The sequence below is a fragment of the Helobdella robusta genome, assembly GCF_000326865.2.
Source record: "Helobdella robusta unplaced genomic scaffold HELROscaffold_2, whole genome shotgun sequence".
Lineage (NCBI taxonomy): Eukaryota > Metazoa > Annelida > Clitellata > Rhynchobdellida > Glossiphoniidae > Helobdella > Helobdella robusta.
Window position 1 is genome coordinate 7,566,860 of NW_008704083.1, and position 63,031 is coordinate 7,629,890.

At 31.1% G+C, this 63,031-nt stretch overlaps 4 protein-coding genes across 4 annotated transcripts; 1 reads left to right on the plus strand and 3 right to left on the minus strand.

The window, feature by feature from the left end:
• Nucleotides 1-31,058: 31,058 nt before the first annotated feature.
• Nucleotides 31,059-32,426, minus strand: HELRODRAFT_160651 (hypothetical protein; the record flags this gene model as incomplete). Its single annotated transcript, XM_009017598.1, has 3 exons — nucleotides 31,059-31,193; nucleotides 31,502-31,533; nucleotides 32,276-32,426. 3 exons carry the CDS (start codon nucleotides 32,424-32,426, stop codon nucleotides 31,059-31,061), a joined length of 318 nt encoding a protein of 105 aa, XP_009015846.1.
• Nucleotides 32,427-36,744: 4,318 nt separating this feature from the next.
• On the minus strand, nucleotides 36,745-48,194 carry HELRODRAFT_94076 (hypothetical protein). The gene is made up of 21 exons (XM_009017599.1): nucleotides 48,181-48,194; nucleotides 47,036-47,094; nucleotides 45,219-45,279; nucleotides 44,990-45,043; nucleotides 44,697-44,755; nucleotides 44,119-44,347; nucleotides 43,846-43,941; nucleotides 42,798-42,872; nucleotides 42,421-42,554; nucleotides 41,738-41,896; nucleotides 41,470-41,595; nucleotides 41,196-41,294; nucleotides 40,938-41,063; nucleotides 40,505-40,699; nucleotides 40,151-40,275; nucleotides 39,065-39,264; nucleotides 38,698-38,807; nucleotides 37,973-38,033; nucleotides 37,778-37,827; nucleotides 37,620-37,681; nucleotides 36,745-37,323 (listed from the first exon to the last, which is right to left on the minus strand). The coding sequence occupies exons 3-21, from the start codon at nucleotides 45,249-45,251 to the stop codon at nucleotides 37,199-37,201; spliced, it is 2,118 nt and encodes a 705-aa protein (XP_009015847.1). The 5' UTR covers nucleotides 45,252-45,279; nucleotides 47,036-47,094; nucleotides 48,181-48,194; the 3' UTR covers nucleotides 36,745-37,198.
• Nucleotides 48,195-51,313: 3,119 nt separating this feature from the next.
• Nucleotides 51,314-52,682, plus strand: HELRODRAFT_160653 (hypothetical protein; the record flags this gene model as incomplete). Its single annotated transcript, XM_009017600.1, has 4 exons — nucleotides 51,314-51,497; nucleotides 51,765-51,845; nucleotides 52,248-52,392; nucleotides 52,565-52,682. 4 exons carry the CDS (start codon nucleotides 51,314-51,316, stop codon nucleotides 52,680-52,682), a joined length of 528 nt encoding a protein of 175 aa, XP_009015848.1.
• Nucleotides 52,683-53,604: 922 nt separating this feature from the next.
• HELRODRAFT_64384 (hypothetical protein) lies at nucleotides 53,605-54,585 on the minus strand (the record flags this gene model as incomplete). Its single annotated transcript, XM_009017601.1, has 3 exons — nucleotides 53,605-53,662; nucleotides 53,995-54,100; nucleotides 54,474-54,585. Coding segments are annotated over 3 exons (276 nt in total), but the record flags the coding sequence as incomplete, so codon positions are not given.
• Nucleotides 54,586-63,031: the final 8,446 nt, after the last annotated feature.

Sequence of the window (63,031 nt, forward strand, 5' to 3'; positions counted from 1 at the left end):
TGAACTAATTAATTCTTATAATAAGATGGGATATTGCTCTTGATGAAGTTTCTGACTGGGGTGGCCACTCAATTAAAACCATTCAACGACCTCCATAAAAACTCCTCTTTTATTTGCGATGGAGTACTTGCGGTGAACCTCATAACCTAACTCAATCTAACATTAAATGGCAGTAAAAATAAATATTTGTTTCATCGCTCCACGCAAATACGCGTAACGATACTTCCAATATCTCAATTAGACAATATCAATTGAGTAATGAAGAGTTAGTTAGTTGGTAGAGAAGTTCATCTAGCTAATTGCCAGCAGATGTGGAATTACTCGCAGGTGTAAATGGATCACGGGACGACGACCTTCTTTTTAATTTCCTGTGGAAAAGCTGGAGGAGATATTATCGAGGACTCTTAGGTGTGACAATGATGATGATGACAATGAAGATGGTGAGGATGGTTATGATGATTATGACGGTGGTGGCGATGGTGAAGACGACGTTGATGATGACGATGTCGATGATAGTAATGATGACGAAAGCGATGAGGATGATTATGATAACGATGCAAAAAACAAATCATCACAATGGTGATTGTGATAATAATGGTGGCGAGGATGGCGAGGATGATGATGACGATTTTGATGTTGATAATGATGATGCTGATGAATTAAATAATAATGAAAATAATTGTTGCAATTGATAAAACGAATGACTGTTATTTATTAAACTATAAAAATGGAAAATCAACTCGTCAATCTGTCAGACGTCAAATATTTTACAAAAACCTTGGAGAGAAAAAAAAATGACTATAACAGTGATGACGATTGCAATAATGAAAACAGCTTTTTTTATCAAAGATGTCGTTAAAATCTTATTTTTTTGCAAATCGTGTTTAAGTATTTTACCCCGCATGGAACTGTTCATAATATTTTCATTCATCTTTTCTAAGTACTGCAATTTTTTTAAGAAAACTGCGCCGTACTTTTATGCCAAGAAAAGTTTTTTCTAACTTCACAGTCAGACACATTTAAGCAGTCATATTTGCTGTACACACAAAATAGCAATGGAAATATTTGCTCGGGTTTTTCGATAACCATTAAAAGGAAAATATGATGCTGAATTTCATTTTTAGATATCTGATGTTTGTCTGCTTGTTTATTTGTCTGTTTGCTTGTTCGTTATTTCTTCGTTTGTTTGCTTGTTTGTTTGTTTGTTTGAGACTCATGTATGTAAACTTTCATTCGTGTATATGTGTGTATGTGATGTAATATATATGTGTATGTTATGTCATATGTGTGTATGTAGTGTGGGATTTTGATGCAAAATCATTATTTAAAATGTTAATGTTTAATCATTATTGTAATTGTTATAACTAATAATACTAGAACTGTTATAATTAATAAGACTACTACAAAAAAAAGAAAGTAATTATTAATATTTGAAAATAATTCTTGGTATAAGGAACGTGACGACATGTATCTTTCGGCAGGTTAAGATGGTGATGATGATGGTATGTTTATTAAGTTTGCTTTTCTTTCTGTCAACAATGAATGTGACAACTTATTAAATATTATATAAACAAACAGCAATATATTAATGATAATAATAATAATCATAATGTAATTATCAGTAATATGAATAGCACTAGCAATTTAACGATAATGTTAATAATGATAATATTAGCAAGGATGGTGCATCTTGATGATGTTTGTTTGGTGGTTGTTTCTTTTTAAGAATAATAATATAAGTAAATGATTACGATGTATTGGATAGTGATTGGGATGATAAAATTACGCTGGTAGAATGATGATGGTGAAAGTCAATGATGAAATAATAATGATAAAATATGTGATTCAGAAAAAATGATGATGTTAAAATGATGATGATGACGGTGCTAAAATAAAGGTGATGATAATTAAAAAATACTAATGACAATCAATAACGTAAAAAAATTAAATTCTTAACAGCGCACGTCAAGCTATGCGTGACGACAATTTCTAAAGATTCAGGCATTCGGATTTATTGAGATTATCAATGATGAGGATGAAGATGGTGATGGAAAACGTAATGCACTAATGGTGATTTTAATAATGGAGAATGTTGTTGAAGCTGATAACGATGACAATAGGATATTGATTGTGATGATGGAGGTGATATTATGATGCCAACTATGTTAATGTTCCACTTCTACTCTCTTCCTTATTTTTGTTAATCTATGTTTCTATCTCTCTTTTTTCCAATTAGTTTCTTTTTTTCTTTCTCTTTTTCTTTCTATTTTTTTTGTATATATTTACATTGTATTGGTCTGGTGAAAGGGTTATAAAAGGTGAAAAAGTTATCTATAATAAATAATGCAGTATAAACCATAAAATAAAGAATGCACACTCAAGTTTGAACATTAAAATTGTTGCTGTTTGCCTTGAATAGAGTAAAAATATCAACACGTCATCTTTGCTTGTGCCTGTAAATATTTGAGTACACATTTGCAGATGTCCACAGAATAGTATAAAGAGAGAAAGTTAAAGAAAGAAAGAGAGAGGGAGAGAGAAACATAGATAGAAGAAGAAAGAAAGAAACCAAAATCCAAGAAAAGTAAGCATAAGTTTTAAATTAAAGCAGCATGCTAGACTATCTGATCAAATTATTAAAAAGAACCAGCCAACAGCAATCACCATTGGATATCATACGACTGCCCGGCAGTTTATATTTCAACTGCACATTCGTAAACGTTTTTTGGATTAAAAATAATTGAATAGAAATTAATGCTCAGTTTTAATTAGATAAATAATTATTTTTATAACTACTAAATACTTTGTGGCTTAAAGTTATGTCAAGAAGCAAAATTGATTTTTCAAATTTGAGAAACTCAGTCAACAACTTTTCTTTTATTTGTCAATTCAAATACAGCCCAGCGGTCAATGTTTTGACATGTAGATTCTATTTTAAATTAAAAAAAACAAATTTAATTTAAATCAAAAATGGAAAAAAAAGAGATTCAATAAGAAAAGGAAAAGGATTGAAATGGACAATGGAAACAGTAAAAGTGAACCAAATCACCTACATAAGAACATCTCCATGAAGACAACAGTATAAAATCTGAAAATAAAATATCTATACGCAGATCTCTAGCTAGGAAAGAATAAAAACAGCCGTGGCTGCAGATTTATGTTGTTTGTTTTGCAGTGGTTGTAATGTTTGCACTGTTTGTAATGTTTGCACCGTTTGTACCATTTACGATGTTTGTAGATTTCATCGGGTGTAATATTAGAAACGTTTGTAATGTTTGTAATGTTCGTGATGTTTGTTTCGTTTCGGTTCGATTCTAACGATTGTCTTCACGATAAATAAATAAAAAATAATCTAAGCAGGATGTTTTATGCTCGGCAGATAATAAGTTCTGCTGAATAAAAACGAAACGATAAAAGAAAAGAGGATATAAATTATTAAAGTTGATTCGCAATTTTTGTTAGATGCCGATAAATGTTCACTCGTACATAAAACCTCATCGTTTATTATATAAGGACTTTATCTGCATTCAAAAGATTTTTCATTTTTGTTTAAAAGAACAAACCTGCCCCTGTTTACGAGAGCAAAGATCGTGATGGATGAACTCGGTTTATTCATTCTGTGTGAGAACTTGTAGTCATAATTCAAAGTTTTATCAAAAGCCTGTTAAACCAAATCCTTTAGCTGATAAATCAAATTTTGTTGAAAAACATTCCCGAACAATAAATCTAAAGAGAAAAAAATTAAAAATGCTAACGATTCCAAATCTTCAGAAATAATTTGTAATAAATTTTGCAAACGCAACCCTAACGTTTTACAATTTGTTTCTAAAGAGAGAATGATTTAGTGTTAATTTATTTAAAGTTGCTGCAATGCCAACAGTTGCGACTTGGTGCTTCTATCAATTTTTTCTACATTCATTGATGAACATTTTTATTCAAAATATTATTTTTTCAGAAAAAACTTTGTGAATATCATATATACGTGTTGTTAAAACAAATAAATACAAATTGATACTGGATACAGAATGAAAAGCCATCTGAAGTTATTTAAGCAGCACAAGAAATACCAGCCATGCACTGGAACTTTATATGGCAATTGTTGCGACAGCATTGTGGCCGGTAGCTGCTGTTGCCGCCGTTGCATTAAAATACATACACATCCACCATCACACATTTCTGCATGATTAATTTATATGTTATCATACGTGTGACGTATGCTCCAAAAATTTTGTTATGAATATTAAAGTATGACAAATTGATGCCGCATATGAAACTTCAGCATACGAACGACCAACGAATTGATCACCACCCGTCCGCAAAACAGAAGGTTGTCTCTATTGGAGAGCTATCAAATGATGACAGATAAACATTTATCTCGCTATAATGGTGTAAATGTATGATTTTTAAAAATATTAATTGAAGAATGAAATTATTTCAATAAGATAATAAATTTATTAAAAAAAATAAACATTCGTCTAAAAAACTTTTCGTTTTTTAGACGAAATTTTAAAACTACCGCTACCACAGCCACTACAAAAACCCCCACACATACCACAGCCACTACAAAAACCCCCACACATACCACAGCCACTACAAAAACCCCCACACATACCACAGCCACTACAAAAACCCCCACACATACCACAGCCACTACAAAAACCCCCACACATATCACACCCATCACATAATACACTACCATCATTTTATACAAATTTAATGAACAATTATTAAAAACAATTATTAAAATAACTAAACCACAATAAATCATCTTCATCCAGGTCGTCATCGTTATCTTCATCATCATTTTATTATTGCTGTTATCATCAAAGTTGTATTGCTATAAACAGCGTTGTATTGTTACATTCAGCGTTATCATTGAAACATTAGAACTCTCAACATCTCTGTATCAATCAACATGACCATGCCCATCAAATTGAAGTTTTGCAATATTTTCAGAATGACTTCATCTTCAACCACCATAAAATCATCACATAAATGACCTATCATTTTCTTATCTGTTGATGAATCGAGAGAGAAAAAGTTGTGATTATTGACCGAAAACAGATCCACAGTCGATATAGAAATGCTTCAGTTGAGAGTTTTCAGCGCTAACAACCTCTGATTTGTCGTCGAAATAATGAACTATTCGCGAGGGGAAGATGAAAATTTTGTGAAATTGCTCATTCAAATTTTACGGTTTTATTTTTCTTCCTTCCAAAATAAATTTTGATATCATTTATAAAAGGTTTTCATGTGTTATTATTAACAACGTTCTCATAAGATTTTAAGTTGAAAAAGAACAATATATTATTTATTAAATCATCTTATCGAAATATTTTTCAAAAAATAATTTTAATTTTTAAACTTTAAAATTATTCAATAGAAACTAAAACTAATTATAAAATTTCAAACATTCTTGGCAGGATTCAACAAAATAATTTTTTGAAAAAAAAATCGAAAAAAAATGTTGTGAACCAATATTGCAATAGCTTGCATTTCGTAATTATCCATTTTGCACATGAAACAGAACAGAAACAATTATGGAAATCACGCAACTGTTAAAAAAGCCAAAAACATCTTTTGTTTTGCTTCAGTCTTCCATTGATATTCCATCACGTGTTATAAAATGCATTATCGAACTTAACAAGGAATACATGCATGTATTTCAAAACTGTCAAAGTTTTAATCACTGAATATTAATTAGGCATTGTAAATTAATTTAATTCTCTTAATAAAGTGTTTCAATAAGTTTTTTTATAGTTGAAAGTAATGTTGTGAAAAATTTAGCCATTAGTAAACGAAAGCTATCCTAGTTTTCAGGCTGCCGATCTTGGTGAAAGAAGGTGCTTAACCTGTGACGTAAATGATTGCTAATAATTTAGAGATACGCATCCCTCCAGTGCAAAGCTCTTATGAGCACTTTTTAATCTTCCAGAGCAGTATGAAAAAACGTGTGACACATTTATTACACAGGAATGATGTAAGAAAAGGAAATATGGAGTGAAAAATTTCATTTCCTGTTTGTGCCCCACGATGGTTCTCTTTCCTTTTCACTTTCAAATTAGGTTTATTTCGGCAGTAACATTTTTAACAGCTAAATCAAAATTTTTGATTTTTGTTTATTAAAAAACTATGTTAATAAGATTTTTAAAATTTTAAAATATTTTTTCAGATAAAACTTTATTTGATTTCGGACATTTGAAAATTATGTTTTTTTGACCGTTGAAGCGCAATGAAAAAGACAAAATAAATCTATAAAATTTAGAAGTGGTCAATTTAAGAAATAGTTCGTTATGCTCCATTGTTTTGTAAACGGGAAGAAATTTCATCATTACTCTTTACTTTATATACATTTTTAAATTTAATCATTTTTTTCATTCACTATAATAAACATTTTTCATCTATATAATCAAGTCGAAATATAATAAAAGTCGATTTATACATGTTTATTCTGTATTAAAAATTATTCCAAGATACTTTCAAACATGAAAATCATAGCGTAACAGCCACAGTATTGAACCAAAAACAAAATTAAAGAAAAAACTTTGAAAGAATTTGTTTTGCAGATATGCTTGGTTGATCTTATATGTGCATTTGGGGGGGAATTCAAAAAAAGTTTTCCAAAATTACAATTTTGAGATTTCTTGATTTTTGTTTTTTTTTCAAAATTTTAAATAAAAAGTAACAATTAATCATTTAGAAAATTTAATGATTTGGAAAATATAAACACCGAATAAACTTCTATGGAATTTCTTTGACAAAAAACTTTTCTACATTCTATTAAAAAAATTTCAAATGCAGACTGTATGTAACAATTTCCAAAAATTATTTTTGGTTTTATTCAATAATAAGCAAATATTTTCCTAATATAGAGGAGTGAATTTCTAATAGCAAACCTACTTTCAACTAGTCTATATAAGCGTCTATATAATTAATTATTTATTGATAAAAACATGTAAATATACATATATAAAGATATATAAATTTATTGACATAAGTGTGTGAATGAACGTTTTTAGAACGTTTTATGTTTCCTTATGGATTTAACCAAAGATAATTTTTCTAAATTATAAACTTTACTTGATCTAATATTGATAATTTGTTTCTGATCACCATGGTATTTTCTATTTGCGTAAAATAAACAAAAATAATGTCAATTAAAATTTATTTTTTAGTTATCTTAAATATTTATCAGAATTAATTTTTGCTAAATTATATATATAAATATATTTATATCAATACGGTTAAGTAGAATAGTCATATGAACAACCAGAGCATCAAGGTATGTTTGTGCAAGAACTATAAATGAGATCATCCAAAAGTAACATATAAATTTAATAATAAATACCTTTTGTTGCAAAAACTGTGTATAAAATGAGCAGACTGGTTGTTTGTTGTAGTTTTCTTTTTCTAATTTTTCTTTTTTTTCATTTGTATTGCAAAGCTTCAGAGGAATAACTAATAAAGCTTTTAAAAATTCATCAGCAATTAGTCATGAAAGGAATGGCTGACCGCTTGCGTGAGCTTCAACCGACGTAACACTTCTTCTACAACTGATAACCAGACCTATAGTTGCAAGTTTTTTATTTGGTTTTTACCTTTATTTCGAACTGTTGAATGATTAATATTGATTATTTTTGGTTATATCTTGATTCAGGAACAAAATTATTTGTAATAAATTTCCTTCTTAAATAACATAACGCGCCAAGTGATATGGCAGAAAAAAATATTATCTATGTTGGGCTCCGGGCGTTTGAATAGGCTTGCTTGCTTTGCTTGCTCCTAGCAACTTAGTCAAATCACATGTTCAGTCGAGTTTGTGCGTCCAAAGAACAAAAAAAAGCGACAACCACAATAATAACAGCATCAACAATCATAGTATCAACAACCACAACAGCATTAATAACAACATAAATCACATCAGTATAAACATGTCCTTTGTATACACACGTTCAAACACTCGACATGTACACTACAAACCTATCTACGTACATTCCCTCTAAGTATTCTTACAAACGAACAAGATTTTTTCAATATAAGTTTTTGTAATTATGGTAAAAAATCGGTATAAGATCCTGAAACAAGCTCGTACATACAATATGACGCCCTGCCTTCATAATTAAGCATGCCACTCTCCCGCTTGCTCCCAACACACAAATTTTCTATTCAGTTCACGCTCAGTCAAATGGAATAATGTTAAACAACATTTGCATATATAAAAGTAAGAAACAGACTGCCGGATAATTAAGAAACGACATTTTCCACTACAACTGTCAGGAAAAAATTCTTAAAAAAAAATTTTTATGTGGAAAACATTAATTTATTCCGAAATTTTTTATACTTTCTGATTTGTATATTGTATTAGTATATATTTTTTCAGGTTTGTAAGACAATTTAAAATTACAAAAAAGAATTTATTATCCATCGTGAAAAATTTTCAAGATTTTTGTGACAAAAAATGATTCCCTGCCAAGTCGAGCACATTGATTTCCATTTGAACAGCAGAAAGTTCGGTTTGATTTTGTATAACTAAATTGATTTTTAAACATAAAAAACAGATGCCACTTCAGAACTGTGCCACTAATACATTCACGTATACAAATAAACACGTGAAAGAACAGCGTATTTTTAAAAAAAGTAACATCCTTACAATATTCTGACAAATTTAAATACTAAAATCATTACGAAAATTTAAAATCCGTGGTAAAATTGTGTGTGTGTGTGGTGTGTGTTTGGTTTGTGTGTTTGTGTGTGTGTGTGTGTGTGTGCGTGGTGTGTGCAACAAGTAAACACTCACTCAAATTGAAACAGAAGCAGGATAAAAAATAAATTTCTCTCGACACAGTTGTTGAAGTTATTCACTCTAAAGTTTAAATTTCGCCATGATTCGCATCTGTTATGGAAGCCACCAGCGGGCGAAACTTCGTCATTTTTAAGTGATTATATCGGATGGAACATTTTTCATCATTAGAGGAGATCAGCATGCTTCCGTCATACAAACACGACAGCAGGATTTGCTTTATTTTTAACAGCAAAATCAAAATCATGGCCTTCATAATTTCAATCGTTTTTACTCATTAACTTATTTCAAATCCATCATCCTTTCATCAATATATCAATACTCGGTGCTGCAAAACTTTTTGAAAATATTCCAAATTTTTCATTGTTTTATAAAAAAAAGTGAATTATTAATTAATTTAACAACAATTGATGATGTTCGTACATTGTTGCAGTGTTTTATTGTTAAACTCAAGCTAAGAAGTTTTAAAAAATAAAATTATTTCATGGTTAAAGTTCTTCAATAATATAAAATAATTAATGCCCCATTTGCACATCAAAAACATACAACGGCTGCAGCCATGAATATGAAAACAACAACAAACTATGAAAATAAAAGTTACAAACAATAAAACAAAACAAACATTTAATACAAAACAAACAATGCAAGATTGTCGTGAATAAATAATGATAACATCTTTCAGCAGCAGTAGCAACGTGGAAGAACAAAGTGCCCGTCTAACCAACCATAGCAGTCACAACATAATCGCAAAAAAAAACAAGCTCTCTGAACCAAAGTTTTAAAATTTAAGTAATTGCATTTTTATAAATAACAAAAAAATTTCATGAAAAAACAACAACATTTTCAAAAAAAACAATTATAATTGCATAAAAAATGCTCCATTTTAAATCAAGCAAAACAAAACGACATCAATAAATAAGTGCTCTCAAATTACAAAAACAACGACACTAACAATAGAAATCAGAAAAACCACTTCAACAAGATGGAATTAAAAATTTACAACAACGTAACGTCAACAAAATTTTATCAAGACAACATCAAAACAACACAACAAGACGACATAAGAACTAAGAAAAACAAATAATTTATTGAATTTTATTAAATTAAGTATAGCGGTTGGCTTCGGCGAAATGTAATATAACAGGAATCTCTTAATGACTTTTGTTATTAACATGGGATTTCTGTTTCATTGAAATAAATTTATTTTGTTGTTCATACGTTTACAGAAAGTGTTTTTCCACGTAAGCTTAAATTTATATGCAATCAAGATTTATTTTCATTCATTCACGTGTAATTATGCAACATTCGTGTTTTCTAACCTACACAGACAAACAGGTCAGCTGATTATTATGCACACATTTATACACACAAACACATACACACAAACAACACATACACACAAACAACACATACAAAAAACAAAACAAAGAACACAACTTGATGTGTTCAAACACACAAAATAAAAGGCAAACACACACACACGCACACACATGCACACACACACACATGCACACACACAGACACACACATGCACATTCGCACGTAGACACAATCCAATAAAAGGATTTGCACCACGAGGCGATAACTACTCATTATTTTGTCTCAGTTTTAATGCGTTTCGACAAAATATTTCACCAAATATTAATAATAATAATCCGGCGTCAAACAGTGTTTATGATTAAAACTGATATATTCCTTTTGTACACATCATGATAAAAATTTTAATCAAACTTGATATATTTCTTCGCTGAATGGTCATTTGTTTTGGGCGGCAAGTTTTAATTATTTACATTCATTCGCTCATTTGTTAACATTTCTTCACACTTTTTATTTATTTGTCTCTATCTCGATGACCATTCAATCAGAGCGTATTGGTCAATATGTTAGGAGAGTGTGCAAGCCCGAAACAAGTTCCCGCCGTGAACCCCCTTCAAAAGATCGCCTGTGGTCCAGGAAACATCGTTGTCCCATGCACACAAGTGATCAGTAAAGTATATTAAATTTTTAAATATTTTTAATTTATAATCATTCGTCTATCTGCCAACCTTCTTATAAATTAATTAATCACGTTGCATTTTAGTCACATGATAATAGGCGAACATTTCGTAAGAGTAAGTGTACTGAAGTTGGAATAGTGCATCAATTATCCCAAGAGTGAATAATTAATCAGCTATGAAGAGCAATTAAGAACACATCCATAACATTAACGAGGCTTGCGCAGTTATCATTCACTCGTCGCCTATCTACTATTTCCAGCCATAATGGATGACATTTTTTATGCATTTATTATCAGGACCATTAGTTTATCTATTCATTGCACATGCAAACTCCAACATTGCTCACTGGCCATGGGCCAACTCACTCAAACATTCACATACTCGTTTAATCATTAACTTATACACTCATTCATTAACTCAGTAATTCAATTAAAAAGTCATTCGCTCATGTATTTGATCAATTAATTATATACTCTCTTTCTATCTCACTCATTCATTCATTCATCTATTCACTCATTCATCCACTATCTCATTCAGGCTCTCAGTCTGATTTCTGTCACCACCGCCTTCGTTATCCGTGGCAATTTATAAAACTTTCAAAGAACGTTACGTTTGATCAGAGGACCGCTTCCACCAGCCCCTCCTCCATTCTTTTTCACTTTTGTTCTGATAGAATAATTTTGTTTATGCGTGTATTTCTATATAGTTTTTGCATGTAGTTGTACAAACACAAACACACACACACAGACAGACAAACACACACACAAACACACAGTACGCTCGTGTATATGTAATTATAAATATATATATATATATATATATATATGTATATGTTGGTAATAGACCATAATTTATATATATATATATATATATATATATATATATATATATATATATATATATATATATGTTGGTAATAGACCATAATTTTTACAATATTCTATAAATTCTACCGAATGTTTGGCGTTAATATGTTTGTAGTATATACAAACATATTTATATATAATCTAATATTTTCAATATCAAAGGAGATAGAGATGAGACAACTCCAGCTCTACGGCTCCATTTTCTAATGCAAATAAAAGAACCACGATGGGATTTACAAATCCAAAAGAAGCATCCAACCGTTAGCTGCTGTTACCTAAGCCAGACTCCCGCTGATAATAAATAGACCAAGTTGAATGATACAGATATAATCAGGCTGGCATGGCATTATGATGTTTGGAACAATCACGTTGTAGCGCTGAACAAGCCAGCGCGCTTGGCGGCAGCCATGTCAATATCCTCATGAACGTGTGTGGCCAACTGTCAAATAGAGAGGAGAGAGGCTGGTGAGTTTGATCATGTGACAGCCATTTTGAACGTTGGCATAGGTTGTCTCTCTGATAAAATATTAATAATTCATGTCTGAGCTCCTTGTTGGTTTCAATGAAAAACTTGAAATAACTAAGATCTTGAATTTGAAATATTTGTGACTTGAACTGGTTAAATTTGGGAGTGCGCCTAAAGAGGTTGTTTTGTGTAGAACAATACAAATATTCAAATAGTAATAGTAATGATAAGAAAAGCAATAATAAATAATGATAATATTAATAATATTACTCAAATAATAATATATTTTCCGATAAATGACTACAACCGTAGCCAAGGGCTGATTAGGCGCATGAGCTTCTTTCATCAAATACATGCTCCTTTGTGTGTGTGTGTGTGTATGTTGTTTGTGCATGTGTGTATGTTGTGCGCGTGTGTGTCTGTTGTATTTGCTTTGTGAACTTTTTTGTGTCTTTTGGCCTTTTTTAATAATGCAATTAGACGCGATTGAAAAAACTTATTAAATTGTTATTCAGAGTGACAATTGAATAATAATAAGAATCACATACAATTTGGTATAGTGAATATATTTTAAAAAAACTCACAAATTTGGTGAGCAGCACCCAATTTTTATTTAAATTGTCTTTTTGATTAAAAACAAAATCTTTAAAAGTTCTTTCTAACTTTTAACAAGAAGTTTTTAAGCATAGGAAGTATTTTTCAATTTCATGACAATCGCATTAACCCCTGAGGTTGCGAGCTTACAGTCTTCAATAAGAAATGAGATTTCACCTTACTTTACTCTCCGATAACCTTTGAACGCATTCACTTAAGAAAAAAAGCAAAAATGATTTTTATCTCTTTCCTTCGATTATTCATTTTTTTGTTGTCCTTAAAAAGCTATCAATCAAAATTTAAAAAAATCGTTTTTATTCAAAACGTGGATGCCTAAGAGATATTTAAGTTTTTTTATATGTAAGTTCTCGTCAAAACAAATAAAACATGTGGTGTTCATAACTTTATGTGTTTAAAATGTACTACTTTATCTCCACTTTAGCTAGATTGTGAAAAAATATTTAAATTAGCTTGAGCCAGTTTTGAAAATATGTCGCTACTTTTCGTATTTTCATAGTGTATTGTACTATGCATTTTTGTATTTTTTTATAGTTTTCTTCATTTGAAGAAAGATTTCTAGTTAGCATCTTATGGCATGAAGTTCAAGATAGATTTAAAAAATTGATTTGAGTGACACAAACACGTTCATAAATATAACCCTCCTGTGCAATGGTCCTTTACAGGTCTGTTGAAAATATTTTTGGTTGAAGTGAATTTTTTTAGACTTTTGAAATAGCATTGCTAAATAAAAAATTGACTTGACAAACTGTACGATTTGGTTTTGAAGGCAGTTCTTGTGAAAAAAGTTTAAAATATTTTCTTGAGAGTCTTCAAAATGTTTAAACCGAACAACGTTAAAAAAACTCGTCTACCTATACAACATTCGTTCAACATTTCAATGTCATTATAGTGAATTAGTTTTAAATTCAATTATGATGACATGTTGACCTTCAGCCCGCAGCAAAGTTAAAATAACTTAAGCTTACATTTAAAATGAACAAAATGTTTTACAACATAAGCAAGGTCTTTACAGATAAATTAAGTGGTTTTTAAAAAGTTTAACATGTTTTAACCACTAATACAAAATACAGTACAAAATAGTATAAAAAAGATAAAAAAAAATTTAAAAAAAAAACTAACAATTTCCATTGTTTTAAAAAGAGCCGGAAATGTTTAAAAACAAAAACGAGTAATTTTGTACAGGTTTTCTAAATTCAAAAAAATGAAAAAACGTGACTATGACAGAAATTTAGTTGAAAGAGCAGTTGAAATGCACCATCTCGTTTACTTTAAAATGCAGGAAACAGCTGAAAAGACCCATGTGAGTACAGGCATGCGTTGCACATGTATCTTTATTTATTTGTTTGTTCGTCTCTGCTAATAACTACGTTTTCAGTTAATTATTATTTCATTGTGTTTTTTCAAAGCTAATTTTTTTTCATTTTATAGTATCTCTAATTGAAATTTTTAACAACATTAGAGAAAATATCGTCATATGAAAAATGGAGCAAGGTTTTTTTCATTTTAATGAAGTTACGATACATTTTTTAGAAGACAAACGTGCTGCAGATCTTAGAAAATATTCAGTAATGAGAGATTTTTTTTCAAAAACTCTCAAACTCAAAAGTCAATTTGCAAAACTTGACTGGAGAGTGAAAGTTATTCAGAAGCATGCCACGATCGACAATGAATAATGACAATGCGATACCCTAAGTGAACGCTCTGATGAGCATTGAGCAGAATAGAATAATGTGAATTTTTTAATACAAAAATTTGGAATGAAAATAATTTATAAATAAAATAGTAGAATGAAAAAATTATAAATCTACCTGCACCTCAATCTCTGGAATCACTTTCAGTTTGTTTAACGCGCCTTACAGTTCAACAAAGTAAGTAAATAATTCATAATAATATAGTGAAAAACTAAAAATAGCAAAAATATTACAGAAACGACTTACCTCACCATAGAAAAATGTTTAATAACGCGAGAGCAAACAAAAAAATTTACTTTATTTCAATCAACTTTTGAAAACTGAGAGACTGACAAGTTTGAAGCAGTGCAAACAAACCTAACAGCAGAATGTTCATCCATTTTATAGTCATCGTCCTAATCAGCACACCATATGCCTACGTTTATGTATGCATGCAAATATATGCATATATATATATATATAAATATATATATATATATATATATATATATATATGTGTGTGTGTGTGTGTGTGTGTGTGTGGTGTGTGCACAATGACAATATGACAATATACAAACGGAGGTATGTTTATCCTGTTTATTTGTTTATACATAAGATAATATTGAAACAAAATTTATTATATCCATTTTAATAAAATGGTAAGCACTACTCAATCAATACATGATGAAATTCTTCGACACGATGTATTTGTGAACGTTGTAAGATTTAAGAAAACGTAGTTTTCATTATAAAAACCAGATCGTATAAGCTACAATAAACTCAAAAGAGTTCTAATTAAGCCATTTTGAATTTGTTTATTATCATTAAAGATAATAAAATCAAATTGGTCAAATGAGCGCAAGATATTGAATTCTATAAGAAGGCATTAGCAAACCAAATTGCAGTGCCTGAAGAATGAAGTCATTCATCAGATGAAACATAACAAACAGTTGAAACAACAATAGCAGAATGGCTTGCTAGAAATTAAATTGCTCTGCTTTAAATACTTTTCCATGTTTTATGAACATCTTTTGTTTGCCCAAGAAAATAATAGGGATTTCTATCCTAATCCTCTTAAAGAGTGGATAGGTCGGCATAATATTAATCTTTCGTGCCTTATTTGAAGCAATGCATTGTATGAACATCGTACAACAGGCCACATTCCGAAAGGCTACGAGCGAGTGAAGTGAGTGTGCGTACGTTACAAGGTGCACGTTTTGTGTGATGGATTTCTTCATCCTGTTGTGCACGCATCTCGAACGCGAATGCTTCTTTATGAAATTGAATAAACAGGCGTTTGATGTATGTCGATGAGGCTAAATGTTTAATGCACGCTTATTCATCATTGCCAGTGTTCCTTCACATCACGATATGTCGTTCATTATTTTGGCTGGCCAATATTTTTTGCGTCGTCGTTTTTGGAAATCAGTCTTTGTAAAACTCAAAGGTTAAATAAATCATTTTATTAAATAAAAAAAAACCAAATCGATTGGAATTATAAATAATTTATTTATTTACAAACTTTAAAATTGAATGTTAGTCACATTTGAAAACAACTAAAATATATGACATATTCAAAGCACTAGCAAAAAATATAAAAACCGTAGTTATACAAATGTCAGTAAAAATAAACACAAGAAAAAAAGAGAAAAACCATTGTTATAAAAACAGGAAAAGGTGGCTTGAAAAATGGAGCACATCATCTGAGAATGTCTTGCGGTATCTAACCGGCGTAACTTCAAAAACGGACCAATAAAATAGTTGCATCTGAACACAAGTCTGCAAGTTTCACAAACCAAGTTATGGTATCATTTTGTGACATTCAGATTATTTTTAACATGAGTGTATGTTCTGTTCAGTGTCTTCAATTAAAAGTACTTAGGCTAACAGAAGTAAATGTTATTCTTCAAATAAATTTAAAGAAAATGCTGAATTACACAAGATTACGTACATATAAAGCATCACTAAATAAATCCATAAATAATTTGTGGACCAAATTAAAAAATAAAATCTGTGCAACATGATAAATTACATACATTAAAATTTTAAATAACAATAAATAACCTGGTAAACAAATTTTATGCTATCTATTAAAGTTGCAACAAAATGATCGATTAGACACTCCGTTGATTAATTAGAATAGAAGAGACAAGATGTTAAGAAGAAAGAGGAGACTGAACATCGGAACCTGCATGCAAATGGAGAAGGAAGGAGCGCATCTGAGTCATCATGCAGTCGTCCCGCACGCTCCACGAAATTGGAAACCAATTATTTACACGTTTACGACAATCGTTACAATGCGTTATTCAATATTTAACTTGAATAAACGCGCATCTGAGCTTATAACAACAGATCCACATATGCACATATAACAATAGTGAATACAAACAAACGAATAGAAAGATCTATAAAACGTATAAACGCATTCTTCATACAAATTCCTACGTACGTCGAATAATCTAGAACTGTTGAACAACATTTGCATTGCGTAATAACACAAACACGCTCATACAAAAACCTTACATTTTGTTTCTACGCTCATATATTTGAGGAAAGTAAACAAGAGAAAACATAAAAAAGCAAAACAATGAGGAAACAAAAAAAGAGATGCGGTAGTAAGCTACTCGCTACTTCTCCATCTCTCTTCTTGACCTTTCATTCGGAAGTTGCCGATGTATCCAACTGGATCTGAAAATAAAAATTGAAGGTGATGATGGAAGATGATGAAGAAGAAGATGAAGAAAATGATGAAGAAGATGAATGAGAAGATGATGATGAAAGACGTAAATGAGATGATGATGAGTGAAAGATATTTAAATATTATCAAATCAAGTGCCAATTTTAGGAAATGAATTTTTTAAATTAAGTTTCAAAATTTCCAAAGAAAAGTTCATTGAAATAGCAAAAAAAAAATTATTATCCTTTAAAAAGTTTAAAAAGATATAATCGCGTTAAATAATAATTGGAAAAAATAATTTAAAAAAATGTTAAAAGAACCGCATTATATTTAATTTAAAGGAAAAAATTTAATAACGTCACGAAAGTGCATGAAATTATAATAATGGGCATATAACTGCAAAAAATTAATCTTATCTCAGCTCGCCTCATAACTCAGAGCGGTATCATTAAGGAGAAGTGGGAGGTCGTCATTAACATTGTGTGAAATTTTATTTTAATGTTGCTCATGAATAAAAACTACTACAACTTTGCAAATGCTAATAAGTTGTTTGTTCAGTTTTGTCGTTGAACTATTTTAATAAATATAACAATTAAAGGATATTCAACTATGATTTGCTTTCGAAATCGAGAAACTGAAGAATCAACGATTGAAAATTTTTCTATCGACATTCAAATGCTTCGTGGTAACAGCCATGGCATGAAACCTCTCGACATTCAATTTAATATCGTCTTTAATGGAGGCTAATCAACTATTTTTTAATTCCAAATAACAAAAAAATGGAGACACTTATTACAACAGCAGACGTTCCACATTACAAATGTTCACTGGCCAATGTAACATGTTACGCGAGCCTCTATAGCGGCTTAGATGAAGTCAACTAGAAAAACATAATGATGCATATGTTTAAGTTTTAAAATCAATTGTTATGCAGAATCTCAGGACGGAAGAAAGGCACAATAAATATGATTTTCATAAGGTGAATAATGTAAATCAACAAATATAAAAATTCTGCGTTAGTGTTAATTTTTATGATAAGAAAGTGAATGATGAAAAGCGCATAGGAAGAGAAGAAATAATGAGACATCTTGAAGCATTATTAATGTCATCCGCCAGCTATATGAAATATTGCCACAAGAGACTTGGCAGTTTCCATCGTGGAGACAACGCACTGAATAGACGATACATCACAAACGTTCTTACAAATGTTTCTTACCCTTCCATTTCATCTTTAACTATTAGGTTCAATTCGCTACTGAGTGACTGCTTACATTTGTTAGCGAAATATTTAAGAAAAGCAAATTTTAGATTTAATAAACATATTTTAATATTTCTATTGTGCTCACAATGGACAATGGACAAGTTTATTGGCCGAGCAAAAGGCAATACAAATCGGTTTTCCATCGACAAAAATTGGCTTAAGACAGTTTTGTCAACGTTTTTGAATCACTTGGCAATGCTTGCAGCACGTTCGAAAGAAATTTTTTTATTTATTGCACAATGAGCGAAATCAGGCAAAACTATACATCAAAACATTTTATTACTAACCACAATATTTATTATGCTCTAGGACAAGGGTGGCAAACTTTTTGCTGTGAGGGCCGCAGTGAGAACTATTTTTCCTTTGAAGGGCCGCATATGTACGACCCCGGAGAAGATTTTTTTAAGATTTGTGGCTCCTTTTTTGGTCATAATACTCAGCTGATGACCTTTTTTTGGCGAACAAAGCATGCGGCCCGCGGGCCGTAATTATCTTTCTCAAAAAAGAAAAACACAAAACCCCTTCAAACTTCAAAAGCAATAATTTGATTAGCGACTGAACGATTGACGTACAGTGAATATAACGTGCAACAATTAGCCACAGGATGAAGTTCTAACGGTACAGTTATGTAAAAAATACTAGAAGGTAAAACAATAACAATGACAGCAGGCAATGATTTTCTTTAACGTTCGTCTTTAATATTTTATACGATGGCGCCACAAAATTGATGACAGAATTTACACTGTTTGACGCAAAGAAAGAAAAAAACCAAAATCAACCATTGCGTTGGTCGGCATAAAAAGCTGAAATATTTTTGCTGGTTAACAACGTTACATACGTTGGTTTTTAGTAGCATAAATTTAAGCAATTGACTTTCAAAAACAAATAATTTATGCATCAACAAAATCTAACAAATAAAATGACTGCACCGTTATAAAGACATAACACACACATCACACATACACACACACACACATACCACACATACACACACACACAAACATGACTGCAAACACTATAAACGTACATAAAAACCCACGCGTATACTGAATACTATATTCATAGAAAAATTTGTGCTAATAACGTAAAAAATTAGTTACATCAACATGGGGTACTTCAAGATTCCTTAAATTTTTAATAGCGTTATCAAAAGTATTCAATTACTATAATAACAGCTCTAAGGTAAGTAACTATTATGATTCTAATCAGAAATCAAATTTTATTTCAAAAACCTTATGAAATTTAAAAAAAATCCATATAAGCAAACAAACAAAAAATTTCAAGAAAAAATTCTATAAAATCATATTGGAGAAATGGATCACTGAAAAGAAAGACTGTTACGAGACGTTCTGTCATGCAAACGTTCGCAGAGTTAATTTAAATTTTCCGCGCGTTAACGATTCTTTAATGATGGAACAGTCACATATAATTATTGAGATATTTTCATCTTTAAAAACAAGTAAAAATTTGTGGCGCACTGATAAATAATTTGTTTGTTTGTTTGTTTGATTGTTTTTTAGATTGTTTGTTTGATTGCTCGTTTGATTGATTGTTTGTTTGTTATTACAATTTGGAATTGTTCAATCTCGAAAATTTAAGTAGCCCCACTATATTTCCTTTGAACAAATGCTTTTCAAACTGAATAAATACAAAAACATTCAAAAACATGAACCGCCATTGTGACTAATTTATTAATTTTCCTCTTAAACAAATTTTAAAAAATGTTTGATTTAGGTGCTCACTAACCAGATTTTCGGTAGTCAAAATGATTTTACATGACTTCTTCACTAAGATGACTGAGTGTACAAACTAAACAGGCGATACACAAACAAAAATTTCGTACGTTCAAAAACAGTAAATTTTCTAAAGTACTAGATACACAAAGAAGCAGACATAAAGAAAAATGTTATAAATATCTAGGAAGTTCGATTCTTAATGGAGGAGTGTGGCAAGTATAACAAAAACAAATGTTTTCCAGAAGATAATGATTATAAAGAATCTTCTAGACACTAAAAATAATTTGAAATATACTTTCTGCAATTGTTTAACTGATAGAACAGAACAACTTTTAAACTTGTACATTGAATGTTGATTTGCTAAATAACTTTAATTATAATTTCTAACATACCTAAATAAAAATATAAGAAAAATATAATTTTTTTAAACTTGAATCAAACAATTTTTTTTAAACTTAAATCAAACAATGCCCAGCAATTAATGTACTTGCATGATCGCGCATGGGAACAGTCGGAAGATTAGTTATTAAATTATATGAAACACCAAGGTTTATTTGAAAGGAAATCGATAAGTCGATGAAGTATGCGGTTGAAAGAAAAGATTTCAAAACTCTAGATTAGTTAGTTAACTGTAGAAATTTATTACACATTGCAATTTTATAACTATTAGGCTTAAATGAATTAATGAGCTTAAAATTGGATCAGGTACGTCTGGAAAGGCCAGCTAAGCAAGAAGTTCATTTAAAAAAGTACTGACTGTTATGTTTTGAAATAAAAATTCAGTAAGAAAGAACGTTACGTTGTGAGAAGAAATCGTTTCAATTTTTAAAGTATTAATAAAATACGCTGATATCAACATAAATAAAGCGATAGCGATTTGATAAGAAAATCAGTATTTGGACAGTACATAAATATAAGCGAAGCGGCTTGATGAGGCATCGTTCAACAAAAATGTTTTCACATTTACATTCTAATCAGAAACGTTCTCATCAACGAGGGGAAGATGATGTGTTAAAAAATTAAAACGCTTGTCGGGACATCTGATATTCTCTGTAGCATTTCAAAAGAAATTCAAAAGTCAAAGTGAAAAATATATACCCAGGCATAAAAGCAATCACTTTGTATTTCAAGATATTTATCGTTTGAAAGTTAAGTGAATGTTGCTTTTTTCCATGGAGTCTCCGCAACCAATACATCCATGTTGACAATTCTAAGGTATATTATTTTTAGATGTTTCTCAACTTTTTCTAAATTTGAATCTTTTTTACGTATTTATTTTTGCAGGCTTCGACAGTTTTTATTGCGAGTTAAGTGCTAACGAAATCTGACATTCACGATAAGATATGAATGAAAAAAAAGGTTGCAATGAAATATGCATGAGACTGCTGGAAAGGAAAAGATTTTCACATTTGAAAGCCATGAAATGATAGATGAAAAAAGTATACATTTATATTGTATTCGCAGTTTGCCTTCATAGTTTCATATTCAATATTTAAATATGAAACTATTAACTTTCAAAATAAAAAATTAAAACTTAGTACTTCGGTTTTACTTGCTGTAAATTAAGAATCAATTTGTACATTAAGCATGGAATTTCACATTTAAAAAAGTAACACTTATTGGTATCTAACAAACCAAGCATAACTAAACATTCCAGAAGTATAGATAAGTACTAATAAAAACGCAATAACAAGAATGCCAAACTGGGCGTCATTCCTTGCGTTGAAAAGAGAGATTTATTTAGAAAAAGATTAAAAACTTTACTAGAAACTAGCTGAGGTATAAAATTTGAACATTTTGAATGTCTAAAAATAGTTATTAGAGAACAAGTCACGGGTCATTTCTATTTTCAACCAGCTAAATTATAAATGACTTCAATAAAATGATATTTTTTTCTCAACGCTTGCAGCAAATCTCAATAGCGCTATATTTTGGTAAAATTAAAATCAGTTAATTTTAATTTATTCAAACGTTGAACAAATCTAACTAGGGAAATAAAAAACATTCATTGACATAAAATTACAAAATAATATTCTAATAAGGACAATAAAACATTGAGAAACCAACCTTCCTTATAAATTGTGAGAAATGATGAAGAACGAGCTGTGGAACTTGTAAATGTGGAGAGTGACCAACATGATCTGGGAGAAGGGTAACATCGGCATCTGGGTGCCTGGTGCTACAACAAACAACGTGCATCATCAATCATTTAACTACTAAGTATCAATAATAATAAAAACACCAGAGTATAAATAACAAATATTTACGAAAGATTTGGAATGAAGTCTTTAGAGTTGAATGAATTCGCTGGTCCGTACAACAGTTTTACTAAAAAATAATAATTGGTTTTTATTATTGAAATAATAAAAATAATACAACAAAAAGGCTTCGTAAAAAGAAACGCGAATAAAAGGCCAACAATAAAACGTGATGGGAAAAAAGGCTTTAAAAAAAGATTGACACTAAATTAAGTTTTCGCTATGAATAGCTGGCAACAAAATTTTCGACCTATCTCGAAAAAATTTTTTAAAATGTTAGACGGCAATTTTCTGTAGAAAAAAAAACAAAAATGCTTCAAAAACCCGTTGTATTATAAAAAGTAAAGTATTAAAATGGGGCTTTGCGAGCTGGAAAGATAGCGAGTTTAATAATAATTAAAAAGAAAAAAAAAGAAAAAAATATGAAACAGATTTAAAAGCGTTATCAGATAAAAAAAAGAAGAAAATCTCTCCTAAACAACTTTCACCCCCCTTATCAAAAAAAGCATTCATATCTATGAGGTATATATAAATTCAAATTAATAATCCATATATAAGGAACAGTAGTGTATAGAAGAAAAACCATCAATATACCTGGAATGTTGGTTTGGCGGAAGTTATCAAACCATTTTGCTTTTGCTCCGTTTCCATCAATTTCCTGTAATAACCTGTTTCAAAAATTTGGGTCATTCGTCACGTCAAATACTACATCATAAGCAATGCTGTGCCTTCACGTGTGTGTCTGTGGCGGTTTATGTGTGACGTGTGTGTGAGTGTCTGTGACGTGTGTATGCATGTGTGTATAATATGATACAAACACATAGTATAACACATAGGCATCAATAAAGTGTTCTATCATTATAAAACAATGAATCGTACAATCAATAACATTTTGTTTTTATTAAAAAGCCAATAATTTCAGAAAATTTAATAAGAGCGTTAATATCTGTTGTTATTCAATAGAATGGGGGTAATATCATTGTTCGGTGATCGCAATTAAGTACATCAGAGACCATTGAAGGCAGCAATATTACAGCATTACGATTACGCTAATTTTACGTGATATCAGTGGTGAAGTGTAGATGAAAACTGCTGCAAAAGAAAAACACTGAACATTTTGTATCTTCAATTGACTTTCGAGACAACGAAACAAAAATTCAGCAAGACATAACAAAAATGATAAAAAACACCCGACAATCTCCAACCAAATTCATAAAACAAAAAGAGTATTTCAAGGAAAAAACAACGCTAAAACGAATTGGAAGATAAATGCCGTAGTAGCAGTAGTAACAGCGCCTATAAAACGCAATACATGGCGGCACGTAAAATAAATGTGGTTAGTAAACGCATCTTAAGAGAAAAAAATGTAGTAGTACTAGTGCTACTTATAAAGAATATTTTCACATCGGTGTCAAGTGTATAATTTATTTCTGGGCAAATGTCAGGGCTGGCGATAAATAGGATAATAAATGTACGCCGGCGTAACTAGAATCCTGCTCTGCACTGTGATCTGATGAAAAAAAATTTTAGCTATGAAGTGTGAAGTTGAATTTTATTACATTAACAAATTAACACTAAAAAGTTATTATCAAGCCAAAACGATACGCGTACAACAAAGTCGTACTAGGTGTGTGTGTGTGTATATATATATATATAACCTGATGGGTAGAGTAAATAATGCTGAATAATGAGATGCTTCGATAATAATATTTTGTCACAATTAGTTTTCAATTTGATTAATAAAACGTTCTTCTGAATACACGGAAGATTTTTTATTGTTTCATGAAAAGCAATTAGTTAAATTTGCATATGATGAAGACATTCCGACACATGCCTGCATCGTACTTTTTGTTTCTCCTATAAATTATTATCAATCATTTTTATCTACAAGCGTAAATGAACTAATATGACCACTCTCTGAGATTTTGTTCAATTTCAGTGGATAACTGAAGTAATATAAGTACGATTATTACTCTTAATATTTAATTACATTTTTTTCTCTATGGAACGGGCTAAATTTTAATTCAATTGTAAATAAAACTGTCTGTTAAAATACACAGTCTAAAATTTGTCTTCTAATTTAAGCGAGAAAAAAACGACATTTAAAACAGTTTGAAATAAACAATTTAATAACGTTGAACTTCCTATAGAAAAAAACTTGATAGAAAGATATTAGACAGTCGCGAAACGCATCATTTGTCTCGATATTAAGTGAAACTACGTGAACAACCAACATCTATCAAATAGTTATTTGTGCGAAACAACTTTCAAAATATCTTTCACCACAATGGGATGAAAACATTTTTGTACCGAGATAATGGAGATTTAAATTAAAAAACCTAATAGGTTGGAAAATATTTTGAAAAAAATATAATAGTATTATTACAAATGCATTTGCTCTTGAATTGGAACAAACCAACAATTTACTGTATTAGGTGCATTGAGGAGAAAGCATTCGTAAAATCCCTTAAGAAGTTTGTTCTAATATGTTTGAGAAAACTGTAAAACTAGTTTTAACCTGGCGTCTGTTGTTCTCGCGAGCAACTTTATTGCGTCAAAATCAATTTCAACAAATAGTTTTACGACTGATTAAGAAAGATTCAACAGTGATTTCGCAGTATGCACTCCCGGCATTTTTATGGCTAATCGTGTTTAGAAAGTTGCAACATTCATCACATAAGACATTTCTAATGAACATTTTGATCAACGATCATATACGTGCAACAGCTTAAAATAGCAAAAAATAATACTTTTTAAATCAGATTTGAAAACTGAACATCTGAAACATCAGCAGAGTTTTTCAAAATCTTTAAATAAGCAAATCAATAAGTACAAAAACGTAGGGCGGAAATCATAAACATTCAAAACAATACAGATAAAAAACGTAAGCTTAGGAAAATTTTGAACTGGTACACACTAGAAACAAGAAACATTTTCTTTGCCAACTAAATTGTTATTCGGTCTTTATACATGTTCAGCGAACAATGGTTGACATTTGTCATAGCACTACGTAGACCCAGATGTGTACACAAGCGTAAATTTCCCTAATCGACGGAATGAAAGAACGCAATAATAGTACTCGAGAACATTCTAAGGTTTTAAATAAAATGCTGCCAAGTTTAATTAAATTAAGCTAACTGAATGAGCTCAGAAAGTTTTGCTTGCGAAACTGCACAGACCAACAACCATTTCAAAGTTCAAAGTTGTTTTGGAAAAACATCTTCCCTCTATAAATCAATTCACAGTTTCTATTCTAAACATCAGAAGATGATCGTGAACAAACGCACGCGTACACCATTTCCAAAATTAAAACAAATACTTCAATAAAACTTAGTCGTTTACTCAATTCTGTCAATTTTTTTCTTATCGATCAGATATCTTACTTACTAAGTCATTAACCAGTTTGTCTATTAATTAATTATTTCATTTATTTGTTTTTTTAAACCATTACCTTAATTTATTTTTCATACTTTTTATGCTTAAACATCTTTTCTTTGTTAATTATTATTAATTGTTATATATAAATATATATATATATATATATATATATATATAGTTATTGTGCAACCCACCATATCTGCATACATCTTATTAAAATGAAAGCTGTTAACTTCTCTCATTGTTTCATGTTTACAATCGAAAAGACCATATACGAAATTACACGAAATATTTGATGACTGCGATCGTTTGTCGTGAAAAGGTAAAGTTCAAAGTTGAAAGTCTGCGCGTTAATTTTTATATGCAAGCAACGAATTGAAAGAAAACTGTAAAACTATTCCTCACAGTAACATTTATCGTAAAAACATCATTTATAACATTATGATGAAATTAGACCAACGCTTGTAAAGGGCATTACACTCAAATGCGATCAATTGTTTTCAGCGGATAAACAAATGCAATCCAGCTGAACGTGCTGAAGGAGATTACAACGCTATACAAACAATGTCTTGATAAACTGAATCTGTCATAAAAAATACACGCATTAGCGTAATAAATGAATATTGCTGTAAGCGACCACATCGTCCACATGTGGCTGGACGCTTGAAAGAACCATTAAAAAGATGATAAATCATCCTTCAAATCCTCGTCACATGTTCTGGTTCACATAGTTTTAACCGATACATCCAGTTTGCTTATTTACATAAATTCGAGTTATTTACAGATAAAAACAGACATTTGCATGGTGATGTCATAATTTTATTCCTATCGGATAAAGTTAAAACGAGTTTCAAGCATAACTCACATATGAATCCATTGGCATATTTGCTACAAATTGCTCAGATCAATTGCGTATAAACGAACAGTAAAACGCCCCATATATACACATGCAAATGCACAAACTAATGCATACATTCGCATAAACATTTACAATTTTTGCAAAGTGGAGTCGGATGCGCGCAGAAGGAAGCAAATGCGCACTTCTAACCATGTCGTGGTGATAGGAAAGTTTAGTGTGTGTGCACGTGCATGTATGACTGTTGTTGTGCTTCGTAAGTGACGTTCAACTCGTTCAACATTAGACGACTTTTGTCGATTGCAACAAACACAAATCACATCCAATTTGGTCGCGCCTAACTTTTAGGCGTAGATGGGGCAGGGAGATTAATGATGTTGTAAAGTATTCTTACATAGTTCCCGCTGAAGCTTATAAAAAATTGTGATGTGAACAACTCAAAATTATATTCATTACTTCATTACTTCTAAGCGCAACCTTTCAATGAGGAAAACAAAAATTACAGATTGTAGAGAGAGATTTTAAATGATGAGGACCTCATGTAACAGTTTTACAAAATTTTGTACTTTTCCCGCATAAAACATACACGATGAACAAAAAAAAAAAAAAAAAAAAAAAAACAGATGACGGAAGTTAAAATGTAAACGTTTAACGTTTCCATATTTATAATAAATTGAAAACCTCACGAACAATCTAACCGGAATGGAGACTGGTGTGTGCGAAACATCCACGCAATAAAATATTTTTATTACGGATAAAAGTATAAGGCAATCTTAGATAGTCATTACTTCTTCTATCTCATAGAGATGCTACAACATAAACGAACTGACAACAGCACATACGAACGAGCACGTTAAAATAGAAACTATATATCATTTTTAAATACTTCTATGGATTTATGGATGTTACAAAAATGTGAAAGTTAGAACAAATGTTTCATTAAGTATGACCATTTCACAAAAATGATATATCCGTATGTTTGTATATAGTTATATAAGCATACATACGTATGCATGCACACGCGCGAACACACACGCATATAAATACACACACACACACACGCGAACACACTAGCATATAAATACACACACACACACGCGAACACACACGCGAACACACACGCATATAAATATATATACGACCAAAAAAACGCACCACGCACTTTTCTAATTTATCAAACAGAATTTGTTTAAAAAGGATAGCGGTGGTAAAAGAGAGGACAACTGTTTGCAGACGATATTCATCGGTGGCACGCAAAGACCCAATAAAAATAATAAAAACCCAGCCGTCCATCCTTTCGGGGTTGGTTAATGGGTAGACGACGTAAGTTGTCGCATGCTGGCCGGCGAGATGGCTCAGTGGTTCGAATGCGCAGTGAGTTAAACATCTCAATGGCTATCATATACTCAGCGTATATGATGCGGTGCTTGCGCGTGCACATAAATCCATGTGAACGTTGTGTGAAAAGGATAAACAAACAGCCTTTGTGGCAAAAGATGGCTGCTTCATATCATTGGTTGAAGATATGAAGAACATAATAAAGATATATAGATGATATATCAGTAACATTGTAAGTGGTTCTGTGTATGTCAGAGCTGCAATAATAAAGACTAATAAAAAAAATAATAATAACATACGAGTGGCCAGTAGGCACAGGCAGGCGCGAGTACACAAACGAACCAGGCAGGATGCGGCCAATTTTTGACTGGCTCTCATCCATATTGACCAGATAAATGTAAATTATTAGATGAGATCATTAGCTTCGAATGTATTTTTTACTACTATTTTTATCCGGGCATTTGGTCCTACGCTAACGCACATAATGCATAACACATAATGCATAGTACATCTCATATATTTTATGCATGTACGTATTTAAGCAAACATAAACATATATGATTACGCATAAAAAAAGCAAAAAAACGTGATACATTTTATTTATTAAAAAGCATCATTAATATTTCAACAAACGAGCACCGCTTCAATATTTGAATTTATCAACTATGAACAAAAATTGTAATTAAAAATAACATGAAAACGCTCAATCTAGATCCTGGACTCAATAATTTTTGCAAAACTTGTTTTGGCCACCTAGCTGGGCTCTTTTAAAAGACTATCTTTTTCACATCCATTATTACTGTCATCACCAACATCATCATTATCGTAAAAAGCGCAATCATCTTCATCGCCATCATTAAAACCACAATCATCTTCATTGTCACCACCATCGTTGTCGATATGAAAACACTTCCATTTATCTATATTATTATATCATCTACATTTGGCCACAACAAAGTAGAACCAAAGGCAGTTAAAATTTCAAAGATGGTGCCACATCGAACCACAATAAACTAAAACTACAGCCGCAAAAACCGAAATTTTGAAGTGAAGTACTGGTCTTGCGTGGTGCGGTGTAGGTTAAAATTACACTCATCGCTCTTTCGTCTAACTGCAGCTCACCAGAACGGCCAGCCAGCGCAAGTGCGAGATTGTTATCTAAACCACGGTCCTTATAACCCAACAAGCTGCAATGGAAACATGGAACTAGAATCAACAGACATCACCCTTGTGCTGTTTCTGGTTGTACATCACACAAACTTACAACCTAATCGAAATAGAGAGGTGATCGATTATATTGCAGAGTACCACAACTTCCCGTAATAAACTTTCAGTAAGCTTGTTAAAGAAATAGGCAATATTCAAAGAAGCAAAAAAATATTTAGACTGGTAACAACAACTTAACAAACCACAAAAATTTCATACAGCAATAGCAGCATTAAAATTTATTTCTAAATTGTATGTTCAATAACGCAATTAACTTGGCATATTTTGAATGTTAAAACTGACATGGACCAAAATGCTGAAGCTACTAGAATTAAGTGAACATGATTCTATCAACATTACTAAAGCAACAAATAAATGAATAAAATACTCAGTAAATACTCACTCGGGCAGTATCAAATGACCATTGCGAAACGTGGTTAATGCCCAAATATCAAATAAATGCTCAGGCGATATCTTCCACTGCAAATGTCCTAGAAAGCTTTTCATAGAAATTAAAAAAAAGAAAATAAAAAAACATTTCAATGCAACACAAACTAAAAGATTAATTTTTGCACTTTACATAACAGCCTTAAAATCAATTTTAAAATAATGTAATGAGAGTCAAATTAAATGAATATCAGAAACAATGCTAAAGTTGTACAAAACTTTACTATGCATGGCCATCACGAATTGCATTTAATTAGTGACTTCATTCATGCTCATTTGCTGACGGGTGAATGATTTTTTCATTTAAGATGAAATAGAAAATGACACTAACAAATATTTGAAAACGTGAAAGTTTAGAATTCTACACACAACACGTCCCAAGACAGACTGCCCTATTATCTGAAGTGTAAAAAAAAATGTTGCGCATATCAATAATAATAGTCAATGACAACAACTGCAACAAAAAACAAAAGCAGCAGCAACAACAACAACACTAAGAACAATTCAATAAGAAAAGATGGAACAAGGTCATTAACAAAAGCCTTCGCTAATACTTATGCACACCTGCAACATAGAAAATCTTGCATTGCATATACATCTCAGCAGTGCTTTTAGTTTAACGCTCATTACAATTTTTTGTTGTATGCCAGCCAACCTTACACATTGAAAACTTGCACCAGAGTTATACCTACGTGTCTAAGAACAAACACATTTTTTCTTATAAGCATTATGCTTAGTTTACAAAAGAAAATAGGCTTTCAAGAACCAAATAAATTTGTTGTTACCCTTCGCTCAATAATAATGACTTGCGTTTTGTCTGTTCAACATCACTTTCGCTCTACAGCTGTTATGAATGTGGCTGTGTACGTGAAGTGCATGTGTGTGTGAAGTGCGTGCGTGCGTGCATGTGAATCAGAACTTTAGCGTCCGTGCATGTGAATCAGAACTTTAGCGTCCGTGCATTTCCCCGTATTACATAGCAAAGTATTTTGTATTAACTAAACTGTAGAAATTTGATAAAACCATAACTTCGTAGGTAAGAGTTAAAAGATTCTCATCTTGTATTTATTTATACTATTTGCTGCGAAAATACAATTCAGTAAAAAAAAATAGCGAATGAAATCATCTGAAATAAAACTTGATTCAGAGTAGCGGCAAATATAACGCCAAAATAACAAATGAATGCAAAGAAATTTGTTAATTTAAGTTAAAAAAATTTAAATCCCAACCTTTTGGAAAAAATTGAAAGAAACTTTATCTGAAAAAAAATTATCAACATCAAAACAAACATGACAGCAGAATTTATAAACTGAAACTGAATTGAAATAATGCAACTGAGAGAAAGGGAAAGAAATGGGCTTACTGCTATTTAAAGCACAAACAGATGCTCTGGAAATGCTGTAATTTTCTCTGAAGTTATTATAACTGGAAAAATATAGAAAAAATGGATTTAATATTTTAGTGAAACATTAAATGTAAAGTAAAAGCTACTTAGATAAAAGTTCAGAAGCAATTGAAACACCAAGATCATGAGTTAATATGTGCACATCTGTGATCTTCAACTCTTTTAAAAGACTTCCAACAACTCGGGTTTGATGTTTTATTGAATACATTCCTTCTTTCTGGTTCGTCATTGTTCACAATTTCAAAGAAGAATTATACTTTCAATGAATTTTTTTAGTTTTTTCATTTGATGATTTTAACATCGTTTGTTAAAATATTATGGTGAAATAGTCTTAATAAAAATTTAATGTAAGTAGATAAAATGTTTTGTCTATGCAAACACAATTTTAATAACTTAACAAATTTAATCAAAATAAATTATGTTAATATAAATATGTTATATAAATTCTGTTAAAAAGACAGCATAAAAATAATTACACAAGGCTTGTCACTTAATCCATGTCCTGGCAAATCCACAGCTATTAACCTTTTGAAATTTTTTTTCAAATGTGGCCACATCTTCATATGTGTGGTAAAAAATTGTATTTCAAGAACTGAGAGAACTAATTATTATAAGAAAAATATTAACAAATTTTTCATCTGGTAATATTTGTTGTACCTGTTTAATCATTAAATATTGATCAAATATATCAACACTGTATTTAAACTTGATTTTAAATAATAAATTAAATATAATGTAACTGTTTTTTAAAGCAAATTTTGCCAGAATTGAAACATTGGGGATAGATAAAAAACAACTATTGAATATTTTAATGAATGTAAATGACAAACTTTATGCCAGTCATAACTGGACATCAAAAAACCATGAAGGCAAAGAACAACACCGTTTAATGAGTCATCTTTGCTTGTTTCATATGTAATTAAAAAATATTAAACTAAATTAATTGAAGCATTCAATTAAAAACTCTACAGTTTTTTAATTAATATCAGTTATCAGGTATAGTATTATGGTGTATATTATATAAACTACAACTTGTAAATATTCATAAGAAGTACAAAACACAAATACAGTACAAAGCAACACTACAAAGAAAGAATATAACAGTAGGGTACACATTGCACAATTGCAATTTAAATGAAAATAGTAATTGAATTGGAATAGAGAATAATTAGTTAGTAATAGTATGGAACATTGTCCAGTACACATTTTTGCTGTACACACACACAACTTACAAATTACATTGACGAATGTCGAAGGATAACAAATTTGTTAACAAATAACTACAAGGCAAGGACCAACCAACGTAGAAAACTCTCTGCCCAAAGAGGACCATAAACTTTCCTTTATTAGACCATGATGTTAATTCTTGAGAGAAAGCTGGCGGAGGATACTCCATGTAAACTGCGAGTAACAACACAAACGCCACAATGAGCAATACGTTTGAGGCCATTTTTGTTGACTCTAAAATTTAGAATAGGATTTAGTTAGTAGAATCTAACTAAAACCAAACAATTGTTAAAAATAAAATATAAACAAACATCCCCGAAAACGATCTAATTAGATTAGGAGAGTTTTGTTTAGAAAGAAAATAAACTGTGTAAACATAAAAACAAACCTCTCTTGACGAAACAAAATCAACTCGTTAAAATTTAAAACTTCAAGTCAACAGCAACAACAGGTAGAAAAAGAAAATAATAAATTATTTTGTTAACGTTTTGTCGGCATTTTTAGAGCAAATTTTAGAGCTAGTAGTATATGTACTCTATAAGAAATAACAAAATTTTATAAAAAAAAAAAGAAAGAACAAAATTTTATAAAAAAATTTTTCACAAAAAGTTATATTTGGTGACAGCAAATGTAAAATGTCGATTTATTTGAAGAATAGCATACAAATTTTTAAATTTTATCCAAAATACGGATTTAAAGGAATCAAATTACTTGGATTAGCTTTTATAAAGATAACATAAAATAGCTCAAATATTAATGAATTAGATTTTAGACTAGATTTTTTACAATTGAAGATCCGAAAGAACATTTTTTATAAAGAAAACCAAAATTAGCAAAATAAATAACAACAGCAAAGTTAACAATCTTTATTACTTCAAAATTATATTTGTTCATAATAATAAGAAAAAATTGTGGAAAAAAGTAATGCTTTCATGTATATCAGTGATAAAAATGGGGTCTGGATTAAAGAAAGTAATAAAATCAACTGAGGCTTATTCTAAATAATCCTCAAGTAAATAAATAACAGGATCATCAATTAGAAGCCTACTTTTCCGTTATATCATTGATCTGAATGATTGGATAAAAAAAGTGGATAGAGAAAAAGAAAGAAAGAGAGAGAGAGAGAAAGAAAGATTCATGTTGTTTTAAATAGCGCTTAATGAAATGCACTTTAAAGGAAATGCTTGTTTAATGAGATGAGAATGATGTTAGAGTAGAGTGAATACTTTTTCAGCTCGTAATTTAAAGTGAATCGTATGCAACTACTTGCTTGATTAGTTCCTATGCGTAATTCATTAAATGGAGTGAAAAAGAAAGCAACTCAGATAATTAAATCATTCGTTTATATTTATCATCGCATTTTTCAGTGTGGGTATAAATAACATCGACAAAAACCATGTAAGCAAGAATGGGACAAAAGAGTTTTTCGTATACAACATAATATAAGTGTTCCTTTGTTATGTGAATGATGGTTTCAACGCAAACTTTGACAGTGCCAGCTCATTATATAGTAGAAAAGTCACATACGACTTTGATTTTTTAACGGAAAACATTCATAACACCAACCTGTTTTAGGTTCTGCTCTTATTTCTCCTTGAAATATTATAAAAAATTTCTCATGAAGCAGAGAGACAGAAGTTCCAAAACACTTTTGTGGTTTTTTATCCACGCCAATTTATACTCATCTATTTCCTTGCGTTGGTTTTCTGAATTTTTTCCTTGACTGTTTTCATTTTTGAATACTATGTATCGTTGTTGTTAATAGAAGCAGCAGTCGTGGTTATTAGAAGATAGTATCATCCTATATTTACTTCATGATTTTATAATATCACACAAGCGCACTCCAAAAGGCAGTTGATTACTTTGATCAAGAAAAACATTTAGTACGGTCAATCAGGAGTCACGTGATGCTCCTTGTTCGGTTTCTATAGATTTTTGGCATTGATTGCCATAGCAATGTAACCTTAAAAAGTTGATGGCAATGTTCATTTGGGCATGATCCAACGAAAAGTTGACTAGAAACAATTCGAAACATCTTCAAATTTATTTGCTTTCACAATCTCAACTCTTCAATCATTCCTACATTATAAATCTTAAAAAAAAACTGATTAATTCATTGAAACGTTATCATTGAATATAAAAAAATTAGGCTTTATTGTTTTAAATAAAAAACGAAAATCGATTCAAAACACTTTACGTATATACTAAGACACGCAGACATGCATACAAACAAACAAAAACACAAAACGAATGCTTCAAAATGTTAATCTCATATAATAGTATATATATATATATATATATATATATATATATATATATATATATATATTAATAGTATTGTAGACTTCTATGTTCATATAATTACGATAGCGCCTTTGAGAACATTTAATTGGCGCTATATAAGTTTCTTATTGATTGATTGATATATATATACATATATATATATATATATATACTTTTCAAAAATTCAACACTACTATCAACATTGTTCAACTTTTTCATATTTCTTTTTAATTTATTAATTTCCGAGAAATTAGACATGTGATGTTATGCTGTTGTTGATAATGTTGTTCACTTGCTCCATCTTGTAGATGCATGGTCAAACGTCTTGACAATGTGGCAGTTGTCATTCCAATATAAGAAGCATTGTTGCGGTGCGAACATTCACCGACGGAGCATTTATATTCATATATTAGATGACTTTGTTGTAGTTGAGTAGTTGCAGGCAGGCAATTATTTTTCATGATTAGTTGGGATGTTTTTAAATTTTGATAGTAAATTTTGACATCACTTTAACACGACAAACATTAAATAACACGCAAATAGTTTATTGCAATAACAACATCACAAACCTGAAAATAGCTGAATCAATTTTCATACAAAACAAAAACCCCTCCATGAACATTCAAGTACAGTCTAACAACATTCTACCTTCAAACAGACTACTAAATAAAAACAACAATCATTATAATTATAACAACAACAATTACGACAACAGCAATAATTATAACAATGTTATCACCAACAATATTGATGATGTAAACAACAATCATAACAATAGTGACAACTTCAACAACAACATCAACAACACCAACAACATCAACAACAACATCAACAACAACATCAACAATAACAACAACAACAACAGTGCCAACACTGTAGATACCAATGCTACAACCAACAGCGCAAATATCAGTTGCAATTGGAGCATCATCAATAGTGACAACCCTAACAACAACATCAACACCAACAACAACAACAACAGCATGAACAATAATAACAACAACAGTGCCAACAATGTAGATACCAGCACCACAACCCACAGATATCAAATATCACTTGCAAATGGAACATCATCACAAGAAGCAAGAAGAACCACAGCGATAATAATAATAATAACGTTAATAATAATAATAATAATGTTTTTAAATATTGTCAAAATAATATTAATAATATGTAGTTAATTAAATAAATTAATTCGCGCTTCTCGGCTGAGCGTTGATATTTACCTTAACAACCATAATATAAACAATCTTGCCGTTAAAAATTTTAAAAAATTTTAAAAATCGCGTTTTATATTGTTTATAGTTATTAAATTTACTTTATTGGTTTTCTGTTTTAATTAAATAACCTATATAAATTAATAATTACTTGTTCCTTTATATCAAATATCTTACATACCTTATATATAATGCACTGAAGATGAGTTATTTATAACTCGAAATAGCTATTTGCAAATTTATTTAATAAAAATTTAATAAAAATTTAAAAAAAAACAATAAAATGTCTAATTTCTCGGAAATTAATAAATTAAAAAGAAATATGAAAAAGTTGAACAATGTTGAAAGTAGTGTTGAATTTTTGAAATGTTGCGTTAACAATAGTCTGTTACCAAAATATATATATACATATATATATGGGCAAACAATTTCAATGAAATTTACATATATATATATATATATATATATATATACACCAAAGAAATATATGCATATTTTGGTTTGATATATATATATATATATATATACACATATATATATATACATACATACAAATACATATAATATATACACATATATAAACATATATTGAATTATAGACAGGTTCATTAGTAACATCAATGTGTCTCTTATGTGCATATTTTATTGAATTTAATCAGTTTATCAACATTAAGTCTGTGGAAGTCTCTCTCTCTCTCTCTCTATATATATATATATATATATATATATATATTTATATATATGTATGTGTGTGTGTGTGTGCGCGTGTGTATACCAGAACACATCTCATATGCAATCATCAACACAACACATACCTACACATGCAAACGTACTGCTTCATCATGTCGAGAGATATGAAGCTGAAGTAAAAGTGATTGAGAAAAAGAAGAAAATACAATTTTGTTTTAATTTAAAAGAACTTTTATTATAATAGGACTTTTTCTACTCTACTACTTAACAAGTTGGCTAACTAGTTAACATTATGGTAGGCGAAAATGAATGGAGTGATGACAAACGTGGTTTAATTTAGGCGTGAAAAATCGCATTTAAAATAATTTTCATGAACGCAATTTGTAATTGATTGAATAATTAGTCTAAAATAATCATCTGTTTTGCAACACTGTCTGAGTATTATCAGATCAAATCAGTATATAAATATAATACATTCTTTTATGTGCATAAATAAATAAATACAAAAACATGGTCAGCGTTCAAATAATACAAAGAATAATAATAATTATTATTCTCTATGTACAATTAAAATGTTTATTCAACAATTTGAAAACAAAATATCATGATACAATAGAAGTTTCTAATTAAAAGCAGAGCATTTATTCTTTTGTTATCACATTCATTAAATAATAATTAAAAGATGATACATGCATGCATACAGAGTATGAAGCAACGTAGGGAAGCTTCAATTTATAAAAAAAATTATTCAGCATTAAAACGAAATAAGAAAAAAATAAATTGAAAAGAAAAAATGGAAATAAATTTATTGAAATGTTGTTGTTGTTGAACTGAGAGTGCATATGGACGATCTCGTTGACGATGCGCCATCGACGCTGCTACTTGGTATGGCTGAGAAATCTTTGAACACTTCGGCAAACATGTCATCAGCTGTTTTGTTTGCAGAATTTTAAAATATGACTCATTTGTTGGCACTATGATAAATTCATTGTGATCTCTTAATTCGCATCTGAATTAACATTTATCACATTCTGAACAATTTAAACTACGGCATATTCTGAAATGGAACAAACTTCAATACACTAATATGGAAATGAAAAAGCAAAATTATTGTAGTGTTTGACAATGATATATACAACAATTTTCAGATTTTTACAGCATTTTAAAAACATATGTACTTATAAAAAAAATAATTGACAAAATAGTTTCAAATATAGAAGCCTGACATGGGTTGTCAAAGCCTCCATCACTACCCTTCATTTCTTCATTCAGTCGTGCCAGTCGAAGTCTGCAACAAAAAAAACTTGATTAGAAAAATCAAATGGCTAGTTATAAAAAAACAAAATGACAATTGAATAAATAATATTGTCCCGCGGAAACATACATCGTAACGACATTGGCATCTGCATTTTCAACAGCAATCGACAGAGCATCCTAAAAAGGTACATTTAACATTGTAATCAATGTCTTTATAGTGTGCAGTACTGTACAATAATATCTCTATCTAATATATCACATTTACTTGATGGAAGTAATAAACGTATAATTTTAAAAATAGAATGAAGATAGCGATACAAACATTGCCGTTGATGTCTTTCAAATGCTGGTTCGCTTTTCTTTTTAACAGCAGGCAAATCTGACTGTGTGGTAATTTAAAAAAAAACTTTTAAAAGGCTAGGCATTAAAAGTAGACCAAGTTTGAAAGAAATCAATAAAATGTGCTGATAAGACCTACTAAACAACATATCATTCAATCAATCTTCATTTAGCGTCCAGAGACCCAGTTTCCCGAGGTAGGACGTTGTTCTCTTTGCCATCAACTTTTTGCGCCAAATTAGACGATCAGTTGTATCCATTTCATTTAAATTTAGAGCTTTCATGTCTTGCTCGATTGTTTGCGACAAGGACTTCTTTGGACGGCCTTTGGGACGTGTGCCTGGTACTTCAACATCTGCAAGAGAAGTTATGGCACTGTTTCCACTTCGTTTGACATGACCAAACCACCGCAGACGGTGTTGCCGGCATTCGTCCTTTATATCATCTAAACCAGCACGACGCAGGATTTCGGTAGATTTGATGTGGTCCTTCAGACTAATTCGTTGCATCCATCGGAGCATTTCCATGTCGGTTCGTTGAAGTTGCTGTTCCAGTTTGGTTGTCACTGCACCATAAAACAACACCGGACGTATCACAGATTTATAAAGTCTTGATCGTAGTGATAGTGGGATGTCACGCCGCATCAATATATAAGCAAAAGGTATACTAAACAACATGAAAGCATAATAGAAGAAAAGAGTGACAGACCCAGCATTGCCGAGAATGGCAGCATGGTGCAGTGGTGTCTTCTTGTCAGCATCAGGCACGTCAACTTTCGATCCGTTCAACAACATGAACTCCACTGGAGCATTCAGACCCTGCATGTGCATGTGAATGTGCATGTTAGATGCAACTTTTATTCAATTGCATTGAATTGTAACAAGTTAATTTCATGTGCTGAAAGTTTATATTAGATACCCATTTTTGCACTATCTAAGTAACAAGAAAATCAAAAAGAAAAAAAATTATATTTCACAAGAAAAAACGGTAGTAAATGAAAATATTAGAGGAATGAGGTTATTACAACTGAAACAAGATTGTACCAAAAAGTATTAGTAGAAGCAAATTGACTAACGGTTGTAAGTGAATAAATGAGCGGTGTTTTATCACTGTCCTCTGTATTCTTGAAATTGACATCAGCGCCAAGGGCCAGTGCCTTCAGCATGCCAGGAAGGTTGCCCACCTCAGCAGCTCTGCATAGCAGCTTGCTTGCTGCTTCGCTATCATCTGCATCCTGGTTCAGCCAGTAATCATTGCCGTACGCATCAGCACCGTCTACGGCTGCCAACGTTTCATCAAGTAAGCAATTCATTCTAATGTTCAGTATAACAAAATTAAAAAGAAAAGTTTTAAATATTTTTAACAAACATTATCAAAAGAATAAAATTTGAAGGTTAAAAAAGGATGAAAAATGTAAAAAAATATTATTAACAGCTGAACGATGTAATTAGTCTACCAGCATTAAATTGGTTGCTGCAATCATCTCCATCGTCATCATCATCTGCATCAGCAATTTCAATCCCATTCATGATATTGGAAACAATACTGTCCTCTGGGAATAATATTCAATATCAATTAATCCTTGTTACTTGTGGGTGTAACAAAATTCCATCAACAAACAATTAATTATAATTTTATTTTTACTCCCGTGTTAATTAGGAAACGTTTTCAATTTACTATCCAATCAAGCCTGATAAAGTTACGTATAATTGAGTTATTAATGTCAAGGTTTTAAAGAGCGATTGCACATCTAGTCGTTCATAAACAACACGTAGAGTTGTTTATGTTGTTTATTAGAGTTATTATAGAGTAGGTTATAATTAGTAAAAGCCTCACAATTCTTTTTAACATAAAATATTATAAAAAGTTATTTAGGTTACTAAGAAAATTTGTGATACGTTTTTATTACATTATATATTCTATATAAAACGCTTTTTTAGTAGCATTATCTATGATCAATGTAGTTAATATAAAGATTTTAAAAATTTATATATTAGTCGTATATGTGTATTTATATACCCATTTATTTACATAAAAATATGTGATAACCGTTTTATTTTACATAAATCAATAAATTGAATTTATGAATTGAAGGAAAAAATGAATTATAAAATGAAATTGCTAAAAAAAGCGAGCATTTTTAGCAATTTTTTTAGCTAACCATTCATTTTAACAGCATTCTTCAGTTGAGGAGTTGAGGGCATGGTTGGGTGGTTCTGGCTGTTGGATCTTCTAACAAATGAACGCTTCAAATACTTGGCTGTGACCCATTCCTCTCTCACCTCTCTGCTCCATCATCAGTCCAGTTATATTTGTTCAATATACATTACATCATTCATTATGGTATATACTATATTAGATGTGAATTGAACAGTCATGTTATTTATAACAAACAATTATCCGCTTCTAACTTATTGCTAAAGTATTTCAATTACAAAAAATATTACTAAAATTCAATTAATTCAAAAAAGCAATCTAAAATGGGTTAAGAACAAAGCATGGACGAGCAACAAACCTGCTACAGTTAGGCGTGGCCTTGACTATTTTGGTCCCTGCGTCATTCATACAAACGTCACCATCCTCACAAACGAACAATTCAAATATTCTTCGGGCAATGTCGTTGCCTAATTGTTCCATGACCCTCACCTGGTCAGGTTCCCAGGCATCCAAGGTCACAGATTTCACCTTAGATTTGTGTACCCCAAAACTCCTAGGTGAGTGTTGCAAATTTTGAAGTTCGCTTGGTTTGATGGTTAACGGGGTTTATGAATAATGATAACGTTGTGATCACTATGGTGAAAAAAGGAATGTAATTATTGGGATTTGTTATTATGAAAATACAAAATGAGGAAAGTTATACAAAATATTATGAATACATGTAGACAAAAATCAAGACACAAAAGAAAACAATTTGAAATTTGTTAAAAGAGAGAAAGAAACAAACAGACCTATGAATACCAGAGCACTCAATACACAAGGTGACGCCCAGGTTGAAGGATGCCCACCTCGGATCGGGATGACCACAATCACAGCAGACGTCGTTGCCGGAAATCGTTAGGATGGACTTTACATGACTGCATAAAAAAAAACAATATTTAAAGCCTGCACGTTTTTAATAGGGTGGTATTTTGAGTGAGCTAAGATGAAAAAAAAACAATAAATGTGACTAAAATAATGAAATGACAACATGGAAAGATGATGACTACCTAGGTATTTTTGGAAGAAGATTAGAAGTAGCGGAGGGTGGAGACTTTGTTGACACGCATCTCAAAGGACTGCATGAAGAAGCCATCAAATCAGCACTGCTTGACGACTGCCAATAACCAGTTGATAACATTATATCATTCAATCAAGTCAATAACCGAATAGAGCAAAAAAGAACAAGCAACAAGTCTAACAGACAAAATAATGCTAACAAAGGATCCACCAAGCAGCAGACTAATCAACCACACAGCCACACAACGTACATTTCAAATAAACATGCAACCAACTTTAATGCATGAAGGTGTGCTGTTCATTCTGTTGTAAGCTTTCTTGGCTGTCTCCTGAATGAAAGCAACCCATTTTTGACAATCCTTCTCATTGTCTGCCTGCAACAGATGAGTCCTAAAATACAGATTATGGATAAGATGTGAATGACTCGTCAAAAAAAAAATTTGTGACAAGCAAAATAGTTCTCCAAACAAAACACTGAATAATTAGCAGTTGAGGATTATTTATAAAATAATTAAAATTCAATGTTTCAAACCTGTGTGGTGAAATGATTTGGAAGCAAAACCTACGATCTGTATCTTGGAATGGTACAACATTGCACAGTCTCAAATCACGCTCCATGATAACAGCACCTTCCCTACTTTTGTGCTGACTGCAGTACATCAGCTGGTTGTTGTCTACTATGAACCATCGCCTAGTACAACCAAAATAATTAACTTATTTACTTAGTAAAATCCAAATCAGAAGAATAAGTTTCAAATTTGTTTCATTTTTCTACAATATTAGAAAATGCCATCCACAACAAATAACTATCTCCAGAAAAAATTAACTGGAATTAAAAAAAAAGCAATAAAAATAAATATCATTAACCGCAGTATAAACCTATCCCAGGCAACTGGGCATAAACGAACACACTATGCTGTAAATCCCTACACATGTAAGTCATCAAACACCAAAATAGCAGATAAAAACTTGAGAGTGCTGCCACAACACACTGCACTACACTAAGTGAAACAACGGCTCAACAAACAACAACCCATCAAACAACAACCCATCGAACAACAACCCATCGAACAACAACCCATCGAACAACAACCCATCGAACAACAACCCATCAAACAACAACCCATCAAACAACAACCCATCAAACAACAACCCATCAAACAACAACCCGTCAAACAACAACCCGTCAAACAACAGCACAAAATAACTGCACACCTGACCCACGACTTGAAAGTTTTAGTGGTTCTCTTGTAGAGGTAGCCCTCCATGCATTCCTCATTTGGATAAACATCAATCTGACTGGAGGTGCTGGTCGACATGCGATGGTCATCCACTGAAGAGCTCATGGCCTGTGCGCCATGCAAATTATTGCTTCAATGTAATGTTGCCATTGTTCATCATTTCAATGAAAAGTTATTAATTTACATCATTATAAATGTTAGGTCATTGTAATATGGTCACCGAGTTAGCCCTGTCCGAAACGAAAAGATCATTATACTCGTATGACGTGATGCATGCACATGCATCACGAAAGGTGCGTGTGCGTCGCATGAAGTGGATAAAGATGACTAATGATTGAATATATAGCTGACCAGGTTGAGAACTGTGTTGGATTCATTTCTTAGTTGCTGCCTGGTAGATGCTGCTTCATTCTGTAATGTCTGTAACTGTATGTTGTAATGGTTGGTATCGCGGTGATGATGTGATACTATGATACTATATATCGTGATGTGATGATATCATGTAATGATATCATAATAATGATAATGCATTAATAAATTGCAATAACACTTTGACATTCGTAACTACCAGTGTAGTAGCTTCCGACGATCGTCAAGTTATCGTTATTCCATAGCTTCGAGATTGTTGATAGATGAGCACAACAGCATCAAACGCAAACTTGGTGGGACGTTTATTCAAATGCCAACGGCAATAGAAACACTAAACTAATCCAAGTATTTACGACTTGGCTTCAAACCTCGCTATTGACTTTGCTACTCCTGCTATCCCTTATATAGCTTCTACAGTAGATTTTTACAATCCTCGACGGTATGAAAAGATTCTATGGTTTACAATTGATGACAGATAGCGAAATAGCGAATATAACAAGATAACAATAATTAATTAAACGGCGTAATTCCACCATTCTGGCGGATATAACACACAATATCATAATGCAAACGATATAATTACATTTTGATATCCAAGCATGGTAATATCATAATGATGTGCAGCTATATTAAAAAGTAGCGATAGTCTTATCTCATAACAATGTTATGCAATGATGTAATAATGATATAGAGGGACGTGACAATGTTGCTACTATATCGGGATGTGATGATGTTATGATGTGACGATGATGTAATGTGATAATTTGAGTGATGTGATTCTACTACAAACATGTTTTTATATGATTTTGAGCTGTGACCTGATAAAGCGTGATGTTATTTGTGTTAATAAATTAAAATACTTTAGGCTAAAGTATACAGTTCATTAATTTAAAAATGATCCCAAGTAAGTTGTGCTTGCTAATATTAACAATCCCTGGTTTCTTCTAAAATTCAACTACTTACCAATAGAAATATTATGGTTACTTTTATTATGATTTAGATTATTGCTAATTTTAAAATAAGAACTAACGCTGGCGGAAATTTGCTGAATGTATGGATTTAAATCGTTGAATGTTGAATTTGTTTGCACGATGAATGACTGATGTCCCTTCAAATGTGACAGCAACTATTAAAATAAATAAATTCATTGATGGTTCATTAGATTTCAGAGTTTATTCATTTTCATTAGGTTACATAGTTTTTAACCTTTAAAATGTAGCAACAAGAATAGTTGTTTTTAAATTGTATAAAAAAATGGAATGAAATTATAGTTTTAGAAACAAAATCTGAAATAAAGACGAACACAGTTGAGCACTTCAGTTCTCTTCTTATATTGGATGATGTTAACTTCAAACAGGTAATCAATGGAGGCCTTCTTGAAATTATTCCTGCTGATGACAAGATTCGAAGCCGCTTCTTCGCACTCTCCCAACTTACTCTTCGGCACCTGCGCATTCCGGCTGAACGCCGTACCCACATCTTCTGAATTTTTGTGAAAATTTCGTCGGGAGTCCTTCACTCGTTTGATGTCGCTATTTGCGAATGGAATGATGAATGATCAATGAATGAGTGAATGTTTGAGGATGGAGTGAATGATCAATGAATGAATGTTTGTGGATGGAGTGAATGATCCATGAATGAATGAATGTTTGTGGATGGAGTGAATGATCGATAAATCAATGAATGAATGTTTGCTCAATTTGACCAAAAACTAGAATTGAATGTACATGGAGGATACAAAATGAATGTAAACAGGTAAAAAGACAATTTTGAGATTGTTTGTTTCTCGGTGATATCTGAAAACATATAAAATTGAAACCCTTTTGTGCTAACAATTCTTGTTAATATTATAATTTGTGAATCATATCAAACAGAACATACTTTTTTATGAAAGAATTCATACATTGGATGAAATACGAGTTGCAGTTCTCAATCATGGTCTGTATGAATAAGAATGGTTTGGTGGAAAGTAATAAATATGAGATTGAAAAATCAATTTTGATGTTGTCAACAAAAGTTATATAAAGTTCTATGAATTCCATTCAAGGTAAATAATTTTTGAAAAAAAATTTTTTTAAATAAATTACTTGAAAAAACCGTTTAATCAGCAAATAATATAGTAAACAAAATGATGTTTAAACAAAAAAAAATAAAATAAAAATAATAAAACACACATTATAGTTCAGATTCCACTGACTTAAACATTGTGTAAACTTTCCTATGGCCTCCTAAAATAGAAAAAATTTAAATTATTTCATAACATTCCCAACTGATCCAATGCCTATTGATAAATTAAAACAACAAATGACAATTATAATCCCAACACAGCACCTAGAAAAAATGAAGGAGAGCCTAGCGAGAAATTAAACCAACAAAGAACTAACAACCAACTATTTGACCTACCAGCAACATTGTGTCATCTTTGAAGTGAACCATGAGCAATTGAATGTTGTTCAGAAATGATCTGATAATAATTAAATGTAAACTACATTAACATGAGGTTAGTGAGTGAGTAACAAGGCCATCATAACATTTTCAACTTGATTATAATTATTAAACTAATCGATCAATCAATCTTCGTTTTGAGTCCAGAGACCCAGTTTCCCGAGGTAGGACGTTGTTCTCTTTGCCATCAACTTTTTGCGCCAAATTAGACGATCAGTTGTATCCATTTCATTTAAATTTAGAGCTTTCATGTCTTGCTCGATTGTTTGCGACAAGGACTTCTTTGGACGGCCTTTGGGACGTGTGCCTGGTACTTCAACATCTGCAAGAGAAGTTATGGCACTGTTTCCACTTCGTTTGACATGACCAAACCACCGCAGACGGTGTTGCCGGCATTCGTCCTTTATATCATCTAAACCAGCACGACGCAGGATTTCGGTAGATTTGATGTGGTCCTTCAGACTAATTCGTTGCATCCATCGGAGCATTTCCATGTCGGTTCGTTGAAGTTGCTGTTCCAGTTTGGTTGTCACTGCACCATAAAACAACACCGGACGTATCACAGATTTATAAAGTCTTGATCGTAGTGATAGTGGGATGTCACGCCACATCAATATAGAGGCAAGGAGATGCCAGTTATTCCAGGCTGCACGTATGCGTGCTCGAACGGCAGCTTCAGCTGTTCCAGTACAATCCAGAACATCTCCTAGATATTGAAACGATGTGACTTTCTCTACCTTAATGGCTTCAAAAACAGTGCTATTTCGAATTTGTTGTTGAGGATTGATGCAAGCAGGACAAACAAAATTGGACACTTTAGATAAAGTACCAATTATTTTTGAACAACGTTTGTGACACCACTGGTTACACTGCTGACACTTGATTGAATTGTTACCAACACCAGCTTTACAAACTGAACAGGGCCATCGTCCAGTAGCTGTGGATTGGATGGGTTCACCAGTGTTCATTGCTTTGGTTTTGCTGATGTTGACTTTGAATCCATGATCGGCGAGTCTGGTGTTCCAATCTTCAAACATCTGTGCTGCATTCTGCTCAGACGTGGCTGTTAAAACGATATCATCAGCATATACTAGATTCCAAATGTCACCAGTGCATATCGGTTTTGTGATTTCTTCCACCACAGTTATAAATAACAGTGGACTGAGAATCGAGCCTTGGTGAACTCCAACGCCGATGTCAAATGCATCTGTGTTTCCAACCGTTGTGCTGACAAGAGTCTTAGTATTCGTATACATTTGAAGTATGAGAAGTTTGTGTTATTAAATATTTGTATTTATTAAATGATAACTATTGTTTTCTCGTACATTAAGTCACCTAATTCTGTTACATTACTAATTATAAAATATGTTATATATAAATATATATATCAACTATATTATCAAATGAATTTATTGTTTTTTTTTGTTTGAGAACGTCCTGGGCATGACATAAAACTGCATCCACGCTGCCTTGCGTGCTTTTGAGCAAAAGGCTAGGCCCATCGCTTATAACTGGTGGTTGTCATCAGGATGGGTGTCCGGATGTAAAAACTTTCCCCAAATTACTCTTATGCCATCACAAATTATTAAACTAACATATAAATTAATTGCTGAATGAATACTAAAATGAATTTTAAACTGCCCTTATCCAAATTCGATTATTATTTTATCTAATTATGAACATTTAACAAAATTCAGTAATAAATAATTTAAATACAAAGATGTTTAAAGAATGGATGTATATTTAAACAAGAAAAAAAACCACACAATACAAACGTATTGGCATTCTGATAAGCTTTGCTACTGTCTATGATGTTATCACACTGCTTTAGAAGCTAAAGAAAAAGACAAATTCCATCAATAGTTAACAAATTTCTATTTTTAAATTAAAAATCTAAAATCATGTAAAATAGTTCATTTGATTTAAGATAATTTATTAAAAATAGCTTAACAATTAACATTATAAGCTAATTTTTTCATTACAATTAGTGATTAGTTAATGCAACATAAATTCAAACCATTAGAAAATTAGTTTATTATGACACATTGATTAATGTAAAGTTTACATTTACAAGAAAGAAATTTTACTTTACTAATGTAATCTACGTATGTATTGATAATTAATTATGTTTAAATTTTTAAATAAAGACTATAAAATGAATAAATGATTATTCAATAGATTAGTAGCTATAGGGAACAACATAAAAATCTAAAATTTTTTCATTCACAAAAAGATGAGTAACAGTTAAGAATTAAGAAGCCATTTCAATATACACATCTGGTCCGGACATTCTAAAACAACGTCTCAACAACTATCCACCAACACTCAAAGATTTCTTCAACCACAAAATAAACAGTCACAGTTTTCACTCCATACACAGCACAATACCACTACCATCCACAGCAATATAACAAAAAAAATTTTTAAATTCATTTAACTTATATATATATATATATATATATATATATACATATATATATATATATATATATATATTATATATATATATATTAAATTCATTAAATACATAATTAAATCATTTAATCATAATTAAACGTATTAAAAGAATTAAACCAACAAAATTTAAACATTTATTTGAGGAAAAAAATGATAATGAAAAGCAAAAGATTCATGGAAAAAATTAGAGAGGTACTTGTGATAAGCTAGCAAACGTTTATTAACTAAAATTCAGCTTTAGATAGCATTAGTAGAGTAGACGTTAGACTATTTCAGAGAAATAAAAAAATATTAAAAATTAAATTTTTCCAGGGACTAGAAAATAATTTAAAGTTTGAAATGATGTTTAGTATAAATTTGGGTTGGTAAGTGCTGGGTTAGGGGTTAGGTTAAGGAACGTTTGATGAACTTTTGTTGACTTTAGAAGACAAGTATATTTATGGAAAAAACTAAAGAGAACAACTTTTTCAATGTGTCCCTCCAGAGTTTCAAGGTCTCTCTCATGATCTGCTAAGGCTGACCTATAAAATTTTAATACATAGCGTAAAATACTCATTGAGAAATTATAATAAATGGAGAATACTAATATGGACATTCCATTCCACAAAAAAGACCTGAATTTAGGAGAGTCCCTGATACATTCTTTCCAGTCTATGCCAATTTGCATCTTGTCTTGTTAAAACTTAATTTAAATTAAAGAGAACTACAATATACATTTGAATGTAGTCAAAACATCCATGAAAATGTGCTAACAAAACTTAATTTATTGACTAAATCATTCTATTAGATAAATTTTTATGATTTAATGACGAATAACTATGTGAATTTGCTTATAAATCACCCGGAAAACAACAATTTCTTATTTAGGTTTACTTTTCGTAGAGAAAAGTGTTGGAGCATAAACATATGTTGCTCTGCTTATTTACTAACAATGTTTTCAATTCCACACTCATGAATGTGTAAAAATCTGTGAACACATTAAGAAGCTTTATTACCAAATTATGCATGCATTTTCATACACAAAAACGCAATAATCTTTAGGGTAATATTGTAGATGTGGTATATTGGCAATGTCAAATCGGGTAACTTCGGATAAAACGGAACGTGAACGCCGCTGAAAACAAATACGCTGAAAATATACTACCAAAATAATTTAATCAACTGATTCTTAAATTGAAAAACTGGTTAGATGTTTTTGTGTCTATATATATAAATACATTTTTTTCAATTTATATATTTGAATAGGCTGTTGTTTGTTTGTCCATTAACTTAAGTCTTAAATGATATTTGAAGGCATTTTGTGATATCTAATCAACAATTAATTAGAATAATCATGTAATCATCAAATAATCAAACAAAAAGCATGGTTATTAAGCATATACTAATATATAATTATAATCATTCAAATAGGTTTATCAGAATCATGAAATTTGAAGAATCGGGATGTGTGTTATATTTTATAGCTTACGACATGCTCCTCTACATAGTCATCAGCTCTTGGAAAGGTGTCATAGGAAATATTTACTTGAATTTTGCTACCATTACCTTCTCGAGTGCGGCATTTTTTGTGGTATTCATGTACTATAATGAAGAAACAGCCGAGGTGAAATTTTCAAAGATTCAAATTTGGATGATCGCATTAGTTGTTTTCAGTGCCGGTAAAATATTTTCTTAGCATTGTTAAAATTATTGCAACATAAATTTCATTCTCAAAATTTATTCCAACAGCGTTGTTGATGATGGCGATATCCGTTAGGGCAACCTATGATGATGTGCAGGACTTTAAGGTCTACTTGCCATGTTATATGTGTTCTGTACTTTCAATAGCAGCGAGTTTCATGATTGCATATTCCGCAATCGATAAATTAAACATCTAGTAAATAAAAATCGAGTTTCAATTTAAAAAATGAACGTCGATGCAACTGACCAAAACGTCATTAATTGAAATTGATTGTAAATAGTATATTATTTATGACTATTTCTCGGATGTTGATCGATGTTAAAATTATTTTTGCTTCAACCATTTCCATTACCTTTATTAACATGTTGTGTCATATTCGTTATTACGGAAAAATGAGTTTTCAACTTTTGACGATGTAGAATTTTTTGATAAACGATCAGCATCAAAAATTTAGCTATTGTCATGCGTGATTGTTACACATTTAAATAATTTAAAAACCAAAGCTTTAAAAGTTTAAGGCTCACATTAATCGTTATACGTTAGCATAATTTTCGCCATAGAGTTACATGATTCATTTACAAAGTCAAGCGGCCTCGTTTGTTTTGGCGGCCATCGCCATTCATATCAACTGCTTAGTTTTTACTTACGAATATTTCAGATCGGAGTACGTCTTTTACTTAGCCGTTTTAAAGATGTACATAATGACACTATTAGCGATGCATGTTTTTATGGAAGCATGCGGTTTGAGGTTATTAAAAATTTACAAACTTGGAAAATTCATCGAAGGGAACCTTATTCTCTTATGCGGTTAGTCTTTATATATTTTTGGAAAGCATTGATTTTTTGTGAAAGAAGGCTATTAAATATGGTTATTAAATATTATATAGTGGCATCAGTAAAAAAGTATGGTAATGTCATATAGGAATTCATTTGCTCTATATAATTTAGAATATAGTATAACAAGTTAAAAAAGTAAATGAAAAATCCAAAAGTTTTTTTTTTAATTTATTTCAAAAGTTAAAAAATTGAACTATCAACATCACAGCTGCAATAGACATCGTGTGTCTGCAAGACATTTGGTACAGAACTAGTACAATGGAAAGAGCTGCATCGATTATATCAATATTTATACTCTTATCTGCTGTAATGATTTACGCTAAAGGACTTATCAAAAGTTAAACTGATAAAATAAAGTTCATCACTATTTTTTTATTTGTTTTGTATGCTATATATTGTTCTTTAATTGCTTAAATTACTATAGTGGCTAAAAATTGAAAATGGACAATTGGACCTGTCTTTACAAATTTAATAATTGAAACTTTAAAATGAGGTCAAAAACCGAACAAAACCTTCGTTAACGTTAAAAACAACTATTGCTTAACAATATAATGATTATAAATCGAAAGATAAATGTTAGAAAAATTATAAACTGCTTTCATAACAATAAAAAAAACTATTGCTACGTTAAATTTATTATCTTATTATTCTTCAAATAATATTTTATAAGCGTCAAGATTACTTTTAACGTTAACAAAACAGAAAACAATAACAAAATATATACATATAATGCATGTAAACAAACAACAAATTATATTAATTTGTATGAAGTTTCCTAAAAAATATTGAAATTTGAATTTAATCAACAAAAAGTTGTTTGCAAAAGTAAGACTTGAAACTGTAAATGAATAGTTGCAGAAACAGTAAATTGAATTACATTTAACAACGCATGTAACTGCTCTGAATCAAACTTACAACCATTGTTAGATCAACAACCAGAGTAACAGATTAAAAGTAAAAATGAACATAGAATACCGTGACAATCATACAAAATAAGTTTTATTTTCTGATATTGTAATATTCACCAAGTATGAATAAACGACGTTGTTCGGCAGCTTTAGCCATCATATCATATGAGATGTACGTGAATTCAGTGGTCAACTTGTGCCAATCCTACCACCTCATCCTCTCCTACCACATCCTCCTCATTGGAATGTTCTTCTTCAGCTACGTCAGTGTTTTCATTTGGCTCAATCTCTCCGTCGATTTCCTCTTTCCAGGCTTCACGAAGGTCATCACGTCTGCTTCCTTGATGTTTGTAGGTCAGTTCTTACCATTGTTTAGTTTTCTCTTCGAATGTTAATCGTTTGAAAATTGTGCAAAATTTGTGATATTTTAACACTTAATGATTATAAACAGCAATATGAAACGCTCGTAACAAATTTTTCCATTTTAAACACGTCAAAGGTTCAGGCATGTTCACGCACACACACGCATATAAACGTACAGACACAGTCGCAAACTCACACGCAGGCACACGCACACAGTCGCATACAAACGTACATGCATACTAAACCACACGCACACAGCAGTCCTGTTGTACTCAGCACTGTTGGCCAACTATTATGGATTCTGGTTGTTCTACAGATTGACTCTCTTGATAATGGCAGGTCAGTTGACATTGTCATCCTTGATCTACCTCTACATGTACATCATACGCACAATGTGATATCGACATTTCGGTTTTAGTATTTATTAAACAATAATTTACGAATGAAATTTACAAATTTTTAAAATTTTACTGGAAAATTGAAATATTAACAAAATGAAAAAAATAGCTGTAAAGTTCAAGTATCCTAATGCATATATTTTAAATTGCTGTTACAATTAAAAATAAACAAAAAAATTAGAAAAATAAGCTTCATTTATTTAAGCTCAAAAATCTCGTTGAAAAGTTGTAACGATAGCTGTTCTCTACTACAGGCTAAAATCATTATTAGCGAAATCCGGAAAGCTATTGTTAAACAACTATGATTCGATTTATGAACATTAAAAGCAAATACGATATTTAGTTGGAATCGTCATACTTTTTTTAAATGAACGGAATTCCAACAATGGAAGAACTGACCCAGTTTGGAGAAGTATCACTAAGTCTTCCAATATATTGAATAAATATTATTTGTTGACGAAAAATCCCAACTATGCATTGAACTGGAGGTGAGCGGGAATTGAAATTTGTTCCCAATTCACTCCCATTTTATTTCTCATTCCGAATCTCCCAAATTCGTATGCGTCGATCACTATGTGCATGATGTATATATAGGCTTTTATTTTCGCACGTTGATGTCATTTTTCCCATTTCTACCCATCATTCCAAATTCCCGAACAGCGATTCCATGAAATTCCCATTCCCGAAAACTAAGTTTTACCAATTTCCATGGGATTTACGTTCTTATGCTCACCTCTACATTGAACCAAAAGTTTTTTTGCATCCTACGTTATTTTGAATGTCTTAATCTTTAAGGATTATTGGAAATAAACTTGTTAAGTTTTTCTTACAACACCGTTATTACTTATTTTGCTATTTATCTGATGTCATTTTGGAATTCAATCGAGATTCATGTTTTCACTAAAACTCACCTTTTCAAAATAACGCAAACCATTCAAATTATTATAAATTTGAATAAATCGAAGACGGCACTGCAAATATACACAGAAAGAAAAATAATTTCGTAAAATTAAAATCTTTTAACAAATCCACATTCAGACTTAAGTCAGTAAATGAAATTAACGAAAATTTTAAAATTTTATTTTATCAACCAACAATAAATTAACTTTTTCTATATTACATTAACCTCGCCAACAGAAATTTTGTTCACTCCAAAGTGACTAGTTACTAAAGTAATAAAATTTATCATATGTTTAATTTTGAGATGAAAAAAACGACCAATCATCACAGAAAATTTATTTTCATATTTAAATTATGATTTATATAATAACGAAAACAGAGCACAACTGTTAAGTACAAATTTAAATTAAGTTTAAAAAAGTAACAATAATAGCAGTGGTAACATTAAAAACCCAATTTGTAGCTATTTCAATCATAATGTAGCAAACATTTCCAACTTGAATTGTCTTAAAACGAATGAATTTTATATCTCAAGATGGGATGTGACAGTCAAATAAAAAAGCAAGATTAACACTGTATAAAAAAAAATAATCCATCTTAATTAATCATCTCAATTAATTTCCAATATTTGATCAAACTCAGTCAGAATAGTTAAAACGATTTATTAAAAATTAATTAAATCATAAATACACAGTAGAATTTTACAATATTATAAACAACAATCCATCATTGATCATCAATCATTATTATAATGATGATAAACCACCATTTGTCATAATTGTAATGTTGATGAAGAATTATTAATCATTTGGATGCTCTGGACAGGACCGTTTGACCTGAAACCATTCATCGATACAGCTGAAAAAAGAAATTTAATTCATCACTTAGTGTTAATTTTAAATGGTATTAAAATGTCCCAATAAAAATTTAAAGAACAAAACTCATACAAGAGATAGGATAAGAAATTAAAATACCCAAAATTAATTATATTATGAATAGCTAAAGAATTTTGTACCAGCTAAAATTATCAATATTAACAACAATGTTAACAAACATTTGCATACAATGCAAAACTTCAACAAATTCATTCACAATCACTTGAATAAGTGCTGCATACATTAACAACAGTACCCCAAAATAATAGCAACAAAGACTATATAATAGCAACAGCAACAAGAGTGCACAAACACCTTTTGTGATAGATGCAAAGACATGGTAATCGTGCTATGACATTGCCTTCCTTCAACTCGTCCAAACAAATGCTACACTCTTCTTTATTTTCTGTCAGTATGTCTTCTGCATAAATTCATTTGTCAGTTGCAAAATTAAATTTCATCATTAAAGTCATCATAATAATAGCTTTTAAATATGAATTCAATTTAAAAAAACTTGTTTATGCCTAAACCTATAAATTAAACATTTAAAAAAATTATTTAAGAAAAAATAAAGTTAACTAACTCAACAAATTCAAACCTATGTAGTTTCTATCCAGTTTAAAAATTATGCAGTTTTATTTATGAGAAATTATCTGGTTGTACAACTAGAAAAAATATCAAGTAGTGCAACTAGATAAATGTTATGAGAGTCTACTGTAAAAAAGATTTTACTCAATGAAAATAAGAACAAATGGAAAAACAGGAAATAATATGTGTAAAACTTTGTACTCGACCATTGTAACTGATGAGAGGTTTGCTCAGGCACTCAATTAGGTGACACTCAACATTGTCAGACGGGATTGACTTGTGGCAAGATGGACACTTTATATCTGGGTGGGTGACAATTTATTTATAATTTTAAGTATTCTAAATAAATCAATGAGTTTTACAGTGCAATGCAATGCAAACTTTTGTTTAGAATAAAAAATATGAATTAAAAAACAGCAAGATTGTTATATAAGCTGCAATAAATAAATAAATGATATAAAATGAATGTGAAGTATTCCACACAAACCACGTAGGGCAAAGATATGTGTAAAAAGGAATCGATCAAGTGGTGTGTTATCTGGGGAACTGTCATCTGAGTTGGAGAGTTGATAACTTGCATTTTGTGATTGTCGAGTGTCCGATATAACATGTCGATTGTTAGTGAATCTCAAGTAGTTCGGCGGTAAGCTGTAACTCAAGCCAGTGAGAGAGCTTGTACTTGGATTTGATGATTCAGGGATGGGAGAAGAACTGATGTTGTGATGACCAAAATGTACAGATGAGGGTGGTGGTGGTGGTAGTCGAGATCCTGATGCCATATTTGATGCATTCGAGGCATAACTACTTTGACTTCCACTATCTACAGCCGATGATTGTCTGGCTCCCATTTTTGGTAGCTCTTTGAACTAGTAGTCATATGTGGAAAAAAGAAAAACATCATACTTTGAGGAGCTTCCAGCCATTCATCGTGTTTTATTGAAAAGCAAATAAATGTCTATCAATTATTTATTAATTACCATAAAATATTATAATATATGGCTCTGTTCAACATCAAAAGTGCCCAAGCAAGTAAAGACTAAAGAAAAGAGGGAAGGGGTTTTGACTTTATTATTTAATGTTTTTAGTCCTTTCTTTATTTATTTATAAAATCTTCTTCCTATATATTTTTATTATAATTATAACAAATATAACACATTAATTTAATATTAAAATTAAAATATTTTAATTTAATTGTTACCACAGATTTACATTTACTTTTTTACACAGATCCGCTTTGGGGTTTATAAATAGTTTTAATTTAAGTTTTTAATAATGAAATTGAGTGCAGTGTATTAGAGTGCAGTTAATTACAAGTTTCCTTCAATTTAATTTAAACAAGTTTTATTTCAGCTTCACCATTTTCTAGTTTTTTTTTTATTAAAACTCCTGTCCTAGATTGGTTTTTTTTTGAAGTCCTATATAAATAAAAAAGGAAGAGAATGGACTGATATAATAACCAAATAAATTTACAGAAGTTAATGGTATTTTAAAAAAATTAAAAAGAACGCTTGTTTTAGTTAAAACTCTTCTTGATGCGAGAGCAAAATAAAAACTTTCATTTCAGCAGAACTTTAAACGCCATTCATCACCGCATTCCCTAACCCTTTTAACAAAATTGCAAAATTACCATCTTAAGGGCGGAAAATATTAACAACCAAAAATACTTTAGCGCTTACTCGTGACTACCTAACTGCTGATTAATCTCTTCAATTAAACAATCAATCAATCAATCAATCAATCAATCAATTAGCTTATAAAGCGCTATTTCCGCGATGTTCAACAGCGCTCCTCAATGAATTTTGAAAACAGATGGGTCTTGAGATCCGCTCTGAACTTCGCAAGTGATGGAGAAGTAGTCAGAGAAGTAGGTAGAGAGTTCCAGAGAAAAGGACCAGAAAAAGCAAAAGCAGATTTGGCAAAAGAGTGTTTAACACGAGTTAAGAAAAAGCGAGAAGAAGACGATCGTAAACCGGGGCGTTTAGGTTCAATTAATATATCTGATAAATACTTAGGAAATAATTTAGATTGAGACTTCTACATGAACGTGCAAATTTTAAAAATTATTCTATATTTTATAGGTAGCCAGTGCAAGAGAACAAGATATGGAGATATATAAGAAAAGAAAGGGGCACGAGCAACTAGACGAGCAGCAGAGTTAAAAGCTTTACTTAAAGGATAGAGTATAGAGTCAGGAAGACCATAGTAGAGCGAGTTACAATAATACAATAAGTAACAAGAAGGAGAAGAGTGGGATCATCAAGAAAAGGCAAAAGTTTTTTTATTCTACGTAGATGAAAGTAAGAGCTTCTAGCAACACTATTAATTTGAGAAGAGAGAGACATAGTAGAATCAAAGATAAAACCTAGACTACAAAACTTATGAGAGACATCAAGAGTTTTAGAATCAGGTAAGATAATAGGAGGAATAGTAATTGAGTGTTTAGATTTATTAAAGCAAATTAATTCAAACTTAGAAGGATTAAGTTTAAGACACATAGAGTCAGACCAAGCGATAATCGAAGAAAGACATAGAGATAAATTATGAAGAACACTATTGAGATTAGATGGAGGAAAAGAAGTATAAATATAAGAATCATCAGCATATAGTTGACTAGAGAAAGAAAAGTTATTAATAATACGAGGTAGTTCAGAAGTATAGAGTATAAATAGAAGAGGGCCAAGGATAGAACCCTGAGGTACCCCGAAAGTAAGAGTAGAGGAGTTAGAAGTAGAGTTATTGAGAACAACAGAAGAAAAACGATTACAGAGATAAGAAGAAAACCAAGATAGACAAGAATCAGTAATATTAAAAGAAAGATGCAGTTAGTTTATATACTTTAATTGAATCGATAATTTTCTTTTTCATACTATAATAATTGATACATCCAATTTATACAAATTATTGATGTTTGAAATGTTGGAAAGCCTAAAAAAATTACGTCAATGGCGGGGTTTCGAAAACGCTAGCTATTCGAATGGATTCACTATAACTTATAACCCTAAAATCTACTAATATCAAATGTTTAAAAGTTTTGTTATCTTTTAATTATGACTGATACCGTTACACTTTTGCATTAAATAAGGATTCTGGATTATGTGTACGAGCATTCTTAATTTAAGTTCTTAATTTAACTTAATTTAAGTTCATTCTTAAGTTAGTTCTTAAAAAATTTCCATATATTCAATTTAATTGAAATGTACTTTAATATTTTGGTTTTCCGCTTAAAACCAAGACATTATTGTTATTTTTCTAGCTTGTCATTTGTTTGTCTAGGTCTGGAAGATATCTAATCAGATAAAGATAATGCCATTAAATCCATGATTATGCCAGATGCACTTCAATTTTGAAAAGTATTCAGTCCTGCATCTCGGCAATAAATCAGAAAGCTCAACAGACACTATGTGGAAATGAACTTAAGTTAATTACTGAATTACCTAAGTGTTTTCATTACTCAAGATTGTAAGCCATCAATGCCAGTGACAAGAAATTGCTTAAAGGGCCAGTCAAATGCCAGGGACTATTTAAAGAACGATATCGAGCATGGAAAAAACTGTAACAACAAGGTTATACAAACCCTTAATAAGATCGCACTTAGATTTAATGTCCCTATCTTGAAAAGAACAAAACAGTTCTTGAGAACGTTTAAAGAATGGCTGCAAAGTTGATCACAAGTCTACGACACTTGCAATACAAAGAAAGACTTGACAACTGTGGTCAAACAACACTGGAAACACGAAGAACAAGGAAAAATTTGATACAACTTTCAAACTTGCTACGGACAAAGAAGATTTACCAGCTATGTGAATTTTTAAATTACCACACGACAAATAGAAGTGATCATAGACGAAAAGAACTGGGCAAATGAAATACGTAACTTCTTTAGAGTTGTTAATCACTGGAATAGCTTAAGTAACGATGCAGAATCGATAATTTTTTTCAAAAGCAAATTGACTAAATTGGGATTTATTTAAAAAAATGATAAGAGGATTAGTCTTTTAGCCACTATAATTTCTGTTTTGTTATGTTACGTTAAAACTAAATATTATCTAGACAACAGGGAATTTCAAAACTGGAATTGCCCTGTAAAATTCTTTCCATTGTGAGCATCATTGGAAGAAAGAGCAAGGTTAACTTCATATGTTTTTTCAAGTTTTTACCCAAACTCTTCACCTATCAGTCATTTACATGTATAAACTATAGATGAATAATGATTTGTTGGCGTTAAATATCAAGTACTATGCTTCAATTTTTTAAATCTTATTCTGTAATGATGACTTACATTCAAGCTCAACTGACATCTGACCAATGCGTTACTGCCACGTCAAAAAGTTTATTTATAATTGTCAAATCACACGAAAGTGTAAACATTTGTCTGTTCGTGTCCTAGGACAAGTGTGGGGAAGGGCTTCAGCTTTGAGGTTAAATTTTGTTAGGGTTAAAGTTAGACTTAAAACTCTCGCAACCTTTAAAAATACTAACATTTGATAAATTTGTGAATAAAAAAGTAGTGCATAAGAAGTCTATGTAATCTTCTTAACAAAATGTTTCTGGCTACGCCACAGCGTGTGGGTTTTCATGAAGTTACGTGTGCGAATTGCGGTGTGCTTTGCCATGAAAAGAAAGTTTTATATGTGTTAATAATATATCAATCTATCCATTTAGCAAGTTGTAAATCTCACGATCAACAAATTATTGTTGCTATTGTATTGTGATGTTATCTATTGTGTTTTATTTGTACAGCACTTCTCACAAACTATTGACTGTTTAATATATAATATGAAGCAGAAGTTCAAAGTTATTTAAATTTAAATTTATTTTCAGTAGAATAAAAATGAAGTTACTGATGCTTACATGGCATGCGAAAAGGTATTTAATTTTCTTTCTTAACTTTTCTTGCTGGTTAGAAGAGTAGAATGAAATCGATAAAGTAACGAAGGAATGAATGATCGAATAAACAATCGATAGATCAATGAGTCGCACAGCACATTTAGTCAAAAAGCGACTCATTTCGTGCACATCACCTAATCCTACAACATTCACTAATTAAATGCAACCTCCGCGGCATCACTCGCATACCAAATGGTTCCTTTAAGAACCCAGAAAGCAGTAGTAACTAACGATTAAATTTCCCGTTATATAATCTAAAAACAAAACAGAGGAACAGACTGACGGACGGTTGAATGAATGAAACTAATCTGCCAACAAAAACACAATCAATCACGTGACTAACGTGATACCACACACACACACACACACACACACACACACACACACACACACACACACACACACACACGATCGCGCGCACACACACACACACACACACGATCGCGCGCGCACACACACATGCATATACGTACAGGTTAAATACACGCACATATGACGACGCAAACATCAACACGCAGAAAAAAGACACATATTGAAACACAGGAACGAACGACAAAGGTACGCACAGGCCTAATGACATGCACGCACAGGCAAACGCATGCACACAGACACAGAGAAGAGCAATAAAACACTTTCACACTTGCGTAGTAAAGGAGAAGATGGAATGAAAAGAAGTTTCGTTGGAAGGGACACGTTTCATGCTAAAGTATCAAACACCGTACGCTTGTAGACATGCATACTCACATGCATTTATACTTGAATGCATGCTTGCATACATACATACTTCCGTGCATAAATATACATAAGTGCTGACATATATACACACTATATACAACTCATGTATAGTATACGTTAAAATTCATTGGTGACCATGTGCGTACACTCAACTGGGGTATATGTAAATGTTGAAGTACATATGTACTTGTACATGCATGGATGGAAGGAATGCATTACGCTCCACATCTGCAATGTTTATGCATCGTCCGTTCACTAAACTTCATGCTGGAGAAATATTGTACGCACCTGTACAAATGTAAACATATTTCTGCTTGCACAATCTTCCTTTTTTTATCTTTTAAAAATTTGTTTGCACATCTTTTTAAAGATTTTTGGGGTTCATTCTTTAATTTAATTTTGTTGGAACTTTACACACAAGTGAATTTTACAATACCTGATAAGAAAGTTAGTAGAACTATCAACTTTTTACTCAATCACAAACTGTCAAACTTCAGGTGAATATTCAATCAAAATTCATTCGTGTATACACTTACAAACACTGCAGACATGCTTGCGTGTTGGCTCCGTGTGCGTGCGTGAATGATTCGTTTTGCATGTGCATGCATGGAGAAAAAATAAGCAAAAGGAATTGGAAAGACTTACATTTGATGCAGGGCTTCTTAGGTCCAACAATTAAATGAGCTTACATTGTAATTAAAATGTTTATACATCAAAATTGGTCGAATGAATGTCGAAATAGGTAGATGTAGTATGCATGTCCGTACGTGCGATTTTAATTTTGTAGTCAGTTTTTGTTTCTGTGTTTGTTGTGTTGTTTTTTGTTTTAGTCTTCGCTTTACCCATCTTCAATTTCATCCAACGCATAGAGTGTACGACTAACTGGCGCATTTCAAATTTGAATTTCCTTTGGGAAGTCCGCATATCAATTTCTAAAAAAATGATTGGTCTTCTTGTGATTTCGTAAAAAAATTTCATTAATAATTTTTGAATTGCCCATGAAATAAGTATGTTACCATTTGTTTTATTTTGTACTGATATAATTTTTTTTAAACGTTCGAATGTTCGTTCAGTTGATTGTCAATAAACGTTAAATGGGGCAATCAAAAATGTTTCTCATTTTTATTATTGAGAAAAATGAACAAACAACGAGCTCCTCTACACAAACACATGTGAATGGTTGAGGGAAAGGCATAGGTATTCTTCACACGTGCACAGCCTAGCCAGCTATGTAAGTATACCAAGTCTAGCAAGCAAATGTAATGTAACAGGATGTAATAATGTGAGATAATGTGAGGCAACCTAGCGTAACGTGTAACATTACATTATGATGACCACGAACTTCAAAAGTTTTTTTTATTTCTGGTGAACGTGAGAAGTGAGCGTGAAAGCGCATTTTCGTGCTCGATCCAACAAAAAACAGCAACAACAACGGTTTGATATTTGCATTTAAAAAAGAAAATTTTCATCAAGTAAATCATTTGCTGTTCCTTGCTGGAAAGAAAACAAAAACAAATTTGCAATGTGTACACAGTGTAGCGATGTGGAATAAGGTTTTATGCGTCCTACAACATGCAGAAACACATCCATCCTCCTAATTGATACTGCAAATTATCAAAAAATTCTTTTTAGAGGGATTTGCACCATAATTGTGAGAAAAATTATCAATGATACAAGTATCGTGTAGGTACTTGCAAAGGCGTTCGATGCTTCTTTGGTGAGATACATTCTTGTGACTACTGACTTTAAAAAAGACAAGTTATTGTGTAAACGCCTAATAGCGACGAATCAAAGAATCACTTTCTGAATAAATAGCCATCTAAAACTGCAAACTGAAATATATCAGCAGACATAAACGTCAATGAATAAAAATGAGCAATTGAACGAAAGAATGAAGAAGCAAACAAACAGATAAACGAATGAAGATTCATGTATTATACATGCGTATCAGATATACATACATACATACAATACATACATAGATATATTATATTGGTATACAAACAGACATGAGTATATACGAGTATATATTTGTGCTCATATGAGATAAGATAAATTGGAGCGATGTAGATGAAGATAAAAAATCGCAACACGCATGTCTGTATATGTAGAAATGAATAAACAATAAAACAACATAAATATACATATATTATTATTGAAATAAAAAATAATATTTAAAACTATATAGATTAAATATATATATATCATTGTTTTAAGCTAGAATACTCTTGTAAAATTAATGCGTTAACTTTTTGTGTACGTATGAGGACTATTCATGCGAAAGTTTACAAACGCATATTATATGTACATTTTCATTGCGGGTTTTCATGTTTTTAAAAGAAATGTTGAAAGAGTTTGCTTGTAGATAAGGCTATTTCTTTGTTTATAATAACCGAAATTCTTGAAAACCATTACAAATTTGTAAGTTTTTTTCATGCAACGGTATTTCAACAATTACTCCAGCTATTACACGCGCACAAACACAAACAAACAAACACACACATATACACATACATACATCCAAAATAAACATAAACTATGAATACACATGAAACAGAAGACAAAGCAAATATACAAAGAACAATAAATATTTTTTGTTATTATCGAATTCACATTTAACCCTTCATGTGAGTTTTAGTAACAGTACATCAAATGAATATGCCCCAAGTCATTTAGAAGTTATGATCGTTTCATCTTCTTTCTCATCATCATCTTTAATCTTCTTCTTCTTCTTCATCATCATTATCTTCCTCCTTTTCTTTATTTTCATCTTATCATTATTTGTCATTATCATTTTTCGAAAAACTTTGTTAAAAGACGATCGCAATGTCTGCGATAGTGGTGGTAATATGATTTTTGATATTGTCGTAACTATTACTATTAACTTCCTAAACATTATCAAATATAAAATAGAAAGATAGATGGATGGATGGATGGATGGATTGATGGATGGATGGATGGATGGGTTGATGGATGGATGGATGGATAGAAAGAGAGAACGGGAGAATAAACAAATGCAGAGTAATATGATTTGATACTGTCTTAACTATTACTATTAGTTTCCTAAACATTATCATCAGACGGTTGTAGTCATCATCGTCATCATCTACGTAATTATCATCGTCATCACCTCCTCATCCTT

What these genes read in the sequence shown, in the direction of transcription:
- HELRODRAFT_94076 (XM_009017599.1), bottom strand. Translation starts at nt 45,251, where the DNA reads ATGGTTCACTTCAAAGATGACACAATGTTGCTG. An exon ending in TCATTTATTCACTTACAACC is followed by an intron (nt 38,808 to 39,064) that starts GTTAGTCAATTT and finishes ATGCACATGCAG; the next exon opens with GGTCTGAATGCTCCAGTGGA. An exon ending in GATGCCAATGTCGTTACGAT is followed by an intron (nt 37,682 to 37,777) that starts GTATGTTTCCGC and finishes TTTTTGTTGCAG; the next exon opens with ACTTCGACTGGCACGACTGA.